General features: G+C 34.8%; 3 protein-coding genes across 3 annotated transcripts in view; 2 read left to right on the forward strand and 1 right to left on the reverse strand.

Moving 5' to 3' along the window:
- Positions 1-1,876, reverse strand: part of LOC105794616 (protein DETOXIFICATION 29) — a 4,306-nt gene extending 2,430 nt beyond the window's left edge. The window contains exons 1-2 of the mRNA XM_012623877.2: positions 1,518-1,876; positions 882-1,423 (exon numbers count right to left, since the gene is read on the reverse strand). Coding sequence (XP_012479331.1) covers positions 882-1,423; positions 1,518-1,838 — 863 coding nt within the window. The 5' untranslated portion in view covers positions 1,839-1,876. The remainder of the gene's footprint in view (positions 1-881; positions 1,424-1,517) is intronic.
- Positions 1,877-7,030: 5,154 nt separating this feature from the next.
- On the forward strand, positions 7,031-8,787 carry LOC105794619 (uncharacterized). The gene is made up of 3 exons (XM_052627797.1): positions 7,031-7,201; positions 8,240-8,306; positions 8,573-8,787. The coding sequence occupies exons 1-3, from the start codon at positions 7,061-7,063 to the stop codon at positions 8,602-8,604; spliced, it is 240 nt and encodes a 79-aa protein (XP_052483757.1). The 5' UTR covers positions 7,031-7,060; the 3' UTR covers positions 8,605-8,787.
- Positions 8,788-33,676: 24,889 nt separating this feature from the next.
- LOC105795952 (uncharacterized) lies at positions 33,677-37,465 on the forward strand. The gene is made up of 9 exons (XM_012625597.1): positions 33,677-33,799; positions 33,859-33,962; positions 34,067-34,284; positions 34,605-34,982; positions 35,093-35,210; positions 35,448-35,955; positions 36,019-36,175; positions 36,312-36,472; positions 37,127-37,465. The coding sequence occupies exons 1-9, from the start codon at positions 33,677-33,679 to the stop codon at positions 37,463-37,465; spliced, it is 2,106 nt and encodes a 701-aa protein (XP_012481051.1).
- Positions 37,466-72,089: the final 34,624 nt, after the last annotated feature.

Consider the following 72,089-nt stretch of genomic DNA (forward strand, 5'->3'; position numbering starts at 1 on the left):
GTACCCACACGTTTTTTTGCACCCATTATTGCCTAATAATTGTGTCAGACTTAAAAAAATTAATTTTTTAGGTTTTGGCCTGTCAATGGCCGGAACCCAAATATTTTTTTTAAATTATATAATACTAATATACGAAAAAGGAAAAAAAGAAAGACACACAAAAAAAAAAATTTTGGGTGCTAGTCTGTCAATGGCCAGCACCCAGTATAAATTTTACAAAAAAAATTCTTTTTTTTGTCAAAATCAGATATAAATATACGAAAAAAATTTAAAAAAATTATTTTTTTTCGTGTTAGACTCAGATATAAATATACGAAAAATATATATATTTTTAAATTTGTACTGGGTGCCGGCCATTTACAGGCCAGCACCTAAATTTTTTTTCGTATATTTATATCTAATTCATTTCTGAAATTTTCTTTTAAATTTGTCTTTGAGTGCTTGCTATTGACGGCCAAAGACCCAAAATTTTTTAATTTTTTCAGATATTTATATCGATTCGACACGAAAAAAAAATTTTTTAAAAATTTATCTTGGTGCCGCCATTGACAGGCCAGCACCCAAAATGTTTTTTTCGTTTTTCTTTTTTTTCGTATATCAGTATTATACAATTTAAAAAAAATACCTGAATTCCGGCCATTGACAGGCCAAAACTCAAAAATTTATTTTTTTTAAGTCTGACACAATTATTAGGCAATCATGGGTGTAAAAAACCAGTAGGTACTGTTCATTTTAGGTTATTTTAGTGATTATTATTAAACCTGAGTTATTTTTGTAAATATAATATTTTTTTGGACTAGTTTGGTAAAATAGCCTTTACTTCCCTGTTTTTATTTAATTTGGATTTTAACAAAGAAGCCCAAGTGTTAGGTTGGACTTACCAGAGCATTATAGCTGAAGCAAAAGACAATCTGACAAATCCCCACAGATGTTGAAATGCCTTCCAAGAGAAGCCGGTCCAAGCCTGACCACAAGTGCCGCTAATTATGTACAAAAACTGACCCACGTCTATGGCAATCCACGACGCATTCAACACAATGGCTGCACCAACTAATCCCCAACCCAGTTTTAGCATCAACAGCCAACTAAACAAACAGTGCAGAACGAACGCCACCCCGGATATCACCGCCATCGCCATCATCTTGCTTTGCGCCTGTAAGAACTTCGCCATCGGGAAGTTAAACGCGTAAGCAAACAGTTGCGGTATCATCCATATTGCGAATATTCCAGCGGCCTCCGCTATGCTTTCCGTTTGGCCTATTACCCTCAAAAGTTGGCCCGCGAATATGTATAACAAGCTTAACATCAAAGCCGTTGCGGTGAGGATGACCCATGATCTTTGCATGTATACCCCTAGCATATCAAGTTGCCCTGCTCCATATGCTTGGCCGCATAAAGTTTCAAGTGCACTTCCCATCCCAAGCTATTCAAGTTTTAATATCAAGAATTGTAATTAGTGTTATTTTTGACTAAGCTAGCGACCCAAATGAAAACGGAAATCTAATTTACAGATTTACCATGACGCCGAAGCAGAAACCGGCAATGACCGAATTCTCCACGGAGACGGCGGCGAGGGCCAGAGTGCCAACTTGGCCGGAAAATACTTGAGTGATAGCGCCGAGGGAGTATTGACAGACGCTGGTGAAGATGGCGGGGCCAGCCAGGAACCACAGCTTCTTGGACTCAATCAGGTATTCTCTGAAGAAGTCACGGACGCTGTTGATTGGTGGGATGTCATCGGTGCCGGGGGTGAAGGTGATGTTTGATGGTCTAGAAAGTAACTGTTCCTCCTCGCCGTCTAGCCGAGGGAAAAGAAGCGGTTGCTCAGCTCCCTCCATCGCCACGGGAGACGTAAAGAGCTGGAATACAATGTATAATCTCAAGTCAACCGGCCAAGATATATATATATATTGACAATATGTCAGAATGTGGCTTTGGGGTAGAGATTGTATTATCATAATATTTTCCACGCTGGACCAAAATTAATTAACGAAATTTAAAACATTTTAATAGTATAACATTTTAGTTTAAATCTAAAACCCATATAAAATAGAACCATTTTGAAATGTTGCTTTTCTTATGTTTGGGCGTTTACATAAATCTTATATTTGTTTTTCTTCCAATTATTTTAATTTAAATTCAATACATGTGACTTTTATTTTAATTCATCCATTTGATTTTAATTATAATATATTATATAGCTGTAACTGTAATTAACTTGTACTCTGTTGAAATCTTAAACTTAATCATATGATTTAATTAAATTCTACTTTTTCTTTTTATTATTATTAAATCGTGGCAGTAGCACTCACATTAATTAAAAGATCACGCTGGTCTCATGGTCAACGATGGAATCATTCATGCATGCCCTCTCATTGTTAAGATTTGATAGATCTGTATATTCGTTTTTCTTATTTAGTATTATATATTAAAATATTAATTTATTTTATATATTTTATATTTTTAATCTTTTATTTATAAACTAACAATAAAAATATGTATAGGATTTGAAACCATACCAATTGTATTGATAAAATGTTAAATTTACTACTAAACCAAAACTCTATTTTTATCTTTTTATATATGTTTTAGTTTTATCATCCACGCTTTATTACCTCCATCAATTGTATATATATTAATATTGTTATTGATTGAGTTGACACCAATTTAGAATTGATATATTTATTTAGTCCTCTTAATCGATGTATTAATAATGTTATTGATTGAGTTGGTATCACAAATTAACTTGACACCAACTTAGGATTTATGTAGTTATTTAGTATTCTTAATCTGATTTAAATTTCGTTTTATTTACAATTTAATCTAATTTTTAGTTATTTTAATATCATATATATTTAATATGTTATTATTAATTAGTTTCAAACTATATATTTTGTTAATTATTGTATGTTATTTTTAAACACATATTTACTATGATAAAATTTTGAACTTTTCTTCGATATTATACTATTAAAAAAGAATATTCTCTTTTTCTTTTTGGGTGGGGGGGGGGTAAAATTTGTTATCTGCCATTAAGAAGAAAGAGATAATTATTGGTTGAAGTGAAAAAAGCATCTCTCAAAAGTCATCTGCAGAGCTACTGAAAATGTCTATATCTAACATATTTACGTTTTTATCTTTAAAAAACAGTTTTTATTTTGTTTGGGACAAAAATTCTGCTTTTTATTATACATTTTTATCACTTTCAAGTGGCCAATAATGCAGGTTGATACAACACCCATTCAAAGCTATCCAGTCCACAACAACATTAAAAGCACGAGGCATACATGAAAAATCAACAGAAAAATTTTGAATGTTAGGAAAAAGAATGAATATGTGTTCAAACAATTACTTGTAAATAAGTTGTATTAGTTAAATTTTCACAAAATTCATGTCTCAGATGTTAGGAAAATGTATGGATGCAAATAACGATTATCGATATCCTCTTCTATAAATATCTTATCTTATTTTCTTTTATTTTCAGAGAAAATATTCTTTAACAAAATTTCTAACACACTCAAACCTTAATTTTTCACTTCTCTTCTAAAAAATGACTTATCTAAGTTTTAAGAACAAAACTTAGCTTATTATACCATAAATATGATAAATTTGTTCTTATTAAATTTCGTTATAATTAAATTTTATTATTATGAACATTTTAAGATTTTACAATATTCAATATTAATTTTTTTGCAATATTTTAAATAAAAAGAGATTAAAGGATTCATGTTAAGCTTCCGGAGTTAATCAACATATCTGAAACTATCTAAGGATTGTTGGTTTAGTTGCAAAATCTGCAATACTCAAGTTTGGTATTAAACTAGATTTGCTTGTTTTCTTGATAATACATTTCATTTTCATTCATAGAAGTGGCTATAATATTGGAATATGTTGCTTTAATAACAAACCTTAGAGTTGACAAAAAGGCAGTAATCATTTATAGCAACATTAATCTCATACATCATTTTATTCTTTTTGCTTCTATTGTTTTTGGTTTATGTAAAATTTTATTATAATATGATAATAAATTTTCAATTTTTCTCTACAAACATGCGCTACACCAAAACAGGCTTTTAGTGGCGTTTGATAAAAAACGCCGCTAAAGATCGATCGTTAGCGGCGCTTTATCGAAAATGCCGCTGAAAATAAGAATTAGCGGCGTTTTCCAGAAAGTGCCGCAAAAAACCTAAGCCCAACGACGCCGTTTACCGAGCTTTTGGAGATTTAGCGGCGTTTTTAAGAAAGCGCCGCTAATGTTCGGGGCTTTAGCGGCGTTTTTGGGAAAGCGCCGCAAAAAAAACTAAGCACAACGGCGCCATTTTCTGTGCTTTCGGGGATTTAGTGGCATTTTTAAGAAAGTGCCGCTAATGCTCAGGGCTTTAGTGGCATTTTTGGGAAAGCGCCGATAAAAAAACTAAGCCCAACGGCGCCGTTTTCTGTGCTTTCGTGGATTTAGCGGTGTTTTTAAGAAAGCGCCGCTAATGCTCAGGGCTTTAACGGTGTTTTTAAGAATGCGCCGCTAATGCTCAGGGATTTAGCGGCGCTTTTGGGAAAGCGTCGCAAAAAAAACTAAGCCCAACGGCGCCGTTTTCTGAGCTTTTGGGGATCTAGCGGCGTTTTTGGGAAAGCGCCGCAAAAAAACTAAGCCCAACGGCGCCGTTTTCTGAGCTTTCGGAGATTTAGCGGCATTTTTAAGAAGCGCCGCTAATGCTCAGGAATTTAAAATAATTTAAAATAATTGTTAAAAATGGAAAAATTAAAATACTATAATTTAAAATGATTTTAAAGTTTTTTGGATACATTACTGATTTTTTTAGCTTATATATTAAACAATTTATTATATAATCGTAAAAGAGATAGTATTAATTTTAAAATATTGAATTAATTATCACTATAGTATATGGTTAAGAGTTTAAGGAGTAGGCCGGGGTATGAATTTAGGGTTTGTGATTTAAGGTTTAGGGGTTAAGTGTTATGCTTTAGGGGTTAGGGGGATTTAGGGGTTAGGGGGATTTGGGGTTTAAGGTTTCAACAATTAGGTTAGAGTTTAATTTTAGATTAATTAGTTTTATTCATTTTTATATTAAATATGTTCTTATATATTTCTAAAATAGATAATAATAAATTTAATATATTGAAATTATAAGTATATAGCTTATATTATTTAAGAGATATATAATAGATAAATGATCACTTTATGCATGTAGATTGATTGGTTAATTTAGGGTTTAAGCTTAAACCTTAAGGTTTATAAATTGAGACTTGTTAAATGATACAATTAATTAATACTTGTATATTTAAAACATTTAAACCTAACCATTTGATATTTTGATATGGATATATATATATATATATATATATATATATAGAGTAATTAATTATTTAAATTGGATAGGATCAACATATAAGAAAAATAAAATAAAAAATATAAATGAAATAAAAACTAAAATTTATACATGTATCAAATACTATTAAATATTACTTAAAATTTTAATAATTATTTACGTAAAATTTAAATGAAAGATACAAAAAATAAATAAATAAAATATATGAGATTTAGCGGCGTTTTTAACAAAAAACGCCGTTACTATATATTCAAATTTCCCAAAATGACAACGTTTGGATAGAGATTTATTAGTGGCGTTTTTATAAAAAACGCCGCAAAAGGTAAGCAATAGTATAAAAACGCCGTAAAAAATAAATCAATTTATAAAAACAAATTAAAAAATTTAGTGCATAGTAAAACGACGTCATTTTGTTTAAAATAAATTTTTTGTGGCGTTTTTATGATAAACGCCGCAATAGATAATCAATAGCGGCGTTTTTTTTTATAAAAAAACACCACAAAAAATAAATCAATTTATAAAAAACAAATTAAAAAAATTTGTGCATAGTAAAAGCAGCGTCATTTTGTTTAAAATAAAATAAATTTTTGTGGCATTTTTATGATAAACGCCGCAATAAATAATCAATAGCCGCAAAAATAAATCAATTTATAAAAAACAAATTAAAAAATTTTGTGCATAGTAAAACGACGTCATTTTGTTTAAAATAAAATAATTTTTTTGTGGCGTTTTTATTATAAATGCCGCAAACTGCAAAAAATAAATCAATTTATAAAAAACAAATTAAAAAATTTTGTGCATAGTAAAACGACGTCATTTTGTTTAAAATAAAATAAATTTTTTGTGGCGTTTTTATGATAAATGCCGCAATAGATAATCAATAGCGGCGAACGCCGCAAAATAATTTCATTTTACACGGTTTTATCCCAAAATTCCCCCCCTAAAATTGGCTTCTGTTTAAGTTCAGACGTTCACCCAGACACACACTCTCTCTCAGTTTTTCAGCGCTCACTTTTTTTCTCTCGACGGTTCTCTCAACATCCCTAATCTTTAAAGCCTATCATATCCCTAATTCATTGTGTAACCCCATCATCCGACTGACGCCCAATCGTGAAATCAGTTTTAGTCCAATTCGTTGCGCCGCACCCGACGCCGATGCCGACAGAAAAGTCTCCGCTTCGTCTCTCTAAATGCAGCACTCCTTGAGAAGCGGAAGAGCGAGCCACTCATGGAAATGAGCCCTCCTCAAATCACTTTGGGTAACTAATATTCGATATGCTTTATTGTTATAGGGTTTATTTACATCGGAGGAGAAGTCGGGATTTTTTTTTGGATGGCCGAAATTAAATTAAAAATTTGTATGGTCCTGAAGTTTATTTATTTTTATTGTAAGCTTTAAACTTTATAATCTTTAGAAAGGCTAAAATCACAATTTTATCATCTTTAGAAAGGCTAAAATCACAATTTTATCATTTTAGGAGCTAGAGGTTGAACTGCAATTTTATCATGTATGAATTCATAACTTTTTAGATTTTAGAGGGGCTAAAACTTCAAATTTTCATTTTAGGGCAGTTACAAAGAGCCAATAAATATTTATGGTGCTGAATTCTTGTATACAGATCATGTTACGGTGAGTTTTGCAAGGAGTGGTGGCCCTGGTGGTCAAAATGTAAACAAGGGTATATTGTATATATCTTCTTCATGTTTGAGAATCTATGTCATCTCTTGTTGCTAAGATTTATAGTGGATTTACTTTTGTTGCTACATGTGCAGTTAACACCAAGGTGGACATGCGGTTCAATGTAAAACAGGCTTATTGGCTTAGTGACAGGATTAGAGTGAGGATTATGCAAATGGTTTGTCACTGCCATCTATTATCTTTTAAAGAATTTATGATATTGCTAATCGTTTGCCTTCGAGATAAGAACTGAAATGAAGCTGATTTGTACTTGTGCATTGATTTTAATTTTACAACCCTGTGATTTTATACTTGATTCTCACATAATCGAGAAAAGCTCCAAAGTATCGTGCCATGGCTGTAAATGAGAAGGCTTTAAGCAATGTTTTGCCAAGACTAGCAGAAGCAAGCAACTATTACTTCTTCTTTTTCTTCCTCTTCTATTTATAGCTTGTCCTGTTCGTGGAGTTATGGTATTATCATCAAGCAGTGTAGCTTTTATACAGTAGTAATTTAGAACTTTTTGCTGAGATCATAGCTAAACCAACATAATAGTAGTTATGTGAAGTCCGTGGCTAGTTCAGGATTGTTTAAGGGAACTTAAATGGTACTTTTGGTTAAGTCTGCTGGCGTATTTGGTTGATAAGCAGATATGAAAAGAACAACCTTTTGAATTCATTGTATTTGGTCATTGTTTCGAAAGGATAAAAACAGATTGTTCTTTTCATTTCTTGGTAACTTCGTTTTGATTGGCTTAGGACTTTGTTCATTTAGACTTCCACTGATTTTATACCGCAAAAGTGGTAGCATTTAGATAATAGCTGTTGAATGAGTGTTTAAATTAAACCATTTGAGTAAAAGGGCAAAATGTAATCCAACTTTTAGTACAGGGACTTCCATGATACTTTTACCATAATTTTTATATAATTAAATATATGTTTTTTTTTTATCTCAATACAGATTGCACGCACACGCACACTCACAAGCATATATATATATATATATATATATACACATACACAAAATACATGTGGGGTGTGGATTCGTAGAGGGATGATTCTTTTTTTTTTGCTGTAACTATCATATTCTATTAATGTATGAAAAGAGAATATAGTTTAAGTGAAAGTAAAATAGTAAATTAATCACCTACTTTTTCTTCTTTTCTGACTTGTATATATATACATATATACATATATATATATATGTTATATGGCAGGTGAGGAAAGAAAATTTAGGAGACAGAATTACAGCATTTCACCCTGCTTGTTTCACCATTTGGGAAGGTATAAAAAACTTTAGATATTTGCAAGAAAAGAAAAAAAAAATCATGTTTTAACTCAGTTAATTGCAATCATTTTGATGAATAGTTTAATTTCGGTTGATCACTGGATTTTTTATATTTTTAAGGTATAAAAATATTTTTTATATTTTAAGTCTGTTGTGATATATATATTTTTTCCATTGACATTTGCATGATCTTATGCATCTGTTCTTAGCTAAACAATTGAATAGTCTCTAATACTGATACAAGGCAATTTTATTTTAATAGAAAAATGGTGGAGTACTGCTGCAAGAAGATGATATTGTTGTTAGCAATGTCAGAATTGATTTGACTCGTGGAAGGCAAAATCCTCTCGAAAGGTATCATGAGCCGTTTATGCTCAATTTGAAGAGGCAAATATTTTCCTTGTTTTTCTAGGTTTCATCTTTGACTATAGTCGTTGATACTTTTTTTTCTTGTTAATTTTTGTTTCATTTCTCCTCTTGCAGCATCAACTTTTTCAAGGTACTGAAAATCACTTACCTTGATTTTATTTTTTATTTTTCCTGTTTGTCTGGCTTTGTGGCCTAAAATTTAAGGTACTCACCTTATCCAGGGGCTGTACATTCTGAGCATTCTCTTGGTGTGTATTGGCTTGCGGGTGAAGCTATCCAAAAGCTCAAAACTTATCAGGTATAGAGTTGTTTTTCTCTTGTTTCAATCTACCATGTTTTATTTATATATGCTAAGATCCTTTTGTGTAGGGTTTGGAGCTTGGTATTGATCGATTTGATGTTCTAGCAGTGAAAGTTGAGCAAGTTGATATAAACTAGTTTGATTTTTTTCCCTAAATTTCAAAGGGATCTTATGTAATCAAAGGCAATTTGACTTATTGCATGAGATATAGTGAAAAACATTGATATTCTTGTTCATGAATTTCCGTTTTAATACGTTGATACGAGCTCGTTTTGGAAGTTGTGACGAGTTGTAATATGTTCCCAATCGAAATTAGGTAGTGTCGGTTTAATTCAAATTCAATCTCTTGAGTTAAATAGGTTTTAACAACTTAGGAAGCAATAAGGTAGTTTGATGGTTTCCAATGAAACAAGAACGAACCCTTATTAGCAAATAAGGACCCGGGCTTAAAGGTTTCAAAGAAAAGGAAAGAAATGGTAGATAAAACCGAGACCCTCTATTTAACAAAATAGGAACCTTCGGTATAGTTGGAACGGCACACCTTATGGTGATAAGTTCAAAACAAAGTCAGATTGACGCCACTTGTGAAGTTAAGTCAATTGAGCTTTGGAGAATATGGAGAGTGAATTAACTCACTAAAATTATATTTCATTCAGAAATTTGGCAAAAGTCAAAAAGTCCTGTACAGACCCAATTTTACCCGGGCCTAGTGCCAAAAATATTAACCCAATCCAGCCCAAATTAGAAAACAAAAACAACCCATTATTCAACCCACAACCCCAACTACCCAAAATACCCAAACCATACCATAAGCCCAAAATCTAAAAGCCCAAACCCAATACACCCAACTACCCTAGCCCATGTTCAGAAAAGAAAAAGAAAAAGCAGCAGCAACCTTAGGTGCGGCCACCGACCCTCTGTCCACCTGCTCCATCGCCGCACGTCCCATCTGCACCTACACCGTTCAGCCACCTGCTCCACCTGCAAAGGAGAATACACACGCAACAACAAGTAGAAAAATAAAAAAATATTGTTGTAATGGGCTATAAATAGCCGAACATCACCTTTGTAAAAGGGGGGAGTTTTTATTTTAAAATCAGGATAAAACCGATTGTAAACCATGATAACGGGGGGGTTTTTCTTTTTGAAAAAGCAAAAACACAGAGAAATAAAAACGGAGAAAAGGTTTTAGTTTCCAAATCCTTTTTTTATTCATTTTTATTTATTTTATTTATTTTGTTTTTGTGTAAAATATATATGAGTATATGCATATGCAAAAAAAAAAAGAAGAGAAAAAGTACCTTTTTAGATCTTCCACGGTGACCGGCGCGACGGCGGAGCCTCACCGGATCCTTGGCCGGATTTTTGGAGAGGGGAGGGGATTTTGAGAGAAAAAAAGAGTTTCAAATTTTTTTAGAAAAAGTGGCAGAAATGAATTTTTAAAAAAAAAAATTTGGGCAGGCCTCTCAGGCACCAAAACGACGTCGTTTTGGCTCGACTCGATTCGACCTGACCCGAACCGCCTAGGATCCGCGTGTTTTCTAGCGCATGGGTTATTTACGCGTGCAATCCTCCCGCTTTTGCGACGGTTTACAATGTGGTCCTCAGTTGTTTTTTTTCTTTTTAATTTTGCAGTATAATTTTTATTTTGTTTCACTTTGGTCCATATTGAAGTAAGGCATTCCCTGGGCTGGGGATAATTCGCAATATGGTCCCCGTCTCTTTTCAGCGCGTTCAAATTGGTTTCTTTCTTTCTTATTTATTTTGATTTGCCCCCGAATTTTATTTTAAAATCCGATTTAGCCCCCCTGTTTTATTATTTCGGTTATTTTATTATTAATATTAACAATTTTGATATTATTATTATTATTATTATTATTATTATTATTATTATTATTATTATTATTATCATCATCATCATCATCATCGCCATGCATTCATGATCCCAAGTTTTATTATATATATACATATACATTTTTATAATATATATATACTTACATTTTTTATTTAATATAAATATATTTTCATGTTTCACATTTTTACATACATATACATACGTATATATCAATAAATTTTAGTTCATATACATACTTTTCTAAACTTATATACATATCAATATATATATCTATATACATTTTGATTTACATGAATATAAATACATATTTATATATATTTTAAATATATATGTACATACTTATATTGTTTTATTTTATAATATACATACTTATATATTTTAATGTAATACATATGTATACACATACTTGCTTATATTTCTATACTTTATAACTTTAAATATATACACACATATATTATTCTTGTCTTTATAATTTTATGTATGTACATACACATAGATCCTTTTATTTTTTATTTCCATTATAGTTTCGTTGTTTAGTGTGGTGTTTTATTTATTTATGCCCATTTTTTTAAATTACGTATCTGTTTATCCTCTTGCATGATTAATTCGTCTTATATATTTTATTTATTGATGTTTGCGCTATTTACGCTTGTATCATCGTATTTATCATTGTTTTGTTATACATGTTAACATCATAATTTTAAAAGAATTTTTTTAAAATAATGTAATATTTTGCGTTTGGAAATTCGAGGAAACGTGCCCTAATATGCTGGGTGTCGATTTTTCTCGTTCAACCAAATGGCTTAATATCCTTTTAAAAAAATTTCAAAATAAGGTAATGTTTTGCGTTTGGAAATTCGAGAAAACATGCCCTAAGGTGCTGGGTGTCGATTTTTCTCGTTCAACCAAATGGCTTAATATCCTTTTAAAAAATTTTCAAAATAAGGCAATGTTTTGCGTTTGGAAATTCGAGAAAACATGCCCTAAGGTACTGGGTGTCGATTTTTCTCGTTCAACCAAATGGCTTAATATCCTTTTAAAAAATTTCAAAATAAGGCAATGTTTTGCATTTGAAAATTCGAGAAAACATGCCCTAAGGTGCTGGGTATCGATTTTTCTCATTCAACCAAATGGCTAAATATCCTTTTAAAAATTTCGAAGTAAGATAATATTTTGCGTTTGGAAATTTAAGGAAACGTGCCCTAATGCGCTGGGTTTCGATTTTTCCATTTGACCAAATAGCCAAATATTCTCTTAAATTTTAATCCATGCCATTCGAATTTTTTTAAGGATTGTATTTTAAATTTCTTTAAAGTTTTCAGTTTTTCGACACTAAGACATTAATTAATCAACTAGGTACCAATTTTGGGCGTATCGAGGGTGCTAATCCTTCCTCGTGCGTAACCGACTCCCGAACCCTTTTTTCTGAATTTCGTGGACCAAACTTGTTGTTTTAATAAAATCAAATCGTTTATTAAAAACAACCACTTTTTGGGTGATCCGATCACACCTCATCAAAAAGGATTGGTGGCGACTCCCATTTTCGTTTTCATTTTTCAAAACCCAAGTCGACCCCATTTTCATCAAAAAAATGGTGTCAACAAGTCCTTTTACAAGAAATTCAACAACTATTTATAGTTTAAGTGCTGGTAACCGAATGGACAATTTCAAAACTTAAAAACTAAGTAAACATTGAACTAATCTTGAGTTGAAATTCATGAATGGTCTTAAATCAATGTTCGGCTGAATATAAACCAAGGAAGAGCTTTCAACAAACTTGGAAAATTGGCAGCAGCTAGATTCGGCCAATGGAGTTTAATAAGGTCATTCATGAAGCAACTCTTGTTAAAAAATTACCAGCAATAATTAGCAACTTGAACAGCCATTTGGAAGTGTGAATGGACGGTTTTGAAGGGCCATAAGGTGTAAACATGGCTGGACATGGTGTGAACATCTTAATGCCTTCTTGAGAAGAGAATCGGCCATGACTTGGGGTGATGAATTGGTTGAATAGTTGCTTTGAAAAATGACAAAATTAATTCAGCTTCAATGCATGAATTGTACCAGCTGCACATGCATCTTCTCATTCATTGAATCTTCATGCATGAATCTTCCCAATGAATCTCCAAATTCGGCTGCACCTAAAATAAAACACATGAACTTAATTAATTCAAAACAAATTCAGCTGAACTAATTTAACACATAATGTAGACACACTAATTAACATTAAGACAAATTAAATATGAACTAAACAAGACACATTAATTCGGCTAGACTTAATTAAATATGTCTTATATTCAGAAAAATTTAATAACATTTAGACACATTCAATTCAGCTAAAATAACATATTAAATACTTGTACTAATTAAAGGCATATTTATAAGCTGTAGTAAAACTTAATTAAGTGCTTATTTAAATGGTCCAAAAATTCCAGCAATTAATTAATTAGCTGGAACGAAATTCAGCTTCAAAGAAGTTGAAAATGTTCAGCTCGTCTCTAAGCTCTTTGCTATCATTTTCCTCAATTCGTTCCACCATTGCTGAAATAGCATCTTTGAATCGTTTAGCTCTAGCTCGCGTTATCGGACCAATGGGCAACTTGATATCTTCTTGTTCGATCTCTACTTGGTTCATAGGCAAGCTCACATCATTCCCTTCCTCTTCAGAATGATTTGTCCTCAAATCGCAATCTGCATCAAACGGAGACAAATCAGAAACATTAAAGGTCGCACTAACATTATATTCACTAGGCAAATCCAACTTATAAGAATTATCGTTAATTCGTTCGAGGAGTTGAAACGGTCCATCCCCTCTCGGAAGTAGTTTAGATCTTCGTTGCATAGGAAATCTCTCCTTACGCATATGCAACCAAACCCATTCTCCGGGCTCAAACACAACTCGTTTACGACCCTTGTTAGCATGTTGTTCATAATTCTTTGTCTTTGCCTCAATGTTGTCTTGAACTCGTTGGTACAATTGCTTGACGAAATCAGCTTTGCGCTTTCCATCTACATGAATAAGTTGGTTAGAAGGCAATGGCATTAAATCAAGTGGTGTTAACGGATTGAAACCATAAACGATTTTAAAAGGAGAAAATTTGGTAGCTGAGTGAACAGCTCGATTATACGCAAACTCCACATGTGGTAAACAATCTTCCCAAGCCTTCAAATTTTTCCGGATGATAGCTCGAAGCAATGTAGACAAGATCCGGTTGACCACTTCGGTTTGCGGATGGCAAGTGGTTGAAAACAGCAACTTCGTTCCAAGGCGCCCCCATAGTGTCCTCCAAAAATGGCTAAGAAACTTCGCATCACGATTGGATACTATCGTTCTAGGCATGCCATGCAACCTGACCACTTCTTTGAAAAATAGGTTAGCAATATTCACGGCATCATCGGTTTTATAACATGCTATAAAATGGGCCATTTTTGAAAACCTATCTACAACCACAAAAATTGAATCTCGGCCATTTTTACTCCTTGGTAAACCTAGCACGAAATCCATTGAGATATCAGACTAAGGGGTTTCGGGAATGGGCAATGGTTTATACAAACCGTGGGGCTTTATTCATGACTTAGCCCGTTTGCAAGCAATGCATCGATTACAAAATCGTTCGACATCTCTTCGCATCTTGGGAAAAAAAATGTTCATGGAGTGTAGCTAAAGTCTTAGCAACACCAAAGTGCCCCATTAACCCACCACCATGCGCTTCCTCAATTAACACCTCTCGAACGGACCCTTGGGGGTATACAAAGCTTCCCTTCTCGGAATAAGTACCCATCATGTCGATAGTACTTCTCGTAGGCTCCCTTTGCGCATAACCTAAAGAATTCACCAAAGTCAATATCGTTGACATATAAATCTTTAAGAAATACAAACCCCATCAACTTGGCATCCAAAACATTTAATAAAGCATACCTTCGTGATAATGCATCAGCCACTACGTTTTCCTTACCTTTCTTATATTTAATAACGTATGGAAAAGATTCGAGAAATTCTACCCACTTAGCATGCCGCTTATTCAACTTGTGTTGTCCTTTCAAATACTTCAAGGACTCATGGTTGGTGTGTATTACGAATTCTTTGGGCCAAAGATAGTGCTGCCACGTCTCTAAGGCTCGAATCAATGAGTAGAGCTCCTTGTCGTACGTCGGGTAGTTTAAGACGGCACCATTGAATTTCTCGGTAAAATAGGCGATAGGGTGTCCATCTTGCATCAACACGGCTCCAATGCCTAAACCTGATGCATCACATTCTAACTCGAAAGTTTTATCAAATTAGGCAATGCTAGTAACGGTGCATGAGTTAAACAATCTTTAATTTTCAGAAATGATTTTTCTTGCTCCTCTCCCCAAATGAAATTGGAATTCTTACGAATAACCCCAGTCAAGGGTGCGGCTAAGGTGCTGAAGTTTGGCACGAATCGACGGTAAAAACTTGCTAATCCATGGAAACTTCGAACTTGGGAGATATTCGTCGGACGGGGCCATTCTTGGATCGCCTTGACCTTCTCTTGATCAACTTCAAGGCCCTCCGAGCTAACAACGAAACCTAAAAACACAACCTTATTAGTGCAAAAATCACATTTCTTTAAATTAGCATACAAGGTTTCTTTCCTCAATACTTCCAAAACAGCCTTTAAATGTAAAACATGTTCATCCAAATTTATACTATAAACTAATATATCATCAAAATATACTACGCAAAATCTACCAATAAAAGGTCTTAGAACGTGATTCATAAGCCTCATGAATGTGCTTGGGGCGTTTGTTAAGCCAAATGGCATAACGAGCCATTCGTAAAGCCCATGCTTCGTTTTGAACGCAGTCTTCCATTCATCACCCTCACGCATCCATATTTGGTGATAACCACTCTTAAGATCAATTTTTAAAAATAGACTTGCGCCACTCAATTCATCAAGCATATCATCTAATCGCGGTATAGGATGTCGATACTTGATAGTTATTTTGTTTATATCACGGCAGTCCACACACATCCTCCACATCCCATCCTTCTTCGGAACAAGCAAAACAGGCACGGCGTATGGACTAAGGCTTTCACGCACATAGCCTTTTTTAAGAAGTTCATTTACTTGCTTTTGTAGTTCTTTCGTCTCTTCAGGGTTGCTTCAGTAAGCAGGACGGTTTGGAATCGTGGCTCCCGGCACAAGATCTATTTGGTGTTCAATTCCACGAATAGGTGGCAACCCACTCGAGATTTCTTCTGGGAAAAAATCTTTAAAATCTTGCAACACAGACAAAATAGAAGAGGGTAACTTGTCATCAAGTTCGTTAGTACCAAATAAGCTTTCCTTGTACAAAAGAACCAACAATGGTTGCTTTAGCAACATCGATTTTCTAACTTCTCTTTCTTTTACATACAAACTCCTTTTTTTCATTTTCATCACTCGTTTCTTTTTCTTTCTCTTTTGAATCACTCTCTCTTTTTTTATCGCTCGTCTTTTTGCTTTTCTTCTTTTCAACACTCTTTTCTTTTTTTTGCTCTCGCTCACTTTCTTTTGATTTTTCAATAGAACTCCTCATTTTGAGCTGATCTTCATACACTTGTTTAGGTGTTAGCGGAGCTAACGTCACCATTCGTCCCATGTGTTTAAAAGAGAAACGGTTGGTGTATCCATCATGAATTGCTCTTTTGTCGAATTGCCAAGGCCGTCCCAAAAGAAGATGCCCCGCATGCATTGGTACAACGTCACACATCACTTCATCTTGATATTTTCCGATTGAAAATGAGATTAACACTTGCTTTGTTACCTTCAATTCTCCACCATCGTTAAGCCATTAGAGTTTATACGGATGGGGATGTTTTGTGGTAACCAACCCGAGTTTCTCCACCATCATCGTACTAGCCACATTTGTACAACTTCCCCCATCAATTATAATGCAACAAATCTTACCTTGCACTTGACATCGCGTATGGAAAATGTTTTCGCGTTGTTGATCATTTTTGGTACCTTGCAAAGTAAGGCTTTTTTTCACCACCAATATCTCTCCACTTTCGGCTTGTTCAACGTCCTCCTCATCTTCGATTTGTTCAATGGCCTCCTTCTCTTGTTCACTTTCAGATTCAATCTCGCCATCGTCTCGAACAAATATCACATTTCGATTTGGACATTGGCTCACGATGTGGCCTCTTCCCAAGCATTTGAAACACTTAATATCTCAGAATCGATTTGGTTGGGCTTCCATCTTTCCTTTACTCGTTTCCGCATTCAGTTTGTTGAACTTGGTCGAGCCACTCACTTCTTTATTTCGGCTTGGTATGTCACGTTTGTTGGTCCCTTGCCCCCACCTAGGCATAGAAGAAGTGTTAGGGAAAGTTCGTGACGTACCTTTTCTTTTTAGTTGCTTTTCAACCTTTATGGCCATATGGACCATATCAATAACCTCGACGTAGTGGTGTAGTTCGACGATATTGGCAATATCACGGTTAAGGCCGACGAGAAATTGAGCCATGGTGGCTTCCCAATCTTCCTCCACATCGGCGCGAATCATGGCCACTTCCATTTCCTTGTAATAATCCTCCACGCTTCGTTGGCCTTGAGTTAAGCTTTGGATTTTTTTATACAACTCCCGGTGATAGTAAGCAGAAATAAATCGTTTTCTCATTATTACCTTCATTTCCGCCCATGTAGACATGGTACGTTCACCATTGCGTCTTCTACTCATCGTGAGTTGATCCCACCATATTATGGCATAGTCGAAGAATTCTATAGCAGCTAGTTTCACCTTCTTGCTCTTGGAGTAATTGTGACACTCGAAGACTAACTCGACCTTTTTCTCCCATTTAAGATAGGCCTCGGGATCCGACCTTCCTTGGAAAGCAGGAATCGCCATTTTAATATTCTTCAAATCATCACTAGGCCGCTCTCGATCTCTTTGTTCCCGTACTCGATGACCTCGTCTCCTTGCACTTTGTCGCGAACCTCGTTCACTTTCAACATCACTTGGTTCGTATAAATCATTTGCATGTTGCCAAGGACGTTCTTGCTCTCTTCTCGGGATAGGAGGGGTGTTCGCACATTGACTCCTTTCCTCCATTTGTTCCATTCATTCATTAAGGGAATCGAATTGGGGTTGGAACAAACGAGAGTTTTCTCGCATTATTGCTTGAACTTGAAGGTCGGGCACTCCACCTCTGGGAACGTTTCTTCTCGGTTGAAGGTTAACTCCTCCACCAGCAGCATTCGATGCTCCTCCACCTGTTGCTCGTCATTCCGGGCTCCTAGACATGATGATTAAAATTAAGAAATTATCCTCACCACAAAACCTCACAATTCTCTCACAAGAAAAAATTCACTCTTCTCGTGTTTCACTCTATTTCCGGCTTTTATCTTGATGTACTATCTTGCCTTTTACCTCTCAAATCCAATTCTCGATATTCTAAAAAGCTACTTAGACTTATACACACTTGTGGGTCGGCTTCAAGGGCTAAACAAAGGAATATGATTTGGTTTAGGGTAGGCTCGAAAGAAAGAAAGGGGTTGAGGGTGTGGCGTATAGAATGAATTCAATACTTGGAAAAGAAGAAGCACTTGTTCGGAACAACAATCAACACTTGCAATTTTTTTTTCGAAATTCTTTTTTTTTTAAATTCGAAATTCTTTTTTTTTGAATGAATTTCGTAATATATATATCTTTTTTTTTACTCAAACTTTTTTTCGAACTTTTTTTTCAATACTACAATTTACGTACCTAATTTAACCACCTCTGATACCAACTGATACGAGCTCGTTTCGAAAGTTGTGACGAGTCGTAATATGTTCCCGATCGAAATTAGGTAGTGTCGGTTTAATTCAAATTCAATCTCTTGAGTTAAATAGGTTTTAACAACTTAGGAAGCAATAAGGTAGTTTGATGGTTTCCAATGAAACAAGAACGAACCCTTATTAGCAAATAAGGACCCGGGCTTAAAGGTTTCAAAGAAAAGGAAAAAAATGGTAGATAAAACTGAGACCCTCTATTTAGCAAAATAGGAACCTTCGGTATAGTTGGAATGCCACACCTTATGGTGATAAGTTCGAAACAAAGTCATATTGACGCCACTTGTGAAGATAAGTCAATTGAGCTTTGGAGAATATGGAGAGTGAATTAACTCACTAAAATTATATTTCATTCAGAAATTTGGAAAAAGTCCTTTTCCAAGAAATTCAACAACTATTTATAGTTTAAGTGCTGGTAACCGAATGGACAATTTCAAAACTTAAAAACTAAGTAAACATTGAACTAATCTTGAGTTGAAATTCATGAATGGTCTTAAATCAATGTTCGGCTGAATATAGACCAAGGAAGAGCTTTCAACGAACTTGGAAAATTGGCAGCAGCTACATTCGGCCAATGGAGTTTAATAAGGTCATTCATGAAGTAACTCTTGTTGAAAAATTACCAGCAATAGTTAGCAACTTGAACAGCCATTTGGAAGTGTGAATGGACGGTTTTGAAGGGACATAAGGTGTAAACATGGCTGGACATGGTGTGAACATCTTAATGCCTTCTTGAGAAGAGAATCGGCCATGACTTGGGGTGATGAATTGGCTGAATAGTTGCTTTGAAAAATGACAAAATTAATTCAGCTTCAATGCATGAATTGTACCAGCTACACATGCATCTTCTCATTCATTGAATCTTTATGCATGAATCTTCCCAATGAATCTCCAAATTCGGCTGCACCTAAAATAAAACACATGAACTTAATTAATTCAAAACAAATTCAGCTGAACTAATTTAACACATAATGTAGACACACTAATTAACATTAATACAAATTAAATATGAACTAAACAAGACACAGTAATTTGGCTAGACTTAATTAAATATGTCTTATATTCAGACAAATTTAATAACATCTAGACACATTCAATTCAGCTAAAATAACATATTAAACAATTGTACTAATTAAAGACATATTTATAAGCTGTAGTAAAACTTAATTAAGTGCTTATTTAAATGGTCCAAAAATTCCAACAATTAATTAATTAGCTGGAACGAAATTCAGCTTCAAAGAAGTTGAAAATGTTCAGCTCGTCCCTAAGCTCTTTGCTATCATTTTCCTCAATTCGTTCCACCGTTGCTGAAATAGCATCTTTGAATCGTTTAGCTCTAGCTCGCGTTATCGGACCAATGGGCAGCTTGATATCTTCTTGTTCGATCTCTACTTGGTTCGTAGGCAAGCTCACATCATACGTCTTCAAATTAAATTATACATTTCTAAATTGGTGGAATCCCACTTCTGCTGCAATCTCTAACCAAAGAATGGAGTGATGTATGTACTGATAACTACATTTCTAAAGGATTTGCTTAAGCAGGGATAGGAATGGATTTGTGGTGTTTTTATTATATTTTAATTTTTTTTTATTTTTCATGACCTTTAGCGGTGTTTGTGGGAAAAGCGTCGCTAAAGGTCCGGCTCTTTAGCGGCGTTTGGGGGAAAAGCGCCGCTAAAGGTCAGTCTCTTTAGCGGCGTTTCTGGGAAAGCGCCGTTAAAGTTCCGGCTCTTTAGCGGCGTATGTTTCCAAAAACGCCGCAATTGTTAGCGGCGATGTCAACAACGACGATTTTTGCGGCGCTTCTAAAAGCGCCGGAAATATTTTTTTGGCCTAAAAAATGCCACTAAAAGCCTGTTTTGGTGTAGTGATGGGAAAATCCTCTCTTATAAGTATCTCACATAATTTTCTTTTGTTTTCATTGAAAATCTTATTTAACATCTTCTTACTAGTAAAAAAAGGAACTTCAGTTTTTCTACTTCTAAGAAATGGTTGCTCTAAGGTTTTAAGAAGAACACTTAGTTTAGTATACCATAATGTTGTAAAATGTTTTACTCAATTTTTTGGTTTTGTTCTAAAAAGGCTGTGTTAATTTTGTTTTGGATAAACTACATAATTAGTCACCAAACTATTAAGTTCTTTCTGTTTTGGTCACCAACTATTAATTTTTTTGTTTTAGTCACTCAACTTTTCAAAATCAAATATTTTAGTCAACCTTCGTTAATTCATGTTAAATGACTAATGGTGGTGCTAAGGTGTTATTTCTCCATTTTCCACATAATTTCTTCATTTTCCATTTAATTCAATAAATATATTTGTTGACCAACAAATAATGTGAAAAATGGGGGTTCATTCAGCCATGGTGAAGACCTTGCAGTTGCAGGTGTTAATGGGTTGAGTGAAAACAATTAAGAAAGGACAAGGAAAGTGAGTGAAGGGAAATGAAAATTTTCTCGATAAGGTAGAAAAGTTGTTAAAGTAAGAAAGAAAAGAGAAGAAGAATGAATTACCAGAGTCTTAAGCATAGAATTATGGAGAAAAACAAAAGGAAGAAGAACATGACATCTAGCACCAGAGAAAGTCAGCGTAAGAAAATCCTCAAAAGAGGATCCAATCGTTTGGCTTGAATTTGTTGGTAATGCAAAGTGGGTAATCCCACATTGGTTGAGAAAATGCTTCTAAGGAGGTTTAAATATAGCATTGTCTTTTACCCTCATTGAGTAATTGGGGCTAAAGGCCTAACACACACGTGACGCCACCCGTTCGCATCCGTGCATGTGTTTACAACACATATTGCATGTGTTTCTAACATTACGTGTTTTACCGTTTTGCCCATTCGGTAAACAGTATGAATAGTAGGTCATATTCCTCAATTTTCACAACAAGCAAACAACAACCTTTCTTTCATTCTCCTTTTATCTTATCTGTTTTCTTTTAGCAGTTTTTTAGTCAAATTTTTCGACTACGTTTTCTGCTTTATTTTCCGATTCCTTTCAAGAAGAGCAATATTGATTGTTTTCCACCTCAGGGGCTGACGTCCTCTACACGATTACATTGATCAGGGCGGATTTGCTTCTGAGGCAGCGGTTCTTCCACAGCACAATGATTATTTTTTATTTGGTTCACTTAGTTTATTTTCTTGTCAGTGCTAACAATTTTGTTTTGCAATAGTATATTTCCAACAATTTAGAAGTAAGACTCTATTATTGTTTAAACATGTCTTCACAATGTACAAGTACATTCCTGATCTCTCCAAGCTTGAGCCTTTCGACGAAACCAACTACCACTACTATTCTTAAAGGATGGTTATATTTTTCGAGTAACTTGAAGTTGATTATGTCCTCTTCAATCCACTTGTGTAACACCCCTAACCCGTCTTCGTCGCCAGATTAGGGTTACAAAGTATTACGATGCATATCAAAACAATTAACACCATTCAACCATTCATTTATTAATTTAAATAACAACATTCAAATCCAACTTTCATTCATAGCATAATTACAATTACGAGCCTTAAATCGAGTCTATATGATATTTAAAATAGTTTGGGAACAATCAGATATTAATTTGAAATAAAACAAAAAATTTTAGAAAAATCTAAAAAAATTAGAATCATGGGTCACACGGCCTGTGGCCAGAGAATGTGATAGAGCCCAGGCCATGTGGCTCAAAAACATGATCTTGTGACCAAACTATGTACAATTCGAAGTAAAGGTTACACGATCGTGCCTTAGCCCGTGTGCCCGCCTGTGTACAAATTGAAATAGGGTCACATAGTCGTGTTACAGGTCGTGTCTCAGACTGTGTGAGTATTTGAAATGAGGTCACACGACCGTGTCTCTAGGTCGTGTAATAACATGATGCCGTGTAAGGAGATCATGTGTGGCACACGGTCATGTGACAACCTATGTCCCAGGTCGTGTGCACCTTAAATAACTTTCAAAACAAGGCAAAATTTTCATCCTAACTTAGGTACCAAGCCAAACCAAAAACAACCATTTCCATACCTTTAAATCACATTAAAACATGCTTAAAACATATCAAAACACTCCACGTAAGTGCCTAACTAATGTGTCCTCATTGACACCACAATTCAATTATCAAACCAAATATAGATTTTATACCAAACTAAATTGCATTCAAAGTTTACAAGTTCATACATTAAACACATGCAACACTTACCATTTCATCCAATCCATTCACATTCAATCTTCACTTTCATAAGGTCTATGTAACGACCCGATAGTTAGGGGTGTCGAAAAACGTATTTCTGGGACTCCGTTTTTGTAAATCAGACTTGTAAATATTTAATTAAATATTTACAAAGTTAGTTGATAGCTAGTTAATTTTTGGATTAGTGAATTTTGTGAAATTATGAGTTATTAAAGTATAAGGACTAAATTGCGTAAGGGATAAAAGTTGAATTATAAATTGAAATAAACTAAAGGGGCTAAAATAGTAATTAAACTATTTAACAAATGGTTGTGTATAGGTGGCCGAATATGGCTAAGTAAAATCCATGTATATATATTATATATACATGAGTTAACATTAATGTATATATATAATATAATAATAAAAGAAAAGAAAGTGGAGACATGCAAATTAAACAAAAGAAAGAAAGAAAAAAGAGAAGAGAACGCACAGCACTAGGGGTTTGGAAGTTCAAGCTCAAATTGGTTAGTGCAATTTAGTCTCTACACTTGTAATTTTTACGTTTTTGGAATCCTGGTACTGAAGGCTACTTGACCTATATTGTAATTTTTAGTATTATTCAAGATTTTAGATGTTGACATTGTTGAATAGTTTAAGTATTAGAGATTAAATAGATAGATTTTTAAGTTAGAAATGGAAAAGGACTAAATTGTGGAATTTATTGTTGATTTTGTGTAATGGGGACTAAATTATGAAAATTTTGAAATTAAGGGTTTGAATTGGAAAAGAGGAAGCTAAATGTAGTCTAGAGTGAAATTAGTATTAAAATATGAAGTTAAATGTGATGATTAAAATTAGTCTCGTATTAGGGACTAAATTGAAGAATAAGCAAAATATAGTGTGAAAATTGAAATTTAATGTGAAATTGAAATGTGTAATATTAATGTGATTTAATTGTTTTAACCCATAGCTAACATCGTATCGGAATCCTTGAGTAAAAAGGGGAAGGATAAAATCGACGTCGAATAGCTCAGAAATCACGGTTTGTGTTTCTATAATTCGAATTAAATAGTAGATTATTGCATATATAATTGTTTGCATATGGTAAGCATTTGAGGTGAGTATTTTGGAACTTGGGAATTGAATTAAATTCATAATTGAAATTAAATGGATTGATTTTGTATATTATGAAATATATTGATTATGAATATATGTGAATTGAGAAAAAATGTGATTATTATCAAATTGAATATATGCTTATATGTGATGATATTTATTCATGAAATTGGATATTTGTTGTATTTGAAAAGTGAAATGAAAGTCTATTAATTGTATCGGGCTGAGTCAAATATAGGTGGCATGCCATAGGATAGGAAGAGTTCAGAGATTACTTCGACCTCAAGTCGATGAGGGAGTGGGTGCCAATTTGCTTTGGTTTAACCGATGAGACACTGGGTGTCAATTTATATAGCGCTAGGCACAGTTATTACTTCGAATTTATCCGATGAGGCACTGGGTGCCAAATTGGTATGTTGGTTGGATCCGTGTATCCGTCCGAGTTTGTGTCGTGTTAATAGGGGAAAGTAAAACAATAGTTTATGTTATTGATATTGAAATGGAAAAGATGATAAATGAATATGAGATGAGAAAATATTGAAATGGCAAATATGAGAAATGATTATGAAATGAGAAATGAAATATGATATGATGAATTGAGATGTGAAACTTGAATGAATTCAAGTATTGTTCAAAGATATGAATCATGCCATTCCATGAGATGATGTATTCAAATGTTAAATGAAATGCCATTGATATATGCTTATATATTTGAACATGTGAAAATCTTAGTAGATGTGAATAAGGAATGAGCAAAAATTATACTATCGAATTGAAACACATGAACATAGCTCACTTGTTGCATTTTGCATTTTAAATACTTATATCAAGTTTATGTTATTCGGATTATAGAAATACCACTGAGTTTTACTCACCATGCAATTTTGTTTTCCATGTGCAGGCTAGGTACTGTTCAAATTATTGCTAACTCAGCATCAAATCAAAAATCTCGCGCTCAAGTGTGGTGATATTTCATTTTGTAATGGCATGTACCTAAAGAGTCTTTTGTTGATATCGTTTATAAGATGTTGTTAACTTAGTTGCTAGTGAAATGATGGTTAAATATGTATATGGTTGTGGTTGAGGCTATGTTTGTATGCTAGCCTAGTTTATATTTTGGTATGTGATAGTTTAAAGTTTAGTAGCTTAGCATAATGCTTGGTATGTGCTTAGCTTCATATTTGATAACTTTAAAAGTTTGAAAGTTAGTTCAAATATGGTAAGTGTGATATTTATGAAAGTCTTGAATGTTTGATGCGTTGTTGATGTATTTGAACATATAAAATGTGGTACCAATGAGGGTACATTGGTTAGGAATATTAGGTGATGAATTTGGTGTATTTTGGGCATGTTTAATCGTGTTTTGAATATGTTAAATGATTAGTAATCGAGTTGCTTAGTGTCCAAGTAAATAGGAAATGATAAACTTGAGTTTTAAGGTACTTTTGGGTGCACACGGCCTGGCCACACGGGCGTGTGTTACACATGGGCAACATACATAGGCGTGTGACCTAAGTCAGAGAGTTACATGCCCTGAGACACAGGCGTATGTCTCAGCTGTGTGAGGCACACAGCCTGGCCACACGGGTGTGTAACCCCTGAAACTAAAATTTTTGTAATTATTTCCTAAACTTCCAAAATTATTTCAAATTAGTCCCTGCCTATTTTTAAACTACTATTAGTCCCGTAGACTCATAATAGGGGCTGTAAGAGTAACTTTTACTTTGAATTAGGGTGGATTAACAAAATTACATTAAGTGCATTCTACTAAAATCATTGAAGATATATTAAAAAGATAATCGTAGAAGAAGTATAAACCAATACTCTGATGCTAATAATTGGAATAGTCTTGTATGTATCTGAATTATGACATTCAAGAAGGGATAAATAGTGATAAGAGTGTAGACAATGTAAGACTAAGTTTAGCAATGTATAAATAGTGATAAGTGTGTAGACAATGGAAGACCAAGTTTAGAAATGCATAGCATAATTTATTATTCGAATGTATAAGAATCTAGCATGAAAGTATTAGATTGTTGTGACTTGCCCCTACATATTATAATGTTATTAGTTAATTTATATGTTGATTATGATTGAAATAATTGTTTGATTTGTTAGTAATGCTCTTAACCCCAATCCGGCGACGGAGAGGTGTTAGGGGTGTTACAGTCTATGTCAAATGGCCAAAACAACTTTACATGGACATTTACATACCCAAAGCCAAAGGTACATATACAAACAAACTCAAACAACCTTATATCAACCAAAGATGCAACACATGAAGTCATTATCCAAAACATACACATAACACGCATATTACATGTCATATAACTTAAAAGTGAACATGTCAAAGACTACCAATAAGTATCTAGATAGTGTGATCTTCAGTTTGATCTGATCGCCTGATTCCACAAAATGATATCTACAAAAAAACAGGAAAATGACACGAGTAAGCTTCTATGGAGTTTAGTAAGTTCAATGGTTAAAATGATAAAATTACCTTATAAACATATCAATCACACAATAACAGTTAATAAACAATAATCCTGTCAACCACAACCAATCAACAGGTGACTCTTTATGTTTATACACATACTGTATAATCTGACCAATTAAACTAGATCATTCAATACCAACTCATTTTATACATTTAGAAGATCATGTGAAATTTTATAAGATTAAATAATGAATTATATAACCATTGTAAACTTGTTCGATGAACGATATAAATAGATTTAGATATGTGGTTAATCATCTAGAATACACTAGAATGCTCAAACGAGCCAAACCAACCGAGAACACACCTGGGCACTAAGTGCCTAACCCGTAGGCTAACATCCCTCCAGAACACACATGGGGACCAAGTGCCAAGCCCGAAGGCTTTACATCTGCCCCTGGTAACACACTAGAATCACTATAAATATAACACAATAGTCCGCAAGAAATGCTAGACTTCGATATATTCAGTGGACAGTAACAAATCAATGATCACCATCTCATCACAAGTCAAACTCGTACCGTGGACATTAAATTCCTATTGGCATGCCAATTGTATCCTATTCTATGTTCATCCGGCTCAACATATCATCATTTAACAACGTTCAACCCAAATACTTTCTCGACTCACATCAATTTATTACAATTCAATTTTACTTAAAATATTCCAACAACCACAATTCAGAATCATTATAACATATCAATTTATACTAAACTAAATTGTACGAACTTACCAAGGCTATACTGCAGAGATAGAAAAATTTTAGGGACTAATTAGCAACTTTCCTTTTTCATCGATTATCTACTTGTTCTTGATCTATAAAATAATTTATTTCAATTATTAGCTTCAATTTCATATAACATTCAATTTAGTACATATTTCTTCCTATTTAAAATTTTTCACAATTGCCCCAAACTTTTACACTTTATTCAATTTGATCCCTAAGGCCAAAACAAGATTATTTGTATGATTAAACTTTATACCCATTGAACTAAATTTTAACTATCCAAAATTAGTCTTTACATGTTGAAATTTCACAAGAAAAACATGTCATATTTTCATTATTTCAATTAAATCCATAAACTTAAAATTATACAAAATTACTTTACAAAATAATCATATTTAACAACCAAGCTTATCAATGACATCTTTCAAAACATTTAGCAGCTTTTACAAATTAACCCCAGTGTTAGCTAGATTAAGCTAAAATGATTACAAAAACATAAAAAGACTAAAATAGGATAAAAATCACTTACATGTATAAAACTTAGCATGACCAAACTTTTCTTCAAAATGGTGTTTTCTCCTTCTAATTTCGATATAAGCAAGAAGATGATGATAAATTTTTATTTTTTTAGTTTATGTTATTTTAATTTTCAATTTACTAATTTACCTTGTAATATTAACTTAACAATAACAAAATTTTGTCCATATTTGTCCACTAACTTTCTAAAAAGTTTAATTACCAAACATGTAACGCCCTGAATAATTTATTTCTATCTCTGTAAATATTTGGCATAATTGTGTATCTACTTTAGTTGCTAAGTATTCTAAGTGTGTGTGTGAGGTCTTGGGTTCAAGCCTCACCTTTGCCAAATTTTGTTATTTTTCTCACCCTAGCCTTACCCTTGTTGAATGGGTTTATATTAAATTGTTTGTTAATCCATATTAGAGTGAGCTTGTTGGTTCGAGTGGTGAGAGAGTTGGTGTGTGTTGGAGGTCCTGAGTTTGAATCCCTGAGTGAGTGAGGGTATTTTTGCTCGGTTGACTGATAGAGTTTTGGTAGAGCTAAAATTCTTAAGTGGTTGAGATTGAGGTGCTAGTGGGAAGTTGGGAATATCAAATTGGTTTTAATTTTATTTATTAATTTCCTAAAATTTCCTCTATTGACGTTTTTTTGTTGCTTCTCCTTTTCTACATTTTTCTTTTTTTTTCTTTTCCCTCTCCATCCTTTGAACTTTGTTCCAATTAGACTGTGGGTTTTGTTGATTGATCGGTATTGTGGTGCAATTGTTGTTTCTCTCTGTCCAATTTTCGATTGCGATTTAATTCGGTAAGTTTGGGTAGGGTTGTTTTGCTTTCGATTGGTAATCCTTTATTGATGGGTGTTGTTAATGCCATTTAAGGGAAGATCAAGGGGCTCGTAACTTAGTTCCGTGGGAATTATCATTGTTCGATCGAAGGTAAAGGTTTGGTTGTTTAATGGATGAACGGACCAGCTTGGGTTCAGTTTTAGTTTGGTTTTAAGCTTCTTATTTAGTGTTTTATTGGTTAATCTTAGGTGTTGTGTGGTTCAGGAGTGTTTTCGCATTGAAATCATACTAGGTGTGTACCTAAAACGTAGAAAATCAAGCTTCGGTGAAAGCTAAGAAGCCTTACTATCAACGCCACAGTGGCGTGTGCCTGGCCGTGTGGTTGGCCGTGTGTGAGACAAGACCGTGTGGTTGACGAGGGCATGGTCGTGTGCAAGAAATGGCCGTGTGATAATGTGAGTATGGTTGTGTGAGCCACACGGGCTAGGCCATGTTGGGCGTGTGGCCACACGGGCGTGTAGGTTTTGGGCCAGGCCGTGTGTGCCACACGTGTAAGGCCAATCTGGGCATGTGGGTTACATAAGCATGTGGGCCCACACCGATAAGCCATATGGGCATGTGGGCTCGTATTTTTGAAATTTTCCCTAGGGTCGCACGAATCGATTCGATCGACTGTGGGCCTACTGTAGGGTCGGTAATGGTTAACCAAACTCTAAAATTATGTGATCGGATGTTCTATTCTGATTCGAACACTGAAATGCATGAATGATTAATCTGTTAATTATATATATATATGACACTCATATACAAGCATGTTATGCTTGGGATTACTGCATTTGTATATCTATATTTGTGACTGGGGCGGGTTTGTATATGTGGAGGAAGTGTTCTGTATGGTGACCTTCGCCTATATTCTGGCAACATGGCTGCATATTATCTGATATGTGTCATAATGACACAATGTGGTGTGTGTGATGGGATGGTAAGAGTTGGTGTGTAGAGGATGGGCGTAGGATTCTGTATATCTATTCTGTATATCTGTATCTGTATCTGCATCTGCATCTGCAAAGGACTTAAGTCTGAATCTGAAACTGAATCTGATTGTGTATATGATATATGTATAAGTTGCATGTCTAATTCTGTTGGGTTACGCACTGACTTTACGAAAACTCACATCCGTTTGTCTGTTCTGTTCAGGTAATCTACGAACTTAGGCGGACCAGTGCGACGGAGCCTCACGGTGACCATGAAATCGTAATTGATTAAGATTCTAATTTTTTTATTTAATTAAGGTTATTTCTGGGAGTTTTGTATTTAATGGAATTTTCAGACTGTTGGTTTTATTTTGGATTTAAAGTTTTTGATTTAACAATTTATCTGAGATGATTAGCTAAAAACATGATTTTTACTAAAACAAATGTTTTCAAAAAATACGAACGGGATTTGCAAATATAAATTTTTTATGACTTCCTCTGTAATTTATGTTTTGAAAAATAAGTTAGTGAAATAACATTTACGATAAATGTTATAAGTGAATAAGAGTTACAAAATTTGAATGATTTATCGAACAACTCAGTTTTCAAAAACCTTTCCTGTGACATCTCTGGATACAGCCATAACGTCTAGGCCGGGTTTGGGGTATTACATTTAATGGTATTAGAGCCAAATTGTAAAACTCGGGCTGTGAAGTTTTGGGTTCCAAAATTTTGTTTCAAAAAGAACTGATTTTGTAACAGTTCGTTTTCAGTGAAATCAGAACAGTGGTTTCGGGACCACAAATTCGAGTTAGAAAGAAAATTTATTTTAATATTATTGCATGGTCTGCATTATGTTAGGAATGAGTTATAAAAATTTCGTTAAGAAAATTTTACCCATTTCATGTTTAATTATAGAAAGGACCAAATTACATAAAGTGCAAAATTTAAATTCTAGTAGCTAGAAGGATTAAATAGCTATGAAATTAAATAGTTATGGAATTCAAACTTTGTGGTCCTTATAAGGAAAATTGACCATTAAGAGAAGTGAGTATATATTTATGATGAATCATCCATGGAAAATTAGAAAAATAAAAGGACTAAATTGGAAATTGAAATAATTAAAGATGATAATAAACTAATATCAATCATTTCATCTTTATCCCCAAAATTTTCTATAGAAACCCTAGCTAAGAGAGAGAAATTCAAGCAAGCTTAATTGGGTAAGTAATCATGTCCCGCTTTTAGTAATTTTACATTTCGAGATCATAATAACTTAATCTATCTATTTTGGGGATTTATTTGCAAAGTTATCAAAGTTTTAAAATTTTACCTTGGATGAGTATGCTGAAAATTTGAAATTTATGGTAGAAAATGAAAGATTGTTGATAGATAAACAACTTTTGTAAAGGAAATTTTCATGAAATTATGATTTAGGGATTAAATTATAAATATGTAAAATTCATGGAAAATTTTTTAGTTTTGTGAAATACATGAACTATTATTGTTATATGAAAAATTTGGCAAGGCTTGGAATAAGGATCAAATTGCATGAATTTCATTTTCCGAGCCTAGGGATGAAATTAGAATTAATCAAAAGTATAGGGGCAAAATGGTACTTTTCCCAAGATGTAAATTGAATTGATTTGAATATGAAATGTGTTAAATTGATGTTAAATTCATTTATATAGATGCGAAAAGATTAAATAAAGACTTAGATCGAGGAAAAAAAGTATCGGATTAGTCGCCTACGAACACGAACAATTATTGAGGTAAGTTCGTGTAACTAAATTACGTATATTAATATGTTTGAATTGAATGTTTTATATGTGAATTGTATAAATTCTTCATGTATGAAATTGATCATATGTCCGATAATGCTCGATAAGTAATTAGTCCCGTTTGAATAAACGAAATTTGATGGATACAGGATTTCCCGTATTGGTTGTGATCCTACATCTGTTGCAGACACACCATAGCTCTTATAAGCATCCTATTATAAGCCCTCTCGAGCTTCCCGTTACATGGTTCCTGTGAGCATCCCGACCGTTATTGATCCTGCATGTGTTGCGGATATACCGCAGTTCTTTGTGAGTGTCCTATTATATGATCGGTATGGATCCTGCATATAATGCAGACATACTGCAACTCTTTATGAGCGTCTCGATATATGGCTCTTAATGAGCTTCCTAATATGGCTTGCTTGAACTTCCTGATACATGGCTATTGGGAGCTCCCTGATAATACATCTTCGTAGTTACCTATTAAGCTCACATGAGCTTTCTATTTTAAACTCTTATGAGTTTCCTGTTATTAAGTCCGGATAAACTTCCTGTTACATGGCTCACATGAGCTTCCTGTTATATGGCTTGAGAGAGAGCTTCTCATTTATGTGCTTTAATGAGCACCCTGAATATGAATTGACGGATCTCTGATTTGTACACCTCGTGTGTACTACCTGGGTATCCATCGATATTTCAATGATTCAATAGACAAAATCCTGCTGAGAGAAAGAATGAATTTTAAATGAATTATTTGTCGAATATCCCTGAAATACCTGAAAATTGTTACATGATGAGTTCATCTCTGTTTTCTTGATATTCATGTGAATTACATGACTAACTTGTTTGATGAGAATATGTGTTTAGGCAATTGGACAAAATGTTTTGGATGCATGTTTTGTATGCTTACATAAAATGAACTTGGTTGGTAAGTTAAATTCTTATTATATGAACTTACTAAGCATTAAATGCTTACTCTATTTTATTTCTTCTGTTTTATAGTACTCGGAAGCTTGTAAAGGTTGGACGTGGGTCGGAGGAACATCACACTATCCTTCAGTTCATTTCGGTATAAATAGCAAACTTTGTTTTGTGTATAATGGCATGTATATGTTAAATTGACCAATTGATGGCATATTAATATTTGGTTGTAATTAGCTATTGGAATCGCTAGTGATAGTATGTTTTGATGTATATGTGTATGAGACTCTATTATGTTGGTATGTGTATATGTGCTAGAATTGATATACATCTTAGGTATAAATATGCTTAAATGAATATTTCATAAATTCGGTAAGTTGGATACTTGAATAAATGTGATAGTATATCACGCATAAGACTTAGTTTGGCTTGGTTTTAATGCCTTGAATTGGTTAGTGAATTATATGTAAGTGTTGTTATAGGTGGAAGGCAAATTGGGCGAGAAAAGTGGCCTTGGAAATGACCTATTTTCGTCCACACAGGTGGAGACACGGGCATGTGTCTTAATCGTATGTGTCACACGGCCTAGCACACAGGCGTGAGATTTAGACTTGTGACACCTGCACTTAATTATTAAAAATTAAATTGTTCGCACGGCTTAGCACACAGACGTGTGGTTGGCTGTGTGACCCAAGTTAGAGAGTTATATGGGTATGGAAACGGGCTGGGACACGGCCATGTGCCTCATATCAAATGACCACACGGCCTAGGACATGGCCCACACGGCTTGGCCAGACGGGCGTGTGTCCCTTGTACTTAAGAAAAATTTTGAAATTTCACGAAAAATTCTCTTAGTTCTCGATTTAGTCCTAACTTGTTTCAAATGCATAAATTGGGCCTCGAGGGTCCATTTAAGGGACAATATGATTGGATATGAATTGCAAATAGCATGAATTAATTGTATTTATTCTGTAAAATTTGGTATTGCTCCGTAACTCTGTTTCTACGACGGATATGGGTTAGGGGTGTTATAGATTTTCAAATAATTTGGATAATTTTAAGAAAGTAAGTGGTACACCGAGTCCCTGGCGCCGATCCTATAAATATTTCTGAAACTTAGATAGTACTTTCTGAAACTGTACTGAAATAGCTAGAGACTGAAACATCTGAAAACATTTCTGAACTTCTGATAATTTACACATAAAATATCTGCTAATAAAATACTGGAACTGATGCATAAAATTTTATAATTTAGATAAAATTTAAAATTTACGATGAGCGCTCGTGGAACTCACGGACGTGGTATTCGTGGCCATGGTAGAGGCCGTAGGGGACTCGAGTTGAGTCTTTGTCTCTGGGCAGTATGCCAAATTTAGATTCGAGTGAGACACCAATTTCACCTGCTACTGAGACTGGGTCTCAAAGCCATTCGGCTGGGGACAATGCACTGTCCCAAGCCATGTTAAGAGTGTTGGAGAGGGTCTCTAGACCTCATTCTAGATCTGGGCTATGGGTCGGTAATTGAACGACTCCAGTCCAATAGAGCTGAACTATTTAGGGGTGTCATTAGAATCGTCCCTACTATGGCTGAGTATTGGTTAGAAGCCGTCGAGAGGATTATGAATAACATAGACTGTACTCCCGAGCAGAAACTTAAGGGTGCAGTCTCATTGCTTTACAACAAGGCATATCAGTGGTGGTTATCGGTTGAGGAGGGTCTCAGCCTGATCGTCTAAAATGAGACTTCTTCAAGACTGCTTTTTAGAGGAAATATGTGGGTGCGAGCTATGTTGATGCTCGTAGATGTGAGTTCATGAATCTCACGCAGGGTGATAGATTATTGGCTGAGCATGAGGCTGAGTTTCTGAGGTTGAGCCGCTACGCTCGAGGGAGGGTGGCGTTTGAGCATAAAAAGTGTGTTCGCTTTGAGGACGGTCTAAGGACAGTTTAAGGATTCTGTTCTGGTGGATAAGGCGAAGATCACCGAGGAAGTTAAGCACGTGGAGTGCCAGAATAAGGACTGAGAGAGAGTTAAGAACAAGAGGGATTCAGAGCCCTCTAGTTCTGTTCAGAGGCCTAAGAAACAGGCTAGACCTGATTAGCCTGTTAGAGTGGGGGTTCTTGTTGCTTCTACTGGGATTCAGCCTTGTGGGGATTGTGGTAGGCGTCATCCAGGCGAGTGTTGGAGGAGGTTAGGGGCTTGTCTGAGGTGTGGGTCTTTGGAGCATCGATTTTGAGTGTGTCCAGAATGGGCTAATCAGGTGCAAGTTTCGAAACTGTGTTCTTTACAGCCTTAAAGGACAGTTCAGCAGCCACATAGGGGCCGTGGACCAGCTAGGGGTGGTAATTGTATGGGCCGAGGGCAGAGAGCACCGGGTAGAGTTGCTAGTTAGACAGAGGCGATTCAGCCTACACTGGTTTATATTGCTCGATGCCAAGAGGATAGAGATGCTCTTGATGTTATCACCGGTACGTTCTTTATTTTTTATGTACCTTACACTGCTCGGATAGACATAGGTTCTACACACTCCAATGTAGCTAGTATTGTTTCTGAAAACATAGGGATTTCTGTTGAGAGCACGTCTAGTGAGGTTACTGTACTGACTTCTTTGGGACAGTCTGTTTGGGTTAGTAAACTTTATAGGAATGTTCCGTTAAAAATGCAAAGGGCTATATTTTTGGCAAATCTGATGGAGCTACCGTTTAGGGAGTTCGACTTAATTCTAGGTATGGACTGGTTAGTTGAGCATCGGGTTAGCTTGAATTGCGCAGTTAAGAAAGTGGTTCTGAGGACTGTGGAAAATAAAGAAGTGGCTGTGATCGGTGAGCGTCGAGATTATCTATCCAATGTGATCTCTGCTCTTGTGGTTGAGAATTGGTTCGGAAAAGGTGCGAGGCGTTTATGGCTTTCGTTAGTGTTTTAGTTTGTAGGGACTATTCTGTCGTGGATATCAGAATAGTGAGGAATTTTTTGGATGTTTTTCCTTAGGAGTTACCAGGTTTACCTCTGAATCGAAAAGTTGAGTTTGACATTGAGCTTCTATCGAGTACAACTGTAGTGTCCATCGCTTCTTACCAAATGGCACCGAAGGAGCTTACAGAGCTTAAATCTCAATTGTAAGAGCTTCTGGATCGTGGTCTCATCCGTCTTAATGTGTCTTCGTGGGGGGCACTGGTTCTGTTTGTAAAGAAGAGTAATGGTACCATGAGGATGTGCATTGATTACCGACCGTTGAATAAACTAACGGTAAAGAGTAAGTATCCACTTTCGAGGATCGACGATTCGTTTGATCAGTTCTGAGGTACTTCAGTGTTCTCGAAAATAGATCTCCAATCTGGGTATCATTAGCTTAGATTTAAGGAAGTTGATGTTCACAAGATTGCATTTAGGACTTGTTATGTACATTACGAGTTTCTAGTTATGCCTTTTGGTCTAACGAATGCTCCGGTTGCATTCATGGATTTATTAAATCGAGTCTTTCAGTTGTATCTGGATCAGCTCATCGTGGTCTTCATTGATGATATTCTGATTTACTCTAAGACCGAGGATGAGCATGATGAACATTTTAGAGTCGTGCTTCAGATACGCCGAGAGAAGCAGTTCTTTGCTAAGTTGAGCAAGTGTGAGTTCAGGTTGCGAGAGGTAACTTTTCTAGGGTACGTGGTTTCTGTTGAGAAAATCCAAGTTGATCCGAGAAAGATTGAGGCAGTGCATGATTGGAAAGAGCCTAAGAATGTATTTGATATCTACAGTTTTCTAGGTCTTGCGGGTTATTATCGGCGTTTTGTTAAGGGGTTCTCTCTGATTGTAGCTCCTCTGACTAAGCTTCTGCGCAATGGTGTCCTTTTTGTTTGGACTGATGTACAATAATCGAGCTTCGAAAAGCTCAAGTTTGTTCTGACTTAGGCTCCTATTCTGATATAGCCTGAATCTGGTAAAGAGTTTGTGGTGTACAACGATGTGTCGTACGTCGGTCTAGGATGTGTACGAATGCAAGATGGTAATGTTGTGGCTTATGCATCCCGTCAGCTTAAGACACACGAAAGGAATTATCCGACGCATGATCTCGAGTTGGTTGCAAGTGAAGTCGACTTGGATTGTTCAGATTCGAGAGAAACAGTTAGGAGATGAATCTTTGGTTCAGCGATTTTGTCAGATTGAGAGTGGCAGTACTTCGGATTTTGGGTTGAATAGTAATGGGGTTCTGTGTTTTTAAGGACGGGTTTGTGCACCTCACGATTCTGATCTGAGGCAGTCGATTCTAAATGAGGCGCATAGTAGCCTTTATGCTATGTATCTCGGTGGCAATAAGATGTATCGGGATCTCCATGAGTTATACTGGTGGCTAGGTTTGAAGCCTGAGCTTATGGATTTCATTGTTTGCTGTCTGACGTGCCAGTAAGTTAAAGGTGAGCACCAGTTGCCTTCGGGTTTCCTGCAACCCGTTAAGATTCTTTTATGGAAGTGGGAACGAGTGACGATGGACTTCGTTAGTGGGTTGCCCTTGACACCCACTAAGAAGGATTCTGTTTGGGTCATCGTGGATCGATTGACCAAGTCCGCTCATTTTATTTCGATTCGGATGGGCTACTCTTTACAGAAATTGGCGAAGCTCAACATTTTTGAGATTGTAAGACTGCATGGGTTCCTGTTTCGATAATTTGTGATAGAAATCCTTACTTTACTTCTCGGTTCTGGAAGAAATTGCATGAGGCTCTAGATTCGAGATTGAACTTCAGTACTGCTTTCCATCCTCAGACCAATGGTCAATCTGAGAGGGTGATTCAGATACTAGAGGATATGCTTCGATATTGTGTAATAGATTTTTGAGGTAGTTGGGAGTATTTTCTATCATTAGCTGAGTTCACCTACAATAATAGTTTCCAGTCTAGCATCTAGATAGCACCTTACGAGGCCTTGTATGGTCGTAAGTGTCGTACTCTTCTATGTTGGACTGAGAGCATTGGGTTTTGGGTCTGAAGTTGGTTTCTAAGACTGAAGATAAAGTTAGACTGATCGGGATCATCTGAAGGCTGCTTCATATAGACAGACGTCTTCTACAGATCTGAAGAGGAGAGATATCGAGTACCTTGTGGGTGACTTTGTTTTTCTTAAGGTTTTTTCGTGGAAGAAAATTCTGAGATTCGGTCGTAAGGGCAAGTTGAGTCCTAGGTTTATTGGGCCATATCAGATTCTGAAGCGTGTAGGACCGATCGCTTATCAGTTGGAGCTACCTCTAGAGTTGGACTGCATTCATGATGTGTTTTACATCTCAATGTTAAGGCGGTATCGGTCTGATCTATCTCATGTTGTCTCTATTGAGAAGATCGAGATTAGACCGAATTTGACTATTGAGGAGAAGCGTGTTTAGATATTGGATCAAGATTTTAAGGTTCTGAAGAGGAAGTCCATCTCGTTAGTAAAGGTTCTGTGGTAGAATCACAACACTAAAGAAGCCACGTGAGAACTTGATGACTCGATGCATCAGCAATATCCTCATCTATTCTAATCAGGTAAATTTCGAGGTCAAAATTTCTTTTAAGGGGAAGAGTTGTAAGGCCCTGAAGAATTTATTTTTGTCTCTGTAAATATTTGGCATAATTGTGTATCTGCTTCAGTGGCTAAGTGTTCTGGGTGTGTGTGTGAGGTCTTGGGTTAAAGCCTCACTATTGCCAAATTTTGTTATTTTTCTGACCCTAGCCTTACCCTTGTTGAGTGGGTTTATATTAAATTGTCTGTTGATCCATATCAGCGTGAGCTTGCTAGTTTGAGTGGTAAGGGAGTTGGTGTGTGTTGAAGGTCCTAAGTTTGAATCCTTGCGTGAGTGAGGGTGTTTATTTTTGCTCGGTTGATTGATAGAGTTTCGGTAAAGCTAAAATTCTTAAGTGGTTGAGATTGAGGTGTTAGTGGGAAGTTGGGAATATCAAATTGGTTTTAATTTTATTTATTAGTTTCCCAAAATTTCCTCTGTTGACGTATTTTTTTCTATTGCTTCTCCTTCTCTACTTTTTTCTTTTTTTCTTTTTCTTTCCATCCTTCGAACTTTGTTCCAATTAAACTGTGGGTTTTGTTAACTAATCAGCACTGTAGTGCAATTGTTGTTTCTCTCTGTCCAATTTTCTATTGCGATTTAATTCGGTAAGTTTGGGTAGGGTAGTTTTGCTTTCGATTGGTAATCCTTTGTTGATGGGTGTCTTTAATGTCGTTTAGGGGAAGATTAAGGTGCTCAGAATCATCCGTCAGTGACTTAGTTACGTAGGAATTACCGTTGTTTGATCGAAGGTGAAGGTTTGGTTGTTTAATGGATGAACGAACCGCCTTGGGCTTGGTTTTAGTTTGGTTTTAAGCATCTACTTTAGTGTTTTATTGGTCAATCTTAGGTGTTGTATGGTTCAAGAGTGTTTTCACATCGAAATCGTACCAGGGGTTCACCCAAAATGCAAAAAATCAAGCTTCGACGAAAGCTGAAAACCTTTACTCTTGACGCCACATGGGCATGTGCCTGGTCGTGTGGTTGGCCGTTTGCGAGACACGACCGTGTGATTAACGAGGGCATGGCCGTGTGCAAGACACGGCCGTGTGATGGTGTGAATGTGGTCGTGTAGGCCACATGTTAGGCCATGTTGAGAGTGTGGGTCACACGGGCGCGTGGGCCCACACGAGCATGTGGGCCCATATTTTTGAAATTTTCCCTATGGTCACATGGATCGATACGATCGACTGTGGTCCTATTATAGTGTCGGTGAGGGCTAACTAAACTCTAAAATTATGTGATCTAATATTTTGTTCTGAGTCGGACATTGAAATGCATAACTGATTATTCTGTTAATTATATATATATGACACTCATATATGAGGATGTTATGCATGAGATTACTATATTTGTATATCTGTATATGTGACTGGGGTGAGTTTGTATATGTGGACGAAGTGTTCTGTATGGCGACCTTCACCTATATTCTGGCAGCATGGCTGCATATTATCTGATATGTGTCGTAATGACACAATGTGGTGTGTAGGGATGGGTGGGTGTTTTTAACCCCACATGGTAGGATTGGATGGTCAAAGTTGGTGTGTAGAGGATGGGGATAGGATTACGATATTTGTTCAGATATCTCAGATTCAGATCTACAAAGGATCAAGTCCAAATCAAACCGAATCATTGTGCATATGATATCTGTATAAGTTGCATGTCTAATTCTGTTGGGTTACACACTGAGTTTACTAAAACTCACATATGTTTGTCTGTTCTGTTCAGATAATTCACGGGCTTAGGCGGATCGGTGTGACGGAGCCTCACGGTGACCACGAACTCGTAATTGATTAAGATTTTTATTTTTTTATTTAATTAAGGTTATTTCTGGGATTTTTGTAATGAATGGACTTTTTGGACTCTTGGTTTTATTTTGGGTTTAAGGTTCTTGATTTAACAATTTATCTGAGACGATTGCTAAAAACATGATTTTTAACTAAAACAAATGTTTTCAGAAAATACGAACGGGATTTCCAAATATAACATTTTTATGACTTCAGCTGTAATTTATGTTTTGACAAATAAGTTAGTGAAATAACACTTACGATAAAGGTTATAAGTGAATAAGAGTTACAAAATTTGAATGATTTATTGAACGACTCAGTTTTCAAAAACCTTTCTTGTGACATGTCCAAATACAGCCATAACGTCTAGGCCAGGTTTGGGGTGTTACAAAAAAAGTCCATCTACTCACATTTCAATAGCCATTTGACATAATTAACTAATAAAATTAACTTTTTCAGCTTTTATGATTTAGTTCTTTACACTTAATGAACTACATAAACGTTAAAATTTTTTAACCAAATTTTGATACGACACTAGAAATAGTGTGATGTGGTCAAGCGTACGGTTAAATATGGGTATGTCTTCGAGGCATTTTTTGAATGAATCCTCAAAACAATGTGATGGATTAAGGGAATACGCCGTAGTTACTGCTAGGACAGAGAACTCTATATACCGAGAATTAAAGGTGGTGTAAGTTGCCCGTAATATCTGGGAATTTTCATGTTCTGTATGGAAGTCATTGAGACTCTATTTTTTGAATAAAAATTCTACATTCTTCTAAATAAGTATGTTGCTTGTGTTGATTCAAAGTTATAAGGTAATTGGCATTTTGATAAGCACAAGAGTCTATAAGAGAATCCACCAAGAGTAAAATCTGATGAATGTTGTTCTAAGGTGAGTATTCAACTACAATATTCAAAGGGATATTGAAGAAGGATTTAAAATATGGTGTGAAGCCTGGAATCCTCCATTCTGGTGATATGAGTATAATATGGTTAAGTGTAGAGTTGGCGTATAGTTATCCGCCAACCAGAAATCAGTAAGTATCAACAAAATTCTGAGAGGGAACCATAATATTAAAAGCTAATGATTTCAACATCAATGTTAAAAGGTAATACTAATTTAGACTTATTAAGCTCCATTGAACTTAGAGGCATTCGTTTGTGTGTGACAGGTCTCCTAAGATATGAGCTAGTTCGCCTGTGAGGGACAGAGCCAGGATTGTGCCAAAGCGGTTGATCAAAGTGTGATATTATACATGCAAAGCGATTTTTGGGAATATGTTTTATACGCCACTTTGAGTTTATGTTGATAAAAGATTTAAGTTATATTGTTTTATATCACCATTTGGGAACCAGTTATAATTAATAAACATTTCTCATAAAATCTTTGATTTGGAATAAAAGCATATAAGTGAAAAAGTATGGTCAGTAAAGACTTAGTCAGTTTTAAAATTTTGCTAAGTGTTTTAGTTTTGTGGCATCCTATATTCAATTTCGATAAATCAGGTCAGGTATAGGGTGTTACAAGATGGGTCAATACAGAGGTATAAGGCAAGACTAGTTGTAAAAGGATTCACTTAGAAATTTGGAGTAGATTATTTTGACACATACTCTGCTGTGACTAAGATCTCAACCATTCGTATTTTGTTTTCTTTAGCTTCCATTCATAATTTGCTGGTACATTAGATGGATGTGAAGATAATTTTCTTGAATAGTGATTTGGACAAGGATGTCTACATAGAGAAACCTCTAGGATTTGTGGCGCCTGGTATGGAAGATAGAGTTTTATAGACTCAAAAAATCTTTGTATGGTCTCAAGCAAACTTTAAAACAATGGTATGAGAAATTTCATAAAACTATTCTTTGTTTTGGCTTTTTTATTAATAATGCAGATGCATGTATGCATTCTAAGATGTTTGGTTCTGATTATGTCATCATAAGTTTGTATCTGGATAACATGTTAATTTTCAGCACTAATATAGAAGCCATTAACAAAACCAAAAATTTATTATCTACCAAGTTTGATATGATTGATTTGGGAGAGGTAAATGTAATCTTAGGGATTAAGGTTACTAAATAAAAAAAAAAGAGATGTGTTTTAAACAAATCACACTATATAGAGAAAGTGTTAAAAAATTTTAATAGCTTTGATGTAATCCTTTTGAAGACTCCTTTTGATTCTAGCATACAACTAATAAAGAATAAAAGAAATAGTGTTTCTCAATCAGAGTATGTTAAAATTATTGGAAGCCTTATGTTCTTGATGAACTACATTAGGCCTGATATTGCTTATGCTATCAGTAGACTAAGTAGATATACCCATAATCCTAGCAATGAAAATTGGAATGCTCTAAAGTGATTGCTTAAATACATTAAAGGTACTTTAACTTAGAAATATGAATTTGTCAGATATCATGTAGTCCTAGATGGATATTGTGATGCAAATTGGGTAATTGATTATAATGAAGTTAGATTTACAAGTGGGCATGTCTTTACTTTGGGTGGAGCAACTCTTTCTTGGAAGTATGCTAAGAAGACGTGTGTTGCTTGTTCCACGATGGAGTCAAAGTTTATAACTTTGGACTTAGTCAGGCAAGAGGTCGAGTGGCTTAGGAATCTACTTGCAGAGATTCTTTTATGGGAAAAACCGACACCTCCCTTATCACTATATGTGACTCATAAGCCAAAATTTGCATTGCTAAAAGCCAAGTTTACAATGGTAAGAAGAGATATATTCGAATAAGACATGAACTTGTGAGACATTTAATAAAAAATTGAATACTTATTATGGAGTACGTGAGGTCTAAAAGGAACCTAGCTGATCCACTAACCAAAAGGTTAAGTAGGAAAATGATTCTTGATTTTTTTAGGGGGATGGGTCTTAAGCTTAGTGGTTGATGAATTCATGGTGGATACCCAATTTAGTTTTCTAAGTTCAATGTGGTCAAATGAAACCATAGAAAGATTCATAGTGTACACTTTACCTATCTCCATGGCAAATGATGTACATGCATAAGGTTGAGTTCTTACTCTTAATGAATTCATATCCTAGGGTTTGGGTGGTCCTATTGAGACAGACTTTATGAATCCACTGACATGTGAGGTTGAGTTTCTTACTTTTAATGAGTTCATATCCTAGAGTTTGGGTAGTCCTAATTAGACGAACTTGATGAATTTACCAAATTTAAATTTGAAAGGATGAGCTTAATAAATGCTTTTAATGATTTCATAGTCTTGATTTAGTTAGTCTATATTGAGATAAACTTGATGAAATCACCTACGTATGTGCGAAGAATTAGCCATCTTCTATAAAAGACATTGGGTAGTCTTTCTAGATCACTTACCAGTATCGTGAGATGTATTGGCTAAAACTTGTTGATCTATCACAGAACATAAATTGGATCTAAAATTAGTTGTGTGTCATGAGTTAATCCAAATCTTAATAAATTCAAGATTCGTTCACTTTTTAAATAAAAGAATCACTCATTTCACTACGTACTAGTTCAAATCCATAAGATACTAGTACTTAAGCGACTAATTTCGCTATTGCCCTTCTCACGTTTTACCTTTTCTCATGTTTACAAAATTTCTAATTCTTCCGCATTAGCCGGGGAATGTTGATAATGCAAAGTGAGTAATCCCACATTGGTTGAGAAAAGGCTTCTAAGCGGGTTTAAATATAACCTTGTCTTTATCCTCATTGAGTAATTTGGGCTTTGCGCGTGTGTGTTCTTTTGGATAAATTTATGTTTTTCGTTTTTAAATTATTTTCAGAATATTTTTAGTTACAGAAAATCCTCCGACTGTTGCGAAAAATCTGGTCAGTTGCACTTTTTGAGGAAGCTGACACTACGTGTTTTACCATTTTGCCCCTTCGAAAAATAGTATAAGTAGCAGGTCATTTTCTTAATTTTTCACAACAAGAAAACAACAACCTTTCTCTCATTTGTTTTCTTTTACCAGTTTTTCAGTCAGGTTTTTTTACTATGTTTTCTGCTTTATTTTTCGATCCCTTTTGAGAAGAGCAATTACGATTGTGTTCCACCTTCTTTATTTAGGTGTACGAATATTGAATTTCTGTGCTAACCTTGGGGGCGAAGTCCTCTACAAGATTACACCAATCAGGGTGGATTTGTTTCTAATGTAACAACCCGATTTTCAGTGGTGTTAGAAATAGTAGTTCGAGGCCACTAAACCCGACGTGTAAGCTCATAAATTTTATTATTTAGTATTTATGAGTTAAATGTGGTTTTAGAAAGATTTTTGAATTAGTAATTTGTGTTTTATAAGGGTTTATTAGTTCAAGTGGATTAGAAAATGAAGTATCGAGACCTCAATTCTATAAACCGAGCCATAAATATTTTATAAATATTTACGAGTGTATTAAGATAGTATTAAAGTTTCGTTAAAAATTTTAATGTTTTGACAGCTTAATTAATTAAAAGGACTAAATTGAAAAAGGTGCAAAACTTGTTAAATATAATATTTAAGTAATTAAATGGCTTGATAAATAAATAAGGAGGACTTATAAAGCAATTAAGCCTAAAATGAAAGAGTGGGACGTCATGCTAGTGTGAAATAATAAAATATAATAAGTGGATGACAAAATTGTAAATTACATAAAATTAAACAAACAAATAGAAATTGAAAGAGATTTCTAGACATTCTCTTTTCAATTTTGGTAATCGACATGGGAGAAAGCTTCTAAAGCTAGTTTTCTTTTATTTTGCTTCAAGTGAGTTTAATTCTTACTCTTTTCTTGTAATTTTTAAGTTTTTGAGATTTTTACAATTAAGTTCAACTTAATATCACCTTAGTTTTTATTTAATTGAAAATTTTGAAAGTTTTCATTGATTAGTAATAGATGTTTTAGATGAATAACATGAATTTAGAGCTTTAATTTTGTTGTATGATGATTTTATAAAGTGATTTTGTCAAATATTGATTTTCGGATCAAATTATGAAGAATTAAAGAATTAGGGTTTGGTATTAAATTTCTATTTTTATCAAGGGCTATATGATAGCCTAGAATATTTAGATAAATTATTAATTGAGAAAAATTAGTTAATTTGATAAGATTAATTAGTTAAGGACTAAATTGCAAATGTTTTGAAAGTTTAGGTAATTGTGTAAATTCAAAAAATTGAAGGGTATTAATTGTGAAATAAATTAGAACTGAAATATATGCTAATGAATGAGTAATTTTATATTTTAGATCAAGATCCCATAGATACTCGTGAAAAAGGAAAATTAGCGGAATAGTCCCTAAACTCCTGCAAATATTACAATTTAACCTAGGTAAGTTCGTACGGTTAAAATTTAATATTTATATTTATTTGGTGTATTGAATATTATGTATTCATTCTATTGTTGAAAGTGAAATATTGTTAAAGTTATAAATTTGAATTGAATATTCAGATTAAATGAAATGCGGGATTTGAGTACATTTGGCATTCGTCGAATTGATTGCATAGGACGAAAATAACAGCAAATTACCCAAGTAAACCGAGGTTCAACATTTTTTGCGAACTTTCGTGTTTACTTTCTATTTAGCTCTCACGAGCTACTGTTTAACTCATATGAGTTTTCGTTCAGCTCTTTTGAGCTTCTGTTTAACCCTTATAGGTTTTTGTTCAGCTCTTACGAGCTTCCGTCCAACCCTTATGGGTTTCTGTTTAGCTTACATGTGCTTCTGTTTGGCCTTCGGGATTCTAAAAACTATGTACTCTTATCCATAAGCCGTTCTCCGATTTGGGAAAACTATGTACTCTTATCCGTAAGTCGTTTTGAAAACTATGAAATAGTATAGTATATTTGGTATAAGTATGCAAATATGTGTTTTGATCAATATGGTAAATTTTAAATGCTATAATATATGAGATATTATGACATGTTTAGAGTTTGAGTTGGTTGTATTGAAGGCCTTATTATGGCCTATGAGTGTGAAATTTGAAGTGTTTAGGTTGAAATAAAAAATGGGTGAGAAATGTGGCCTTGAAATGGCCTATTTTCGTCCACACGGGTAGAGACACAGGCGTGTGTCTCAGCCGTGTGTGACACACGACCTAACACATGGGCGTGTGGTTTGGCCGTGTGTCCCTTGCATCTTTAGAATTGCAAAGCAGAATGCTCACATATTTTCACACAACCTAGCACACGGGCGTGTGGCTTGGCCGTGTAACCCCTGTACCTTAATATTACAAGTCAGTATGCTCACACAGCCTAGCACACGAGAGTGTAGCTTGGCCGTGTGACCCAAGTCAGAGAGCCCCTAAGTTTGGACACGAGCTGGGACACGACCGTGTGCCCTTATTTTGAATGCCTACACAGCCTGAGACACGGGCACATCTCTTAACCGTGTGAGCCACATGGCCTGGCCACACGGGCGTGTGTCCCCTGTTCCTTTGAAAATTTTTGATATTTTCTGAAAAATTCTCTGTGCACCCAGTTTAGTCCCGACTTATTTCTAATGTGCATTTTGGATTTCGAAGGCTCATATAAGGGACTTTACGAATGATTTAAGATATGTTTGCTAGACAATATGAAATGTCTGTTATTCGATTTGTAAATCTTGGTAATGCTCCGTAACCTTGTTTCGGCGACGGATACGGGTTAATGGGTGTTACACCTAAGGCAATAAATCTTCCATAACATAATGATTATTTTTTTATTTGTTTCACTTAGTTTATTTTTCTGTCAGTGCTAACGGTTTTGTTTTGTAGTGGTATATTTCCAATAGTATTACGGTTCAACTCTAAAATCTGCCTCCTCACTCTCATGACCAGCTCGACACCAACCCTCCTTTATCGTTGGTACCCTGTGCCCAAAATCCAGTTACCGACTTCTCAAGTCAACCTATCGATACCTTTTTTCTCCTTCCCTCTATTTGTATTTTGTGTATCATTTCTAGGGTCGTTTCCATTTATTATCTATGGTTAATTGGATGAGTTAATTAAGAATCTTGTTAAATTCTAGTAATTGAAAATTTTTGTTTACAATGTTAGCTAAGTTTTGTATTTAGGAAAACTTAGGACTTGCTTCTCATACGTCCCATAAAATGTCCTTCATTGATGTCATCGAGTTACTAGAATAATGGAGGAAATTTTCTAAAGATATAAATAACAATGGTTTTCTTGATGGATTCCATGTTCGTTTGATTAATTATTTTTTGGTTTTATTGCCATGTAGTTTCTACTAATGTCCGCAATGAAACCTCTAATCTTATGTTGCTAAAACATCACCTTGTTCCTTATGCTAATCAGGGTCAAACTGATGCTTATACTGGTGGAATTGATGAAGGATTGATTTCTAGCCAACGAGATAAAAGCATTGAGCCTTCAAATGATTCTACTTTGGATACAAACAGTGAAGCAAATTCATTGTCAGTTTATCAGATTATCGAAGTTCATCGATTTCCACATCAGGGATGGTACAACATTCAGAAACACCGACTCGAAAACATAACTTTTTCACCCCTAAACAATACTTTCTTGGATGCCTTTTCAATTCTTCTTCTTTTTCCTTTTGTTTCTTTTATCCATAATTCCATGCTTAAGACTCTGGTACTCCGTTCGTCTTGTCTTTGCTTTTCTCACTTTAACAATTTCTCTACCTTATCAAGAAAATTCCCATTTCCCTTCACTCGCTTTCCTCGTCCTTTCTTGGTCGTTTTTTGCTTTACCCATTAATGTCTACAAGTGCAAAGTCTTCACCACGGCTAAATGAACCTCCATTTTCCACATTATTTAATGGCGAACAAATATATTTATTGAATTATTTAGAAAATGAAATTTTTACATGGAAAATAGAGAAATAACACGTCAACACCACCGTTAATCATTTAATTGGAATTAGCCAAGAGTGACCAAAATATTTGACTTCGAAAAGTTAAGTGACTAAAACGAAAAAAAAATTAATAATTGGGTGACCAAAACAGAACGAACCTAACACTTTAGTGATTGATTTTGTACTTTACCCTTATGTTTTAAAAAAATTTATGCTAATTGTTTTTTAAGTAAAGGTTCGAGCTGTTAGAGAAGGCCTGCATTTACTATGGAATAGGGGCTATCGACAAATGATGATCGAAAGTGAGAATACTCTTTTTGTCCAAACTTTTGTAGTAACTATGACCCCAAAAATGGAATGGCTGAGATTCAATACGTGCAGATGCTATGTTGAAGGTCTCAACAACTTGATTTTAAGCATATTAACAAAGAACAAAATGCTTGCATGGATAAATTGGCAATGATTGATAAAACCACATTAGGGGGACTACACATTTTTTAAGAGCCTCATAATATTTTGATAGGTTGATTGCTACAAGATTATTCTAATATTGTGATGATTCATAATGATGTTTATGTTCCTTTGAACCTCTTTTCTCTATAAAAAAAAAGAAAAGAAAAAATGTACTATGTGAGTTAACCTTACTAAAAACAAGCTAAATGCTGGAAGAAGTGACTAGAGAAGTTGTCACTTCTTCAAGCATAAAAAAATTATTCATGTATTTCGGTTTCTCTATGGCTACAGAGCCTAGCTTAGTGAGAAATATCTACTTCCTTCAACACTTACAATAAGTGAACCTAAAATTATTACACCTAGTGACAATTTCCTAACTTTTGTACCTTGAAGACTGATATTCTCTCCACTAAATTCACCCCTAAGAACTTAGCTCGTAAAACCTCAACAAAATATTTTACGATCAAATGCACTCTCATAAATAATATTTCTCACTTGAATAGATTAAGTGCTCTTCAATCAATACAACAACCTATATAAGTCTCTCAATTATATAAAGTTTTTTGAGACTTGCTAACATAATGAAGATCTATATCAATCTCTATTAAACAATAGCTAAACCAGTTGAATACAATATAATAATAACAAACAAGGTAAATAAGGACTATTGGTAGCTAAGTCTCCAACATTCAAATCTGATCCCACTTCCTCGATCCGAGAGATTAGAAAGACTCGACTTGATTCTCCAAATTTGTTTCCCCAAGTGATACAATTTTCATTGATGGGCTAGATACAATCCATAATATCAGCATTACCCAAAAATCCAGTTCAATAAATTGACAATCACCTAAATATGAAAATTGTCTAATCTATCGCAATGCTTCAAGAAGTGGGCACTTCCTCAAATACATAAATTATTCCATATTTTTCAACAATATCAACAACCTAATATTGAGATATGTATACAACTTTAAAAATTTAATGATTCTTTTCTGTTTAATTTAATTATATGTAAATAATTTATTAGAATATAAAACTTTATTTTCAGCAGAGATACTTTATTCAACTAAAGTTGACTTTCTATTAAATTATCTTAAACATATTTAAAAGTAAAAATGACAGGAACAGTTTACATAATAAAACAATTTATTTAGCTCTTAAATAACACTTTACCAGGAGAAAAAAATCGTACTAGATCAAATTTTGATTTAAATTTAACTGTTTTTCATAAACTTTAAATATTCCAATGCCCTAACCTCATGTGATTAAAATGAATAAAAAAATTGTCACCAACCTCATGTGGCTGTTTGATTAAAATTTGAATAAATATAAAAATTTGAATACGAGAACTTTTATATCCAAATATCCCTTATAATAAAGCATAGATGTTCTTTCAAAAATAAAATAAATACAGATGTTCAACATTAGCTTTCAAAATAAATGTTCAATATATTAAATAAAAGAAAACTCTAACTAGCATTCCCTCGAAAAGAAAAAATTTCTAGTTAAAATATGATAGAAGTCTTTTGTACTAAACGTGATTCTACTTTAAAAGAAGTAAGTTAATTATTATTAAATTAAAAAGCAAGTTGGTTTTTGGAGAATTCATAAAATTAATTAAATTGTAATTTTTACAATAATAAAAATGTAATTTTTAAAAGATTAAATTAAATTTTATCATTTTAAGAGGGTCAAAGTGTAATTTTACCTTTACTAATTTAAAATTTTAAAAATTTTAAAAATTAAAAATAGCCCAAAGGAAAATTTTCCATTTTAGGGGGGCTAGGGCCCCTGCCAGCCCCTGGATACACCCCTGGTAACACGTGTGTACCACGTGTACCTCATGGTGACGTAGAGGGACCTATTTTGAATAATAGATATGGATGAATTTTTTAACAAAATGATCCGTTTACTCTTTGATTAAACGTATATAGATTAATTTGTTCATTTTTTGAATAAAAGGGACATAATGCAATCTAACTCTTAGTATAAGGGTTTCTACTATTACCTAAAATGTAGAATTGAATTTGAATATTTAAAAAATATATATTTAAAAATTTATAAGTTGATACAATTTTAACAGGTTTTGGTTCTCTTAATGTTTAGATTTGAGCAAACTATACTATCAGTCTTTTAATTATAGTTAAGTTTTTTGTCACTTAATTAAAAAAAGTTACAATTTTGATCATTATCGTTTTTTGAAATTGTTTTTCTGATCACTGACGGTTTAGTGGCTAACAGGAGCACTTTTTAGTTGGTACTATAACAATTTTAGTTCTCGGCTTTTAAACTTTTTGTCAATTTAATCTTGATTTTATATAAAATGATAAAATAGAATTTTTTAAAATTAGAAAATTCAAGAATATAAAAATTCAAAAAATAAAAATAGATAAAATTTCAAAAATTCATAAAGTGAGAGAAAATGAGGTAAAATTATTTTTAAACCCTCCAAAATTTCTTTGTAGTATTTGTATAAAAATATTGAATACCCATTCTTTAAAAATAGAAAAATTAGAAACATTAAGCAAAATTGGTAGTTCTCTATTTTGACTTCTTTGGTTTTATAAGAAAAGAAAAAAATTAGAATATAATTTGTTTTTACGATTTGAGTTTTAAAAGATAAATTTGAATTAATTGAAATTTTGAATTGGGTCTGAAAAAGAAAATTTCGTAATATATTTTGTGTTTTTTGTTAAAGAAATGATATTAGAGTTGATTTCATAAGTCTCTATAATATCAATTATGGAAGAAATTTTTCAACAACATGGAACTCAGTTTGAAAATATTGCTAATATGGTTTCGAGGAAGTATACATTTGAAATTTTATATTTAATTTTTATATTGAAATATCTAGTTTTTATTAAATAATTTTAAAATTTTTTATTTTATATAAAACCAAGGTCAAATTAATAAAAAGAAGAAGAATTGAGGATTAAAATTATTATTATACTAACTAAAAAATGTCATCATTAACTACTTAAGGGTTGAGTGACAACAATAATAATTTTGAAAACAATAATGATCAAATTATAGTATCTTTTTAATTAAGTGACTAAAATAAAAATTTATCTATTAATAAAATAATATGCAATGAGTTTATGAAAAACATGAGCAACTGAAGTAAATTATAGGAGTGAAGGTAGAAGCCCATTAGAGCCGAACTCGAAGTTGATAAAATTATGTGGAGTTTAGGCTCATATGATAGAAGAAGTTTTGGTTCAGCATTCATTGCATGATTATGGGTTTTTCTAACTTTCTCCAGGGCATTACTTTAAAACTGTTGAAGAATGGGTTGATTCCTTGGCACATGGGGACACATTTAGACTGGGCTTTAACTTCAATATCTTGGGGGGATCAACCCCATTTATGATACTCCATAATTATATCTACCAGAATTAATGAGGGATGGAAATAGAGGGCAATTTACTAAAAAAGCCATTTTTTTTCAAAATTTATCGAAATGGGCCGATTTTTTGATTATTTACTGGAATGGGCCATTTTCCGCGAAATCGCGTCCACGTCAGCGCGATGTCAGGGTACATGTCAGAACATCGCGTCCACGTCAGCGCGATTTGCTTACGTGGACACAAATCGCGCCTACGAGGACGCGATTTGCTGACGTGGATGAACAGTTTATGTTTTTAAGCTTGGAAAACTTTGAAAGGCCATAACTTTTGGCTCGGTTGTCTGATTGAGACAATTTTTTTTTATTTCGAATAACTTTTCGAGATCTACAGGCTGACAAATTGCCGAAGGCGGTTTGCCACAGTTTTCGTCAAAAAAGATCCTTTTTTGCCCCTAAATTTTGATTTTTTCAGTTTAAAATTGAATTTTGAAACATTCAAATCATTATTTTCCTTATTTATTTGAAGTAATATCATCCTGTTATAGGTATAAGTCAGCTCATTCCACTTTTGAGAAGTTCCCTAAAATTTTCCATTTTATTTAATTTAGTCCCTAAAACCTAAATACTCATATTTTCAAATCTAAGCTTCGTTTTTCAATTAAAATTCAATTTCATCCTTCCATAACATTCAAATATTCTTAAATACAAAAATTTCATGCTAATTTTGAAATAATTACACTTTAGTCCCTATACTCGTAACTAACAAATTATACTTTACAAATTCGTCCCTATTCATCTCTAAGAAGTTTGTCAGCGTGTAGATCTCGAAAAGTTATTCGAAATAAAAAAATCGTCTCAATCGGACAACCGAGCCAAAAGTTATGGCCTTTCAAAGTTTTTCATGCTAAAAAACATAAAATGTTCATGCCACGTCAGCAAGTCGTGCTGATGTGGACGCGATTTCCTGGTGCGTACCCTGACATCACGCTGACGTGGACGCGATTTTGCGGAAAATGGACCATTCCGGTAAATAATTAAATAGTTGACCCATTTTAGTAAATTTTGAAAAAAAGAGCTTTTATTGGTAAAATACCCGAAAATCGAAAACCGACTACAATATCACAATACATTTACTTGCTATAAAAAAAACCAACCACTTATTTTTAGGGGTGTAAATTTGGTCGATTCGATTCTTTATATAAAAAATAAAATAAATTGAATTATTTACATAAATTAAATAAATCAAATTGAAAATTTTCAGTTCTATTTGGTTTTGCAATTTTAGATATTTTTATTATCTTCTTTCTTCGTATTACTTTTAATTTTATTTTTATTTAAAAATTCATTATAAAATATTAAAAATCAAATCAAACATTTTAATCAACCCAAAAATATTTATTTTACCAACATACAATTTCCATGTCTTCTACTATTCTTAATGGGCATATATCAATTCGGGTTTTGTATATTAAATATTAAAATTAAAATGAATATCATTAAAAAATTAAATTATCAATTTGAGTTTTAAATATTAATGGAATTGAGCTTTTAAGAGTATTAAATTTTAATGGGTATTTGGGTTTAAAGTTTAAATTTAGATTTGGGTGTATAAATAGATTATTGGCTTTTAGCTTTATAGGTTATAACCTTAATAAGTTAATTCGATTTAAAATGTCAAAATAAAAACCGTCTGAATAAATTAATTGAATCAAACATGAAAATCGATTAAATTTAAAAATTAAATAAACTAAAAAATATTCAAAATTTTAATTTGATTCACTTTCTTTATGCCACGCTATCTTCATGGTTGGATAGCATTGGTTTAGAGTAAGTTTAGCTTAAGTATTTTGGGTAAAAAACACTTTTGATGAAAAGTTAAAATTTTTACTTCTCTTTTGATTAAAAAGTACTTTTGCAAAAATTTTTGTTTTAAAAGTACTTTTAAAAGTTTAAAACATATTATTTAACAATAATTTTATTTCAAAAGTACTTTTTATCCTAAAATATTGCTATTTATTTATTTTGTTTGACTGAAAAATATTTTTCTTTCATCCTTCAACAACACCAACCACTTTGATTATTATTGTTATTATTATTATTATAAAATCTCATAAGAGCCACACGGGCGTTCCCCTAGTATATATAGTGCGTATTACTATTTCTTCCAGGGTAAGTAATATTTTTCCAACAAAACTTGATGCTTGGTTTATGTTGAATACAATTAGCATAAATCTTACTCTATAACATGTTAAATTTGATCTGTTGCTAGGTCATTTGGTTAGGGCTTATGTCAACTAACTCATTAATATAGTCACAAAATATTTATCTTTATTTACATTAAATTTAAAATTCAATACTTAGGAAAAGTAATAACTATAATTAGGGTAAAGTACTTAACTGGTCACCCAATTTTTAGAACATTTTCATTTTAGTCATCTAGACATTAAATCTCAAGCGGTTGATTATATATGTCACATCATGTTTACGCTTTTATTTTTAGTCACTAAAAGTTCTTTTTTAAAGTATTGATTTAGGTAAAAAAATGTTAAAGATTAAAGTGAAAAATGGTAGAAATTAAAATAATGCATTAAAAATCGTCAAATTGTACTTGTTTACTCTCTTCTTGAAGGTTTTCAATTTTCTTTTAATATTGAAAATTAAATTTTCAAAGCAAAAATCAAATAAATAATTTGTTGAAATTTTTATCCATTGATATTTTGGACATTTATTACTATAATATTGAAATAAATTAATTTAATCTCTTTCAAATTTTAAAATTTTATTTTATGTTTCCAAATTAAAATAAACTCAAATAACTAATCTTTAATAATTGTTTACAAACTCATCTTTAATAATTGTTTACAAAATCAAATTTATTTTTGACTATATGATCTTGAATATTCCATGTTAAACTCCGAGTAAAGAAATTTTTTGCAATTAATTTAATTAATTAACTTTATCTTCCATGCCAACAAAACTCATAAAATTTTCATAACTTCTTTAACAATACCTTAATTTAATTAATTGTATGGATTTTTTCTTTACTTTTAGCTTATCATGGAAGATTCGAGATTACATAATAAAAAAATAAAGTTGATTATCCCATTTAGCACATTTATCCATATTGTTCACTATCCTACCCATTACATACTACCCCACTTTCTCAAACAATGAAATAATGGCCATAAATCTAGCCCCTTTTATGGTTGAATTAAAGGCTTCAACAAAGTTGTTATCCACCACATCAGAGTGACATCTAGTTTGGAAGAATGCTCGACAACAATGTTTCATTTTAGAACTTTAAAGATTTACCATGGATTCATGCTTGATTTCACCTACCTTCTATATATTGCTTTCATATTCAGCCTCAATTGTTGATTTACAACAAGCCTAGAATGCATATTGTAAGGCCAATGCCTTAGCTCTACCGCATACACTTATTTGCAGGTCTACCTTCAACTTCTCTTTTGCAATCCTTTGCATCTGAACTAGCTTTAATTGAGGTAACACTCTCAACTTACTAAGAAAATGCCTTCCAACAAACTTGTAGCTGGCTCGACTATTTCAAATTGTTAAGAACATTCGTGCTCATTCACAAAGGTCTTAATCTTGAAAAATCCGTCAGTACTATCCTTAGTAGTACATATAACAAAAGGACAACCAGAAGATTTACACTTAGCTCTTTTCCTAAATTTCTCGTTCCTAATGTACTTAATATCAAATCTCTTAGCTATAACATAAAAGCTGCTAAAGCATTCTTGAGTTGAGTACTATTAGTAAAACTCATTCCAAGCTAGAATCTAGGCATCGTGGCCGATGTATCAAATAAGACATTTATCCCTTTCTTACAAGTTAACTCACCATCTGAATCAATTTCATAACTACCCAAATCAGAAGACCCAAATACTCAATGTCATCTCCACTAGACCTATCAGAATATCCTTACACGTCATTTACTTGCCTACCATTTGTTTTTTTCCTCTCAATTTCATTAATGCGGTCTTCAAAATTTAGTTCAGGTTGAAGGTAAGCTACCGTAACAGTTCTTTTTTTTTCTTTAAAGGCTTTATATTTTTCCTTAATCCCTCTTATCTCTTCATCCACATTATCAAGCCCACCCTCTAACTCCTTTATACCATTAGAGGCCTCATTTTCATCATTCTCTAAACTTTGGAACTCAATTATATTATCTTCATTAACCTTTATACCACTAACATAATTAGACCCACCAACCCCACTTGTCTCTTTATTGCTTCTTTGCCTTTTGCTTAAATCACTTATCTCAATTTTTATACTATGCAGTAAAGGCTCAAAGTCTACATCAATTGGTGCACTAGTAAAACCCATGTTTTACTATGCGAAAACAACCATTTACAAGCCTATACTTAACACAAAAGAATTGCATATAGCAAAAACATGAGTTCTATAAAACGATAACAATATATGCAGTACATGTGTATGTTAAATTTCAAATAAAAAAACATTGATCCCTAACTGTCTACAACCACTGTAAATAATTTAAATTCACTTAGTTCACTCCCCAAAAAAGAAGATTCCTTAAAGATGTGCTCATAAAGAAATTAAAAAATTAATTATTCAAAATCAAAATGAGTTCCAAATAATATTATTATAAGTTGAACCATATTAAGGAAAACCTATCAAAGCATGAACTCAAATTCGAAATTTATCAACTTGATTTTTGAGGAATAATCCAAAAACACCCAAGTTAGATACTTATTTTGAACCCTCAAATCAATTTTGAATACTCATAAACCAATTTAAAAAAAATCCAAAAAGAACTCTTAATCGATTATCAAATTCCTTAAAGCAAATAAGAAAAACCCAACCCAAATACAAAATACGATTTAAAATAACAACATGTTTCAGGTTTCAAATATTGAAAACCTGATATTTTAACAACAAAACACAATTTATTCCTTCAATGGTTATGTAACACCTTATACCTGACTCGAACACCATGTTCGGTTCTGGATGCTACACTAACCCAAATAACTTAATGACACTTTTGTGTCTGGTTTCATGTAATTAAATTAAAAAATCTAACTGCCATTTAAAATCGTACAAAAATTGTGATAAATTCCTACACCTATTTACAAATTTTGGATTAAGACTCGATAACGAATATAATCATTCTAAACTTTGAGGCGAGGCCTCAAAGGGTGCCCCCTATATAAATGAACAGCTATCGCGCACCACTTCACTCTGGCAAAGTCTGGCTTGGTCCCTCCTGAACTTTTTCGGGTCTTTGTCTAACCTGTATTCGAGTAGAAATTTTATAAGTTTAAAGGAATTTAGTGAGATCTGCATATGGATTTTTTTTTGAAAAACTTGAGACTTTTGGGTCAGAATTAAATTCCCTGAATTTCATAGGAGAGTTCGTGAACTTAGTTGTCAAGGCCCATGCCCTTTGTGTTTTGAGCTGTTTATTGGCGAACTAGATCCTGGTCTGATCTCGAACATGTTCACTCTTAGGTCTCACCCCTTTCTATTTCTCATTGTACCATCTTCCTGATGCTCACATTCATTACTTTTGGCTGGCGACGTTTGACGACTACCCAAGTAATTGCCCTTATAGCAGTCTTTCCAGAATACAATGTCCTTACCACCTTAGAGTACTAATGCCTACAAGACAACATCATAGTACTCGCTTTGCCAGCCCATTCCTTAAAGAGGTTTCATCGGACATACAGTTCCTACCTTTGGTACATCAACAAGATTTCTATTTTTTTCATGGTCCTGATAGACTTATGCTTTCCAACTATTCTCTATCAGTCTTTACTGGCCATTCAGTCTTGAGCAAAAATTTCCTCTCAAGAAGACTCTTATCGGCCTACCAAATCTTCTGGCTGACTCATTATTGACTTACAATATATGACTATACTCTATTACAACCTATGTTGTGTCTGTTTAAGCCATGTAAGATCCACAACTTCCCTGGCGGACTTGTTTTGATGTACATTTCATATACTTCCCTATTTAAGGAGTCTCTTCCTCTTTTTACCTTAACCGGGTTGAGATGTTTCCTTGGCCTCATTCATTATTGCCTTTGGCGAATTCTCTCATTTTGTCTATGGTTTGTGTTCCTCAAACACACCAAGCTTATTCATTTTTGTGACTTATCGCACCAGTCACACCGTCAACTCTACTTTAAACCTTGGTGTTTCTCTAGGTATACAAACCTGCGAACTTCCCTAATGAGACCCCTTGTTTCACGTTTTGGTGGAATTCCCTGTGTTTAGTTTCCCGATGAACTACTTATGTTACCATAGCCAAGCCATGGTTTTACACATTATTTCCCATGTTTATTGCCTTGGCGGACTCCATTGGTTTCCGTAGAGCTATGGTCTTACACCTTGTAACCTCGTTTCATTGTCTCGAAAAACTCTATATACTGCCATAGCGGAGCTATAGTCTTACACATTAAACCTCTTTAGAGGTGTCGCCCTGTAGGACCTTACTACTATAACGGTGTCACCCCATAGAGCATGCTAACCTCTATTGCAGTGTTTCGATTCATCTCATATTTAACCTTGATGCTCGAACACCGAAGTGTCCCCTCTGCAAGCCTTAGAGCTTCGTACATTACGGGTTACACTTAGTAACACCGTATGGTGGTATTTAATAGAAATTCCATTTTTCCTTTCTATCTGCCTATCCCTCTGTTTTGCCATTTCTAACCTTGATGCTCAAACACTGTAGTGTCCCCTCCAAGAGGCCTGGAGTTTCGCACATCACGGTTTGCACTCAGCAACACCATACGAAGGTATCTAACCAAAGTTCCCATTTCCCAAATCCTAACTTCATCTAGCCCGTCAATAATTTTCTTTCTCACCAAACATACAATACTCAAGCATAATATACAAGTTATCGTTATATATACAACACACTAGTTAACTAATCATCAACTATCTATTATTAAAAAATCAACAAACAACTGGCAAGCTTACATAATATTTTGCACATATATACCACAATATTAGGCAACCTCTATACACAAACAAGTCACAAGACATCATCTATCATCTAGAAGGTAAGGTACATAAACTCAGCTTGCTTCCTTCTTTTTGTCAGCTTAGCTTGCCTGTACGCCAGAGACTCCTTTGTTTTAGAAGTTAAGCATGAAAACTAGTTATTAATTAAACTAAAAGTGTTTAATCCTTAAAACCCATAATCCATTATTGTACAAAAACGTTTAAGAGTTTTTACTCTACTTCTTTCTTTAATCCACGAGTTTAGAGAGGTAAGGAAGCTTACCAGTTTCTCAGTTTATCTACTACCAGACTTCAATTCGCACGACTGTTGCGGCATATAGAGCTTTCTTAAGCTAAATAATTTTCTTCTTTAGAGTGACTGAAGTAGATGATACTTTAGGGTGAAAAATTTGGTAAATAGAATTGAGAAAATTCTGTCTCTATACAATCCAATATATATACACCTTTAGGAAGATTTTCATTGATCGCCTATACCATTCATCCTTAATTATTTTATCTCCACTTTTAGAACTAGCATGTTCTATCCTAACTGAACCAGGATTGAGGTCGAACTAATCAAAATTTGACCACTAAAATTTATGAATTTCCTAGTAGAGTCCAGCAATTTAGTAATCCTTTCAATTTTGTCTTAACTTTCCTTAGATTTCGAGTTAAAAAAGATACTCGAGTGTTATGAGTTAACAAAATAATCATAAATAAAAATTAGAAAAGGGTTTATAAAATGAAAAAAAGGAAATGAGATTTTCAAATAAAAAATAGACGACCCACTCAAGATAAAATACAAATCTTACTTGATATTGATTTCTTTCTTTAATCGAAAAATATGAAGAAGATGAATGATTCAGTTGTTGTATAGTTTAGAGTTTAGCTTTTGAAAGAATGTGAATGTCTTATTTTGGGAGATTAAGTTTTTGTAAAGAATTTCTCAAAAAAGAGATTAATTTTTAATTAAGAAATTAAAATTTTTATGTATTTTCCACGTATGAAATTGTGATGGTTTCATATGCGATGTGTTAGCCATACATAGGCTATGTGTACCACCTCATAAAAACATTAACACCGTTAGTGTATTGGGGCAAATTGTGTAACCATTGACGAGTTTAAGTACCAAATTAGGAAAAAAATGCCAAGTTCAAGTACCAAATCTTATAATAATAATAATAATAATAATAATAATAATAATAATGATAATAAAAGGTAGATTGGTAAAGCGTTTGATGAATTAAAATGTAATTATATTTTGGCTCCATTATTACGCTAACATTCTTAGTTGTGATGGATAGTTATCATATGGTATCCATTATTTGATATGGTATGCATTATTTGTGGTATATAGCGAAAAAGGTCTTAATATTTGATGACATGAAAAGCAATGAGTTTTTCATTCTTGTTTGATAATGTAGCAAGTATGTAGGTAGAGATTAGGAGTTATTCAACCTGCATCGAGGTGGTGTTCGTGGTTTAGGGTTTTTAAGGATCTGTTACTACTTTTGAAGATGCCTCATCTTCTACAAATCGTTCCTTCAACTTTAGTTTATATTTTCAAATTTAGGTGAGAAAAACAAGATATGTGCATAAGATTGGGCAAGTATCATAGTGCTAAAACTTTATTCTTGCAATCTGTGTGGCTTTTGACAATTTTTTAATTAAATCTGTCGAAGTTAGTCTAGCTCTCGAAAAGTGAGAATTCACTTTAGAAGTTTTCCAAGGCATTACAAATAAAGCGAAAGTAACTCAAAGACAAAGAAACAGGAAGAGAACAGAAAACGCCATAAGAAAGCAACGCGTAGAAGGTTTTTGAAAAAATTCTCTCAAATATATTCAATAACTATGAATGAAATTATTACAAATGAAGGAGGAGGGCTCTATTTATAGTTGAGCTCCCCTAGATCCTATGGTACAGATCAAATTACATCAACAATTGAGATTTGTGTCTATCTACAAAATGAAAATCCTAAGGTATTTAAACTCTATACATTTTTATCCCTTAAGATTTACAATAATTACCTTGATAACTCTAGTTTTACTGGAGATTTTCATTGGGTCACCAAGGCTTCAAGTAGATAGACTTCTCTACGGGTTCCACGAATCAAGCTAATTTAAGTGGGTCAAATGAGCCTCATTTAATTAGTTAATCTCGATGGGATGCTCTATGTGCATTCATCATAGGCTTTGATCTACGGCCCTTGACATTCTCCCCTACACATTTTTGTGTCACCTTATTTCTTCCTCGGAATGACACTAGGTTGACTCGTCTTGGAACTACATCAATGCCTCAGTCGATTCCCAATTAGTCTCTCTGTCAGGTAGTTCCGCCTCTCAAAACATTTCTTTGGCTTTTGTATTCTCCATCGACTAACTTGAACTGTATCTCCCTCTTGTAGATATCGTTCGTAAGAGCCCATCGCTCTTACTTTCCCCCATGTGACTTACCTCGATTGGGATCCCCTCGATCTTCACAAATTGGCATCGGCACACCCATATTGAACATCGGGTTAACCTTGAGTTTTGTTGCTAACTCTTATTTGGAAGCCCTTTAGCTTACCCACTTCAGAACTTTGAAAGGGCCTCTGTGCTTTTGCTAAGCCAATGGTAAGTTATAATGTAAAACACTAGGAAAATGTTTGAGATGTACTTGTTGCATTTACTCATTTTGAGTGCCCAGTTTTCATCACCACTTTTCCCACAACGTTCGATGCACAACCCACCTGTCTCATAGGTGGTAGCCCACTGATAACTCATTACGATTTACATCGGTTTTGTAACACCCCATACCTGGTCCAGTCACTAGACTTAAGCTATAGGATGCTACAACAGTAAACAGAAAAATTCACATAAAAATTACTCAATATTATTCCTTAAATCAATATATACAAAATAAGTACATGTTAAACATGCATAACAAACAAAATTGAGTCTCAATCAAACTTACAAAAGCTCTTAAACTGACTCGGAATCAATTTAGGACTATTTTGAAACTTTTACAAAAGAAGGGTAAAAACATAAAATAGGGGTCACATGGCCGTAGGACAGGTTGAGGCGTGTAATCAAAGGTCACACAGCTGAGTCATCGGGTCATATAACTAACTGAGATTGTGTGAAACCAAAACCATCCTAAATAAATAGAGCACACGGCCATGTGACCTACTTGTGTGTGACACACGGTCGTATGGTAGACCGTGTGCAACATATATGACCCTTTTTGTCTAAGGAACTTACCAATCTAATAAGGTGACCTAAAATTCCTTTATACCATTCAAACCTAATCCAAAGCATATGCATGTGAAAGCTAAAAAATCCATATATATAACCATCTAAACATTCAACCAATATGCCCTAATTAGCACCAACATATATTCAACCTCAACAATGACAAAACAAAAGCAGTTTCTAATTCATATGCGTAACATCATTCAAACTTTGATATTTCTTTTAAGCTTCAAAGTGCCAAATTTGACATCAAACCAAATGTCACATACCAAAACGTATACCCTCACTTAACAAGCTAAAACATCCTATGTACATCGCACAATTAGCCAAGTTCAAAACATCAAAAGTCTACTAACTTAAAAGACGGTAGGTCTATGCTTCTTGTAACAACCCAAACCCGGCACAGATATTAAGGCCGAATCTAGTGTGTCACATCAAAGTGTTTCTCAAACTTCGGACTAGTTGGTAAAACTCGTTTCTTAGAAACCTCTTTATTAAAGTTTAACTATACAATTAGCCAAATGTTTGCCTTGTTGACCGCTAATGTTATTTTAAGTTGATTTAAAACGCTGAAGCAATTGTTAAATCTAACGATTAAAGTTCGTGTCTTTGAAAATAATAATTATTTTGAAAATTCGTTTTCGTCTAACTAGCAATTTAAAATATAAAGCAATAGCCCAATTAAAAACTTAAACCAAATTAAAGGCCTTAATACAGAAATAAAACCCAACTTATTATTAAATTAAAAATAAAGGCTAATGTGAACCGCAATGATTGTGTGGCCATCTCTGAGTCCCTCGCAGCACCGAACCACCTAAGGCTGAGGATTACCTGCACAGTTAAAGGAGAGGGTGTGTTTACGAAACTCAGTGTGTAATCCTCTTCTAAACAATCACTATGCAACATGTACAATCAGTCTGGGCCTGAGCCCTATATAGTATTAGTACAGTGTGGGCCTTAACCCATTACAGTATCAGTGTGGGCCTTAGCCCAATACAGAAATTAGTACAATGCAGTGATGCAACCCATCCTAGTCCAGCCAGCACACCACTCCATACCACCAACACACCATGTGCGGATAAAAATCAACCCACCCAGCCAACATACCAATATCGCAGAAAAGCTGCCAGTAATAATATCGCAGCAAAGCTGTCAGTGACAATATATGTGGCAAAGCCACCAGTACAGTATACTTCCACTATATCAGAATCCCAACCCCATGCAGTTTGTCATGTCATAAATCATACGTGTATGCAGCATGTCATATTCAGTAACAGTCATGTATATATATCATAGAGCAGATCGGTCATACACATATTTCAACTCCTAGGGGTATAACAGTCATTTTACCTTACGGGGGTATTTCGATCATTTTACCTTTTTGGGTTATTTTGGGTAATTTTACCCTTTGAGGGTATTTTGGGAATTTTAACCTTCGAGGATATTTCTGTAATTTTACCCTTTGAGGGTATTTCAGTAATTTTACTCTTCTAGGGTATTTCAATAATTTTAACCTTCGAGGGTATTTTGATGATTTTACCCTTTGAGGGCATTTCGATAATTTTCGGCTTAAGCCCATGGAAACCCTCATAGAGTATGTCATGTCATAAATCATACGTGTTTGCAGTATGTCATATTCGATAATGATAAGCGATGTGATGAAAGCAAAAGTCGCTAGTGACAGTATATGTGGTAAAGCTACCAGTACAGTATACTTCCCTTATATCAGAATCCCAACCCCATGCAGTATGTCATGTCATAAATCATACGTGTATGCAGTATGTCATTTTTAGTAACAGTCATGTATATATATATCATAGAGCAGATCGGTCATACACATATTTCAACTATTAGGGGTATAACAGTTATTTTAACCTTTAGGGGTATTTCGGTTATTTTACCTTTGGGGTTATTTTGGGTAATTTTACCCTTTGAGGGTATTTTGGTAATTTTAACCTTCGAGAATATTTCGATAATTTTACCCTTTGCGGGTATTTCAGTAATTTTACCTTTTGAGGATATTTCAGTAATTTTACCCTTCGAAGGTATTTCGGTAATTTTACCCTTCGAGGGTATTTCGATAATTTTCTAGCCTAAGCCTATGGAAAAGCCCTTGGGGGCCTCTACAGTCCAATGCCCAGTTTCGTGGGCTTGGTTTTTCGCATGCTCATGTGGCCTCGATTGTCATGTTTCAACTTTTTGGCTTTTACCGATTCGCGGTAGAGATGGTGTGGATACACACCTGATTGTGAAGACGCGTTAAATCCACGAATGCGGAACCTATATTTGGCAATCAAACTTTGTTAATCGACTACAAAGTTATACAATTAATTAAACTTAAGTTGTTATGACCACTCACTTACCCTACTTTGATCGAGCAAAAAAGAACGGTTCGTTTACTCAGGTATTCGCCAACCCTCGTCCCTTCACGAGATTCTCAGGCACCAACAGAAATTGGTAAAAACTTAAGTTGATTTGATATGAGAGAATCACTTATTTTGCTATACTTACCCAACGTGTGAGAGTACGATGACGAGAAGTAGCCCGATGATTGGCCCCAAAAAGGAAAAAGAAAACGGCGATCAAAGGAAATAAAAGGGGGAGGAGTTGATTTGGGGAAAATCGAATAGGTGAGGAGAAAAAAAAGAAAACGTGGGGGAGGATAGTTGTTAAATTCGGCCACAAGGAGAGAGGAAGGTTCGACCAGAAAGGAATAAAAAATCGGGTTGGTAAGGAAGGATGAAAGAAGAACAACCAAATGAAGAGGAGAGGAGGTTTTGGCAGCAGAAGAAAAGAAGAGAAGGGAGAGTTTTGGCCAAATTAAAAAAAAAAGAAAAAGATAAGATGAGCAGAAATGAGTTTGATACTTGCCGAAATGTGCAGTTAACGTGAAAAGAGAGTAACCCGAAGTTGGCGTCATAGAAAAAGGCAAAACACTCCCGAAACCAAAAGCTTCTACTGTCAAGTGACTAATTCGGCAAAAGCCTAGCCGAAACCTTGAGTACCAGTACCCCAATTCGGCATAACTCTCCCTCTCAACCCCTCCTCGATTTTCTCCACAATTCTCTCCCTTTATAACTCCACCATTTTCTCCTCAACTTCCTCCATGACCAATTCAAACTTCATTCGATAGTATTTCACTTTATCTCTGCCACTTACACGACTCAAGCAGCAAAATAACAATTAATTATACAACCCAAGACTGGAATGTCAGACCTCACAGCTACACAGCACGCCACATTGCCACTAGACCACAAGCTTCTTTTGTGTCATAAAACCAACACTAAGATTTATAAAGCCTATATGTCATTGTCCATATTCATTTAAGGGCAAAACTTAAAAATTCTGCAAAAACCAAGACTTGAACCCAGGCTTCTCAAACACCCCATTCACACCCCAAATCACTTAACCATTGAAGCAAACAAGCAATTGTAGCAAAACATGCAAAAATTTAAAACTTGAATTTTGGGGCGTTACAACTCTACCCCCTTAACGAAATTTCAGCCTCAAAATTTACTTGGTCAAAAAAGATGAGGGTACTATTGTCGCATCGCCTTTTCGGGTTCCCACATGGCTGCTTCTGAACTGTGATTACACCAAAGTACTTTCACTAGAGGAATGGACTTCTTCCTTAGTACTTTAACCTCACGATCCAAAATCTGTACTGACTCCTCGAATGTCAGATTCGTCCTAACCTCGATCTCTTTAACTGGCACTATGTGAGTAGGATCAAAGCGATAACATCTCAGCATGGAGACATGGATTACATCATGAATTCGGTCCAATTCTGAAGGCAACTCAAGCTGATATGCAACCGGTCCCACACGCTTCAATATTCAGTAAGGCCCAATGAACCTAGGGCTAAGCTTACCCTTCTGTCCAAACCTTAGTATCTTTTCCCATGGAGAAACCTTAAGAAATACATGATCCCCCATAGGATACCCAATTTCTCAGCGTTTAAGATCCGCATAGGACTTCTGCCTATCAGATGCTTCCTTCAACTGGTCTCGAATTAGTTTTACCTTTTCTTCGGTATCAGAAACCAACTCTGGCCCAGAACTTGTCGCTCGCCTAGCTCAGTCCAACAAGTAGGAGTACGACACCTACGACCATATAACGCCTCGTATGGTGCCATTTGAGTACTGGACTGGTAGCTATTATTATACGCAAACTCTGCTAACGGCAAAAAGTCTTCCCAATTGCCTCGAAATCCATTACAATCCATTACACAACACCTCAACATGTCCTCCAAAAGTTGAATCACCCTCTCTGACTAACCATCTGTTTGGGGATGAAACGCCGTACTAAATTCCAGTTTTGTACCCAAAGCCTCGTGTAACTTCTTCCAAAACTGAGACGTGAAGCGAGGAACTCTATCTGATATTATAGAAACTGGTACCCCATAAAGTCTTACAATCTTAGCCACACACTGCTTAGCCAACTTCTGCAAGGAGTAATCAGTATGGACTGGTATGAAATGGGCAGATTTAGTCAATCGATCAACGATGACCCATACTGAATCCTTCTTGGTAGGTGTTAAGGGCAGCCCACTCACAAAATCCATAGTTACTCTTTCCCACTTCCAAAGTGGAATTTTAACCGGTTGAAGCAACCCTAAAGGTAACTAATGTTCAGCTTTCACTTGTTGACTAGTTAAACACTTACCCAGAAAATCAGTTACTTCACGTTTCAGTCCTGGCCACCAGGACAACTTACAAAGATCTCGATACATTATATTCACGCCTGGAGGCATAACATACGGACGACTACTATGCTTCTCTCGCAAAATAGACTGCCTTAAATCATTGTCTCTCGGTACACAAACTCTCCCATGGAAACACAGTACTCCTTCACTATTCAACCCAAAATCTGAAGTTTTCCCATTCTCAACCTGACGGAAACGAGGAACCAGTGACTCATCCAATAACTATTTACCTTTAATTTGTTCAGTTCATGTCGGTTTAACTTGTAACTCCGCCAACAGGCTACCATCATCAAACAAGCTAATACGAGCAAACATTGCTTTCAAATCAGAAACAGCCCTACGTTCAGTGCGTCAGCTACTACGTTAGCCTTCCCAGGATGGTATTCAATTGAGCAATCATAATCCTTAAGTAGCTCTATCCATCTTCGCCGCCTAAGATTCAATTCCTTCTGAATGAGGAGGTACTTAAGACTTTTATGATCTGCGTAGATAGTACACTTCTCACAGTAAAGATAGTGCCTCCAAATTTTCAGCGCGAATACCACCACAGGTAACTCTAAGTCATGAGTAAGGTAATTCACCTCGTTAGGCTTAAGCTGACGAGACACGTAAGCAACGACCTTACCCTCCTACATCAGCACACAACCCAAAGCAACGTGTGATGCATCACTGTAGACAGTGAATTCCTTCCTAGACTTTGGCTGTATTAAGAAAGGGCCTCCGTCAGAACTTTCTTCAGTTTCTCAAAAATTTCTTACTACTTATCCGTCTAGTTAAAAGGTACCCCTTTACGCAGCAACTTAGTTAGAGGTGCAGCAATTAAGGAAAACCCTTCAACAAAACGTCTGTAATACCTTGCCAGACCCAAAAAGCTTCAAATCTCAGATACGGTCTTAGGTGGTTTCCAATCTAGTACAGCTTTAATTTTTCGAGGATCAACCCTAATCCCTTCGGTAAACACTACATAACATAGAAATGTCACTTCTCGCAGCCAGAAGTCACACTTACTGAACTTAGCATACAGTTGTTACCCCCTTAAAATCTGTAGAACAATTTGGAGATGTGTATCATGCTCATCCTCGGTTCTCGAATACATCAATATATCGTCTATGAATACCACCACAAACCGATCCAAACAGGGCTAGAATACTCGTTCATTAGGTCCATGAAGGCAGCTGGTGCACTCGTCAGCCTAAACGGCATGACTAGAAACTACTAATGACCATAACGAGTCCTAAACGCAGTCTTATACACATTAGCCTCCTTAACTCTTAACTTATGATACCCAGAACGAAGATCTATTTTGGAGAAAACTGAAGTTCCTTGCAACTGATCAAATAAATTATCTATCCTTGGAAAAGGATACTTATTCTTGATAGTCAGTTTATTCAATTGCTGATAGTAGATACATTAGACAGAAAATCCCTACGCTCCCCAATCACAGCCACCTCCTCATCCTCAATAGTCTTTAATACCATGCGCTTGGCAACACAATCTAAACTTACACGGTGTTTAACCACCAATCCATCCCCAAGATTAAATTGAATTCACCAAAAAGGTAGCTCTATCAAATCTGCTAGAAATATAACTCCTTGAACCTCTTGGGGCACATCTCTGAACAACTTGTCTACCTTTACCGATTGTCCTAGTGGACTCAACACAGTCATCTCATTAACAGTGCTCTCACACATTATACCCAAAGTGCCAGACACAGTGCATTCAATGTATAAATGCGTAGACCCTATATCAATCAAAGTAGTATAAGGTACATTATGAATTAAAAACATATCAGTTATCACATCTGGAGCGTCACCATCTTCTCGACGACGAGCAGCATGGACTAGTGCTGGCTGTCTTGCCTCACTATTACCAACACCTCTCCCAAATGTTTCGCGACCTCGTCTCACACCATTACCACCTCTAACCTGCCCACGACCTCTCGGTGGCTGCTAACCACCTCTTACTAGCTGAACAAAACCCTGACCTACAACTTGCATCTGGGTAGGCCTCTGACGACAATCCTTAACTTAATTCTCCTTAGACCCACATCTGAAACATGCCCCAATCTATTTCCAACACCCACCAAGATGATGTCTCCCACAATCAGCACAAGGCTGAGGTCTTGCAACAGAAACCCTAGCTCAGACTGGCCCATCAAACCTAGCATTCTTTTTAGGCCTTCCAGAAAAACTTGAGGGCTATGAATCCCTCTTAAACCTGCCCCTATCTTTCTCACGGATCTGGCGCTCAGAGCGCTTCACATCTTCGGAGATTTTTGCCTTTTCAACTAGGGCAGCAAAATCTCACTCCCTTGCGGAGTTATCAGTACTCGCAACTAATCTCGGAGGCCCTCCTCAAATCGCACACAATGTTCATATTCAGTCGCCACTATCCCACGAGCATAGTGGCTCAATCGCAGAAACTATGCCTCATACTCTTCCACGATTCTATTCCCCTGAACCAAACACAAGAATTCCTTTCTTCGGGCGTGGACATAACTTAAGCCCATATACTTTCCTTAAAATGCTGACTTAAGGAAATCCCACGTTAACTGATCGGCCTGAGTACCTTCTCTTACAGTAGGCTACTACTGATAGGCTTCATCTTGCAGTAAAGACACTGCATCTTTTAGCTTTTGCTTAGAAGTGCAGTCAAGGTCATCCATTATTCTTTCCGTGGCTTCCAACCAGTATTCAACCACATTAGGGGCTACTCTTGAAATACCCCTGAAAATTTCTGCTCTATTCGATCAGAGTTGTTCTAAAATTAATCCACGTCCCATAGCACCTGCATTGGTCCCTGCGACCCTTTCCAGAATACGGAGCATAGCTTGGGATAGTGCATCATCCCCATCTGCTTGATTGAATGATTCCGTCTCAGTCATCGGTGAAGCTGGTGCCTCCCTAGCCTCAACATTAAGCATGTGGCCTGACGCTGAAGACCTAACTCTAGCACTTTCTCGGCCTCTACCACGGCCTCGTGTACCCCTTCCGTGAGCACCCCTAGTGCTCATATCGAATAATGTATAATCTGTTTACGAAGTTTTATGCATTAGTTTACAATTCTAGTAATTATTAACAAATGTCTTATAAAAAAGCAGTAATCAGAGTTTGTTTTTGTGACTCAAGAGTCTCCCTACAGTTTCCAGTTTTCCTACAATCTCAGTTTTCTCTACTTTGAAAGTTTCAGTACAGTCCTACTACTATAGCAATCTCTCAACATATTTTACTTTAAGTAGTCTACAGTTTATAGAAACTTAGAGATTCGGTGCTGGAGACTCAGTGTGCCACACTTGTAACCTTCAAAAATAATTCAAAGTAGTTTTCCATAAATTCCAAATTTTTTTAAAACCCATTCCACAGTCGAGTTTTGTAACCTGGCTCTGATACCACTAAATGTAACACCCCAAACCCGGCCCAGATATTATGGCTGAATCTAGTGTGTCACATCGAAGTGTTTCTCAAACTTTGGACTAGTTGGTAAAACTCGTTTCTTAAATTTGGAAACCTCTTTATTAAAGTTTAATTGTACAATTAGCCAAATGCTTGCCTTGTTGACCACTAATGTTATTTTAAGTTGATTTAAAACGTGGAAGCAATTGTTAAATCTAACGATTAAAGTTCGTGTCATTGAAAACAATAATTATTTTGAAAATTCATTTTCATCTAACTAGCAATTTAAAATATAAAGCAATAGCCCAATTAAAAACTTAAACCAAATTAAAGGCCTTAATATAGAAATAAAACCCAACTTATTATTAAATTAAAAATAAAGGCTAATGTGAACCGCAGTGATTGTGTGGCCATCTCTGAGTCCCTCGCAGCACCGAACCACCTAAGGCTGAGGATTACCTGCACAGTTAAAGGAGAGGGTGTGTTTACGAAACTCAGTGTGTAATCCCCTTCTAAATAATCACTATGCAACATGTAGAATCAGTCTAGGCCTGAGCCCTATACAAGATGTCGATGCAGATGTGGGCCTTAGCCCATTACAGTAACAGTGTGGGCCTTAGCCCAATACAGAAATCAGTACAATGCAGTGATGCAACCCATCCCAGTCCAGCCAACACACCACTCCGTACCACCAACACACCATGTGGGGATAAAAATCGACTCACCCAGCCAACGCAAGAAAGCTGCCAATAATAATATCGCAGCAAAGCTGCCAGTGACAGTATATATGGCAAAGCCACCAGTACAGTATACTTCCCCTATATCAGAATCCCAACCCCATGCAGCATGTCATGTCATAAATCATACATGTATGTAGTATGTCATATTCAGTAGTAGTCATGTATATATATATATCATAGAGTAGATCGGTCATACACATATTTCAACTTTTAGGGGTATAACAATCATTTTAACCTACAGATGTATTTCGGTCATTTTACCCTTTGGGGTATTTAGGGTAATTTTACCCTTTGAGGGTATTTCGGTAATTTTACCCTTCAAGAGATTTCGGTAATTTTACCCTTCGAGGGTATTTCATTAATTTTACCCTTCGAGGGTATTTCAGTAATTTAACCCTTCGTGGGTATTTCAATAATTTTACCTTTCGAGGGTATTTCGATAATTTTCCTACCCAAGCCCATGGAAAAGCCCTTGGAGGCCTCTACAGTCCGACGCCTAGTTTCGTGAGCTTGGTTTTCCATGCAAGCGATTGCACCCTCATGTGGCCGCGTTAAATCCACGAATGCGGAACCTATATTTGACAATCAAACTTTGTTAATCGACTACAAAGTTATACAATTAATTAAACTTAAGTTGTTACGACCGTTCCCTTACCCTACTTCGATCGAGGAAATTAGAACGGTTTACTTACTCAGGTACTGACCAACCCTCGTCCCTTCACGAGATTCCTAGGCACCAACAAAAATTGGTAAACACTTAAGTTGATTTGATATGAGAGAATCACTTATTTTGCTATACTTACCCAATGTGCGAGAGTACGACGACGAGAAGTAGCCTGACGGTTGGCCCCAAAAAGGAAAGGGAAAACGACGATCAGAGGAAATAAGAAGGGGAGGAGTTGAGTGGGGGAAAACCGAATAGGTGAGGAGGAAAAAGAAATGGAAAGGTGGGGGAGGATAGTTGTGGAATTTGGCCACAAGGAGAGAGGAAGGTTCAACCAAAAGGGAAGAAAGAATCGGGTTGGGAAGGAAGGATGAGAGAAGAAGCACAACCAAATGAAGAGGAGAGGAGATTTCGACAGCAGAAGAAAAGAAGAGTGGGGAGAGTTTTGGCCAAATTAAAAAAAAAGAAAAAGATAAGATGAGCAGAAACGAGTTCGATACTTGCCGAAATGTGCACTTAACCTGAAATGAGAGTAACCCGAAGTTGACGTCACAGAAAAAGGTAAAACACTTCCAAAACTTAAAGCTTCTACTGTCAAGTTACTAATTCGGCACAAGCCTAGCCAAAACCTTGAGTAAAAGTGCCCCAATTCGACACAACTCTCCTTCTTTACCCTCATCGATTTTCTCCATAATTCTCTCCCCTTATCACTCCATCATTTTCTCCTCAAGTTCCTCCATGACCAATTCAAACTTCCTTCGGCAGTATTTCACTCCAACTCTGCCACTTACACGACTCAAGAAGCAAAATAACAATTTATTACGCAACCCAAAACTTGAACCTCAGATCTCACAGTTACACAGCACACCACCTTGCCACTAGACCTCAAGCTCCTTTTGTGTCATAAAACCAACACTAATATTTATAAATCCTATATGCCAGTGTCCAGATTCATTTAAGGGAAAAACTTAAAAATTCTGCAAAAGCCAAGACTTGAACCCAGGCTTCTCAAACACCCTATACACAGCCAAAATCACTTAACTATTGAAGCAAACAAGCAATTGTGACAAAACATGCAAAAATTAAAAACCTAAATTTTGGGGTGTTACACTTCTTGCTGATCCGTTCGACACGTTACGAACGTCCAAAATCTACAGAAAAGTAGTAACATGAGTAAGTATTTAAAATACTTAGTAAGCTCATACAATATAAATATTTACTTACCTCAATTTATTATCACATACAAAATCATTATGTAATACAAAATACCTATCAACAATTCAAACAACATCATTAACATATAAGGTTTTGAACTTAAACACATCTATAGTCTCATTTGTTTACATTTTTCTTTTCAAACCAAATTA

Source organism: Gossypium raimondii, chromosome 3, assembly GCF_025698545.1.
Source record: "Gossypium raimondii isolate GPD5lz chromosome 3, ASM2569854v1, whole genome shotgun sequence".
NCBI classification, from domain to species: Eukaryota; Viridiplantae; Streptophyta; class Magnoliopsida; order Malvales; family Malvaceae; genus Gossypium; species Gossypium raimondii.

Bases quoted from the DNA above. Each gene is read 5' to 3' on its own strand.
- LOC105794619 (XM_052627797.1), top strand. From the start codon at position 7,061: ATGTCATCTCTTGTTGCTAAGATTTATAGTGGATTTACTTTTGTTGCT. The intron at 7,202-8,239 runs GTTTGTCACTGC...GTTATATGGCAG, and splicing joins GAGTGAGGATTATGCAAATG to GTGAGGAAAGAAAATTTAGG. The intron at 8,307-8,572 runs GTATAAAAAACT...TTATTTTAATAG, and splicing joins TTGTTTCACCATTTGGGAAG to AAAAATGGTGGAGTACTGCT.
- LOC105795952 (XM_012625597.1), top strand. From the start codon at position 33,677: ATGGCTGAGTATTGGTTAGAAGCCGTCGAGAGGATTATGAATAACATA. The intron at 33,963-34,066 runs GTTGAGCCGCTA...CTGGTGGATAAG, and splicing joins CATGAGGCTGAGTTTCTGAG to GCGAAGATCACCGAGGAAGT. The intron at 34,285-34,604 runs GTTAGGGGCTTG...CTGCTCGGATAG, and splicing joins CCAGGCGAGTGTTGGAGGAG to ACATAGGTTCTACACACTCC.